The sequence below is a fragment of the Cervus canadensis genome, chromosome 25, assembly GCF_019320065.1.
Source record: "Cervus canadensis isolate Bull #8, Minnesota chromosome 25, ASM1932006v1, whole genome shotgun sequence".
Lineage (NCBI taxonomy): Eukaryota > Metazoa > Chordata > Mammalia > Artiodactyla > Cervidae > Cervus > Cervus canadensis.
This window is the reverse complement of record NC_057410.1, coordinates 28,581,844-28,651,669: the sequence shown is the minus strand read 5'-3', so window position 1 is coordinate 28,651,669 and position 69,826 is coordinate 28,581,844. Positions and strand designations below refer to the sequence as shown.

The following is a 69,826-nucleotide window of genomic DNA, read 5'->3' as shown; positions in this document are numbered from 1 at the left end:
ATCCCCAGGGTGTGTGGGGCAGCCCTACATCAGGAAGCCCTGATAATGTGGTCATTGGCCTTGGGAGGGCTGTCCGGAAGGTCATGGCTGGAAGGATGGGAGGAGGAGTGGCCTGCTTAGCATCCGAGAGCATCTGAGGGGCTGAGCTGGGAGCGAGTGCACAGGAGGATCCTGAATCTGGAGCTCCTCCGCTTCCCCACACTTATCTCTGAGGCTGAGGCTGCGGCTGCTGCCCTCCAGGCAAGACTGGCTGCCTGGGTACCCAGGGAAGACACAGATGATGGAGTGGGACATTTAGCCAGGCCAGGCCAGGAAAGTAGTATTTCCATCTTAGGCCAAAGCTGAATTTATTTCAGAGAATGGAAATGACAGTTCAAGAAACAACTAAAACTGGCTACTGGGGTGCAAAGAGATTCATATAGAAATTCCACATCCAGGCTTGGCAGAGCAATGCAGTCAGTGGTAATTCTCTGATCTCCCAGGAGGCTCTCTGAAGGAGGGGGGATTTGGTCATTGCTGCTCCATTCTGGGGAAGGATGGAACTTTTTCTTGTTGGTATCCCTCTGTGCCGAGCGGCAAAGACAGGTGGGGAGACTCAACGCCTGCCCTGCCCAGACTTGACGCCAGGCCAGCTATGGGACAAGTGCTTCACGCTGGATGAAGTCATCATTAATGGATGCTTTCCTTCCTTCCTTCAGCTCGTATTCATTAAGTGTTTGCTTTCTGGCCCTAGGCTAAATGTTGGACTTACATTGGTGAATGAAATATCATTTCTCAGTTTTGTAAGGGAGCCCCCAAACAACCACAATGTAAACAAATAGGTTTAAGCTATGATGAGAATATGAAGAGAAGAAACTTGGGGGCTGCACTGGAGAATGAGAGGACTTCTGAATGGAGTGGATGAGGTGATAAAGGAGAGGGAAGATTCATCGTGATGCCCAGTTTACCAGCTGGAGCAACTGGGTGGCTGGGGGAGGCCATGTACGGAGGTAGAGGGGTGTGTGTGGAAGTGGGATGGGTCTGAGCAGGGACTTCAGGAGCTCTGCTCTAGATAAGTTTGAGTTGCTTATGGGACAGCTGAGTGGAGGTCTTCTGACTGCACTTGTGGATTTAGAGGGAAGCCTGTCAGGGCTGGAGACTCCTATTTGGACAGCACTGCATCAGGCTGGTTAGAGTGGTTCCTAAGCCATGGGAACTGATGAGAGAGAAGAGGGAAGAGGGCCCAGGTGAGCTCCAAGAAAGCCTGGCGTAGGGAATCAGGAAGAGGAGGAGAGAGCCAGGCTATAGAGCCTGGTCCTGGTTTTCCAAAATGCCTCCATCTAAGAGGTCAAGGGGTTTCTAAATGGGCTCTAAGGGAAGCCTAGATTGGGCTCAGGCTTCCTGGGGACACCGTCCCCTGGTTTCAGGTCTCATATTCAGATGGGAGCTTCTTGCCTTTGCTGCTTCCCTCTGGATGCTAACTTATATCCACAGGGCCTTGTTCATCCTGGGCGGGTGGTTTACAGGAGACCATGGGGGAAATCCATGAAGCTTCTTCTTTTCTTAAAAACAAAAATTTTTTTAAAATTTATTTTTGGCTGCATCGGGTCTTAGTTTTGGCACTCAGACTTCTTTCTAGTTGTGGCAGGCAGGCTTAGTTGCCCTGAGGCATGTGGGAATCTTAGTTCCCCTACCAGGAATGGAACCCGCATCCCCTGCATTCAAAGGTGGATTCTCAACCACTAGACCACCAGGGAAGTCCCCCTGCAGCTTCCTTTTTTAAAAAGAAATCCATTTATTTTATTTCTCTTTTGGCTGTGCTGGGTCTTTGTTGCTGTGTGCGGGCCTTCTCTCATTGAGGGGAGAAGGGGCTACTCTCTCACTGCGGTGTGTGGGCTTCTCGCTGGGGTGGCTTCTCTTGTTGTGGAGCATGAGCTCCAGGGCGTGAGGGCTTCAGTAGTTGCTGCACATGGGCTCCATAGTTGTGATGCATGGGCCCAGTTGCCCCTTGGCATGTAGAATCTTCCTGTACCAGGGATCGAACTGGTGTCCTTTGGACTGCAAGGGGGATTCTTTACTGGTCCACCAGGGAAGCCCCCTCCCTCCGCCACCCCATGCAGCTTCTTAAAAGAGAGAATAACCAAGCGTAGCCTAGCTCTGAGGGGATGGCACCTTGGAAAGGGTTACCTCCCTGTGGTGTCATTCACTGTCCCAGAGGAATGGCCAGACAGGTGAGCTGGTGCCGGGACCTGAGACAGAAGCAGTCAATCCCATACTTGCCTGGATCTCAGCCCAGCCCTGACCATTTTTAATCCAGATTGACAACACCTCTAGGGAACTTTGCCTGATGATTATCCTCTTTCTTTCCCCTCAGCATACACATCATTTGTTTGTGAAGATCGATGTTGACTTTTCAAGTGCTCTTCAACCCCTGGCCTTGGGCCTGCTTGTACTCGACTCTCCATTCTTCGAGCAGGCAGCCCGTTGGTGCTGTGTCATTCGTTCCAATTCCTGTCTTCTAAGGCATGTTTTCTTGCCCACAGAGGAACCCACAGAGATGGTTGAATGATGCTGACTTGTGTGCTGGACCCTAAACTGGGATTTGGGGTCATGGGTCAATGATCAAGTATTTATATATATATATTTATTATTTAAAGAGACTTCTCTGTAGTTGAGATGGTAAAGAATCTGCTTGCAATGCAGCAGACCTGGGTTTGATCCCTGGATCTGGAAGATCCCCTGGAGAAGGAAATGGCAACCCACTCCAATATTCTTGCCTGGAGGAGCCTAGCAGGCTAGAGTCCATGGGGTTGCAAAGAGCTGGACATGACTATGTGACTAACACACACACACACACTCATGGATTGATAATCAAGTATTTATTTTTTCATTATTTAAAATTTTTTTTTAATTGAAGGATAATTGCTTTAAAGAATTGTGTTGGTTTCTGCCAAACATTAACATGAACCAGCCATAGGTATACACATGTTTCCTCTCTCTTGAACCTCCCTCCCACCTCCCTTGCTCCTCTGTTTGGCTCCATCTCTCTCTTCCTTGGGCGTGGAGTGGTACCACTTCCTGTGAGGACACAGAGGACCCCGGCTGTATCCTCCACCACATCCCATCCCCATCCATGCCTCTCTGCCTAGTCCCCTCATTCCTCAGTTGGAAAGAATGCTCAAGATAGTACTTTCCTGTTCTCAGAGCTTATTGACTCACCTCTTGATGTTAAGGAGACCAAGATATATTTTTACATTTCAGGTTATTCCCTTCTGTCTCCTCCTGGGATGTGGGCTACATGCCAGAAAAAGTATCAACAGCAATGCTGACACAACTATAGAAGGCTCTGTGAAGGAAATCAGGGGATTGCGTCCCATAAGAATCTGTCTGTGGATAATCCAGACTTGACTGCTGATGATCAAGTCTGCACATAAAATTCTGGGCACTTGGTAGGTCAATCTCTATATGACTCTCCCTTGTTTTGCCTTGGAGTTGGGTGGGGTTTTGTTAGCCAATCATCAGAGATCTCATCTCTTGGGATGTGGGTTGCCCCTTCCCTCTGCCTTCTCAACAGCTTAATCCAGGTACATTCTGCCACCAAGACCAGAAATGTGGGCCCTTTGTAAGTCTCAGGATGACTGAAAAAGACTCATTTGAGTTCGGAAAAGACTTCACATATTTCATCTATATTTTATCTACACCCCTCCTGTTAGGCAGGAATTTAGTCAAGAGCAATGAGAGGAGACCCCTCTGGCTGAACATCCAATGGGGCACCTAATCCCACCAAGCTATTTGCCAACCCCGCCTCCAAAGGCCCCCATCAGCACTCCAAAATAGTCAGGGGACAGGAAAACCCCCCCCACTGGCTGACTGGAGGGACTTTCTCTACTCTGGCACGTAAACGCACACCTCACACTGTCATGTACTTAGATAACCTTTGGCAGCCATTTGGCTCATTAAATAATAATAAATATTCTATGAATACACACATCTAATTATAACAGACTGAATTATGAGAGGTACATGCACAGTAGAGCCTCTTGTTATGTGCCTGCAGCTGTCAATCAAGACTGTCAATCAGCAACTGCCTGGATTATGCACATAAACTTGCCTTAAAAACTCTGCACCCTAGCCCTCCAGGGCCATTGTCTCCCTGGCCCAGCCCGTCTCTCTCTTGAGGTATTCTCTCTTTCCTTGTCTTCAATAAACTCTCTTGTAATGGGTAAGAACTCAGATTCTTCTTTGCATCCTTACCAAAACCTGAGGCCCATGGGAGGCGGGGTCTCCAGACTCTCCTTCACTAATACTCCCAAGCCCTTCTGGCCTGCCAACCGCACAGATGCACATCTCTGCTGTGGTTAAGATCAAGCTCATCACCACCAGCCTTTCCAGCTCAGACCAAGTTGGAAGGCCAGCTGGTTCTCCTAGGAAACCACTGACAAAGGTATAGTGGGAGCAATTCATACCTTGGAATCCACGGTGACATCACCAAATGGTGACAGCTTTATCAATCCTGAGAGAAGACAGGGGGCTTGAAGATGGTTCTGGATGCAATAAAACAGTGGTTCTCAGTGGTGGCAATTCCCATCCTCCCTCACCCCCTAGAACATATGACAATGTCTAATAATATTTTTGGCTGTCATAATTGAAGTGTGTGTGTGCTAAGTTGGTTCAGTTGTGTCCAACTCTATGTGACTCCATCGACTGCAGCCTGCCAGGCCATTCTGTCCATGGGATTCTCCAGGCCAGAATATTGGAGTGGGTTGCCATTTCCTCCTTCAGGGAATCTTCGTGACCCAGGGATTGAATCCGCACCTCTTATGTCTAACCTGCATTGGCAGGTGGGGTTCTTTACCATTAGTGCCACCTGGGAAGCTGGTGGTAAGGAACCTGGAGGAGAGAAGATTCTGATATCTAGAGGGTAGAGGCCAGGATGTTACTAAATATCCTACAATGTATAGGACAGGCCCCCTGGCAAAGAATCATCCAACCTGAGATGTCAACAGAGCTGCTCTTGAGAAAACTGCAGCCATGCAGAAGGCCACTTCACTGTCCCCTCTCCTTGGGAAAGGAGCCTTGGCTGGAGTCATAGTGCAGGCAGCTGAGCTGAACACAGTCCATTCTGAATTTGAAGGAAACATATCTTTTTATTTTAAAGTTTTTATTGGGGTATAGTTGATTTACAATGTTGTATTAGTTTCAGGTGCAGAGTAAAGTGAGTCTGTTATATATGAATGTACACATTTTTAGAAGTGTGTTGGTTTTATATGAGAAATGCCCTTTTACCCTGGGCAAGGACATGGGAAACCAGCCAGGCAGACAGCTTAGCCTTCTGTGGGTACTTTCACGACCTAAGCCGATGGCCTGTGAGGTGCTTGCTGTTCTGCAGCAAGCCTGGCTGAGTTAGGCCTCTGTGCCTCTGGTAATCTGTTCCCCTTGCCAGGAATGCTCACCCCACCTTCAGTTGCTGGACCAACCCTTACTTCTCACCACAGATCACACCAGCACTGCGTCCTGAAAGCTTTCCTGGATTGCACACATAGCACTAAATGTCTGTTTGGGTTCCTGTCAGACTCTGTTAATCTCTGTTTATCACTTGTCCTGTTCTATTAAACTGACTCATTTCAATGTCTGTTCTCCGCTAGAATAGAATTTCCTTGGAGGGCGGGATGTGCCGCCTTCATCTTCGGGCTGCTCTTTGCCCAGCACATCCTAGGCGCTGAGAATTTCAGCGCCAGTGCTAATGGGGCACTTTAAAAGGAGAGGGCTGAACTCTAAAATGCAACGGCTGTCCTGACATCCTTAACAGAAACAACACAATTTAAACTCTCATTTTCATTTGGTGCTAACTGGTGCGAGTCATACACTGGACACCTTGTACAAGTCATCTCCTGTAATCCTCATCACTGCCGGAGGGGGCAGGTAGTAAATATCCTCACTTTCCATATGAGGGAAGCGGGGCTCAGAGTGGCAGGGTAACATGCCCATGCTAGTAATGGAAATGGCAGATCTGGGCCCCGAATCCAAAGTCTACACCCATTACCCCTGTGCTGTGTTGCTGGATGGGGCTGGTTGACTTCTTCTCAGTCTCCTGGAGGCCCTCTCTTCCACCAGCTCTGACATGTGCTGCTAACAGCTTAATGGCGTCTCGAGGAGCCAGAAATCAAACCTGAAGTTCTGATGTTAGCAGGAGAGGTTTTCTCAGGTGTCTGCTGTGGACGGGCCCACCTTCAGCTCTGGAGAGTCCCAGTCTCCAGTAGAGGAGCCAGAGAGACTGACTAGGGGAAATACCTTGATAATGATGGGTGTCACTCCTTGATGCCAAAGAGGAATTTGTAAGATTTAAAGCTATTTTCATTAACACAAGTGGCTGCTCTGAGGCATATCTATCCATCACCTTCTATGATGGGTTCTTTAAATGTCAAAGTGACTCTCTCGGATGGTGTCATTTGATTTGTTGAAGCCCACACAGATAAAAATGATCCATTGATTTATGACAGACTTTGGAGTTGCATAGCCTCAGTAAAATCCCATCTCACTCAGCTGATTGACTTGGGACAAGTTAATTAGCTTCATTAAGCTTATGCTCTTATTTATAAAATATGAATGAAAATTTCAATCTTGCAGAGTTTTTAGGACAGCTAGAAATGATACTTGTAAATAACCTAACTACGTGGCTGCTATATGGCTGGCACTCAATGTTAGCCATTTTTATATACTTTCACAGACAGGTGAAAGGAGTAAAGATTTGAAAGAGGAAATTATTTTTACTAAATCATAGTCCTTTCAACTCTGAGAAGTATGCAGTACCTCAATTAACATTTGCTGATTGATGAACTGCTTTACTGATGAGCCCCTGTAGTGGGAAACTGGCTTGGCCAGGCATGGAAGAATGACTTTTAGATGACTCACAAAGATTCTTTGCAATTTTATGCCAAAATCATCAGCTTTCAGTGTCACATGGACCGTAAGCTAGGCTGCCCCTTAGAACTCCTTCCTCCTCTTCAGCCTCTAAACTGACAGCTCCCAGGAGGGCTCCGTATATTGACATTATCATTGTCATCATCACAAAAGCTGCTGTGTGGGGAGACCTGCCCTGTGTAAGGGCTTTCCATCACACTTTCTATGGTCCTCATGCAACCTCACAAAGAGGCTGTGCTCACCCCAATTTTCAGAACAGAAAACTGAGGCCAGACTTCCTGGACTCCATGTAAGTGGAAAGTGGTGAGGCTGGGATTTTGAACACAGGTCTAACTTCAAGGCCTCCATGTTTTTCACTCCTCCAAACTGCAAGGAAAGAGAGGGAGGAGTTGCCATCATTTGAGTTTCAGAAAATCCAGCACAGGGAAAATCCAAGGGGACGAGGCCCCTTGCCCAGGGTGCTTCCCTAGGGAAGGTCCATGGTTTTTGGAAAGACCCAGCAAAATCTGTGGCTGGTGAGAAATAGAGGTTAACAGGAGCATTGGTTCTCATAGACCTTTTCTATTTCCGAGCGTCCCAGAGTGCTTCTCCCTGCCTCTTCACCCCACAGCCCTTAGTCTGCCCACCGCCTTCTCTGTGTCACTGGGAGCAAATGCTTTCCTCCAGGGATGAGGCGAGTCTTCTTGACTTTAAGTTACCATCCCTTGACTGTCTTCTCCATGAATTCTTTTTAAAAAATTGATTAATTTTAATTGGAGGCTAATTACTTTACAATATTGTGGTTTTCGCCATACATTGACATGAATCAGCCATGGGTGTACATGTGTTCCCCATCCTGAACCTCCCTCCCACCTCCCTCCCCATCCCATCCCTCAGGGTCATCCCAGTGTACCAGCCCTGAGCACCCTGTCTCATGCACTGGACCTGGACTGGCGATCTATTTCACATATGGTAATATACATATTTCAATGCTGTTCTCTCAAATCATCCCACCCTCACCTGCTCCCACAGAGCCCAAAAGTCTTCTTTATATCTGAGTTTCTTTTGCTGTCTTGCATATAGGGTCATTGTTACCATTTTTCTAAATTCCATATATATGCATTAGTATACTGTATTGGTGATTTTCTTTCTGACTTACTTCACTCTGTATAACAGGCTCCAGTTTCATCCACCTCATTAAAACTGATTCAAATGCATTCTTTTTAATAACTGAGTAATATTCCATTGTGTATATGTACCACAGCTACTCATTCACCTGCCGATGGACATCTAGGTTGCTTCCATGTCCTAGCTATTGTAAACAGTGCTGTGATGAACACTGGGGTACATGTGTCTCTTTCAATTCTGGTTTCCTTGGTGTGTATGCCCAGCAGTGGGATTGCTGGGTCATATGGCAGTTCTATTTCCAGTTTTTTAAGGAATCTCCACACTGTTCCCCATAGTGGCTGTAGTAGTTTGTATTCCCAACAACAGTGTAAGAGGGTTCCCTCTTCTCCGCACCCTCTCCAGCATTGATTGTTTGTGAACTTTTGATAGCAACCATTCTGACTGGTGTGAGATGGTACCTCATTGTGGTTTTGATTTGCATTTCTGATAATGAATGATGTTGAGCATCTTTTCATGTGTTTGTTAACCATCTGTATGTCTTCTTTGGAGAAATGTCTGTTTAGTTCTTTGCATTCTTATTCATTTTGGATACCTGGTTGTATTAGTGTTTCTTTTGAGCAAACTCTGGGAGATAGTGGAGGACAGAGGAGCCTGGGATGCTGCAGTCCATGGGGTTGCAAAGAGCTGGACACGACTTAGTGACTGAACAACAACAAAAGTATATTCAACAGCAAGTTAATAGGGGTTAAGATAGAAAGATTTTGTTGCTAGGTTTGTTTGGGGAGCTCTGATTTAGTAAAAGTAAATGATTCTTTGTACAAGAAAGAGGCTTTTAATAGGTAAATAAGCTTTAATAAAAACCTAAGAGAAAGCTAAACAAGTTTCATTTCCCAAATTTATTTAACCACAAAACCTTTTAATCAAGGCTAACTTGGGGATAGACTTCTGCCCTAGATAAGCCCTGGGAGAGAATCTAGTACTAGATAAGGATTTAGGGGTGAGTTGAAGAGTATTTTAATCCAGTCTGGAGAGGGAACCAGAATTAGAATAAATTGTGATTGCTAACAAGATTTAGTAACAAAAGAATTTAGCTGTACTTAAGCAATCACTTCTTTATCAAGCTTAAGCTGTTAACGGGAGCTAGTTCTACAGAGTGATATATTTTTACTGTTCATTTGTTAAGTAAAGTTATTTCAGTAGTGCCACATTTTTATTTTAACATGGTAAAAAGGAGAATATAATGATTCTTAGTTTAGGGGCAGCAGATCCAGAATGACTGCTTTTTTTGAAGAACAAAGTAATGATTATCTTGAAAATTGGATCTGTGAATCCATATATAGAAAAGGGCATGTAAGTATCACCCCTTCATCCTTATCTCCTAGATGGAGATGGATGTCTGCTCACTTTGACCTAGAGGTAATGACTACTATCTCATGATTCATTCTTCCTCTTACAATTGTGTTATAGGAAACTCTTAAGCATTATCACTGCAGTTGAGTACCAGAGAACAATTTGGTTGGAGGCAACAACTCTGCTTCATGAAAACTGTCTTATTTTCTAGGTGAGGAGATAAGTATTCAGAGTGTTCTGCCATTTGACAACCTTACACAGAAGGTTCCAGCAAGTGAGGGATTAGAACTCACACTGTTGGCAGCAGGTAGTTCATTGGAACTGCTGTAGAAGATCAGTGGAAAATATAGCCCAGGATGCTAACCCTGTATATTTTCAGCAGCTTTATTTAACTGCTGAGAAAACGATCCCAACCGGCTAAATAAGGCGGTGGTTGGCAGGCTCAGGGTATGTGGACTGGGGAAACCCAGCCCCAAACTGTGCTTCAGTGACCTGCCCATCACCTCTCTCCACCCCTCTTCTGCAGTATCTACCAGGATGGCAGAAATGAGCCACACATAACAGGCTGCCACCCGTGCCTCGGCACTGGATCCAAGGGAGGGGAAGGGAGTCAGAGACGTTGATGTTTGTCCTTGTTTGCTATGAGCTCTCACTTGGGGTGAGCCTGGCTCAGCTTTGTTCCCAGGGAGAGCATTTCATCTCCTGCTTTTAAAGGAGTTTCAAAGATAATGAACATAGACCTCACCAAGAAGACTGGCATTCAACTGACGGATAGAGTAAATGTCTCAAAGAAGAACCTGACACAGATCCCCTTCATGAATTGTCTATGGATGGGTAATGTTGACTTAAAAACCCAGTTTGTTGCTGGACACGATTTAAATCTCAAAACAATCCTGTGAGTGGGGCTCATTTTACATATAAAAAGAACCCTCATTTTTCATATAAGAGGGGCTAAAGAATTCCAGACTTAGTGACTAAACAACAACAACAAAGAAGTCAAGTAGCTTGACCAAGGTCATCACATGGTAGGAGGTAGACAAGAGGTTATTTGAACCCAGGTCTTCTGAAGCCCATGATGACAGGCTTCCTGTTAGACCCCAGTTACCTTATTTTGTGTGGCATTTTGTAACTATCAAGGATTTTCAACTTACATTGTTTCCTGTGAGGCTCATCACAAACCAATTAGGTTGGAAGGGATTTGACAGATTAGAACACCAATTTGTGTGTTGAATCACTGCTCAAGGTCACCCAATCCAAACCAATTCTAGCAGAGGTCTCGCTCTTTACTGTCCCAACTTGTTTATCTTACTCTCCACTCACATTCACCTTCTTCCTCAGGGGTGAAAGTTGTTTTGAGGACAGTCGAGGCCAAACATAAGCTACTCCCTTCCCCATGTTCCCAAGTAGAATATTAGCAATAAGTGAACATAGAATGCTTACCATGTGTTAAGCACCTTTGTAAGCATTTCATATTTATTTAACTTGTTTAATGCTCGAGTACCTGCTATTATTATCCCCATCTTATAGTTGAGGAAACCAAGACATATAAAAATTAAGTAACTTGTTCAAGGTCAAAGAGCTACTGAGCTTCTAACCAAGTGGACTAACTTTAGACAAGAAGCTTAGCAGAGAATTGAGAATTAGCTGCAGAGCAGTTAAAATTGCTAGACTTGAGGTTCTTGAGGGTTTTTCAGACCAATCCTCTGCACCAGATTGCCTTGTCTGGAAACCATCCCAGAAAGACAGAGTGCATGTTGCCGACTTGACCGGAATTCTGGAGGTAGACGCACCACCTATTTCTCGGGGTGTGAGAATCACTCGCCCCTATTTCTGCCACAGCTTGTGAAGTCCCATATGTAGGTAACAACCTGAGAATTTGTTCTTGCCATGTGTGGTGTGGCTGGGTGTGGAGATGGGTTGGTCCAGGAATGGGGGATGATTGAGCTGTCAAAAGTTAGAGCAGTAACACATCAGTATACCCACTCTACGGCGAAGGGTCCTCTATTCCCCTCACTCTCTGAGCCCAAAAGGAACACCCATCTTTAGACCAGGGCTTCCCAAACTTCCCTGATCATAAGGATTTATCTGAAGGGCTTCTTAAGAATACAGACACCCAAATCCTTCCTCTGAAGATTTACATTCCATAAGACTGGGTCTGGATTATTTATATACTTAGATACTGGTCATCAGTTAACACACATTCTTGGTGTGCTTACCCTACACACAGGCTGGAGATTCAGAATGATCAGGACTTAACTCCTTCCCTTGACAAGCTCAGGACCCAGAGGGGTCCTGACAAATAAACAGATAAGGATACTCTGAATCAGGGCCATGGTGGGAAAAGCACAGGGTATGGTGGGAAAAGCACAGGGTATGGTGGGAAAAGAGGGAGGGTCATCTAACCCAGACCAGGTGGTGGATGGGGAAGAGGGTCAAAGGCTACCAGATCTGATACAGCATGCTCTCTCATTCTAAGATAATGAATGGGGTCTTTGAGCTGACTCCATCAGCCAACTGGTCCCACATTCTGCCCTCCCTTGCTTCTGGATCCAAAAATCACCTGCTGCTGGTCTAGGATGGTGGTAGAGGGGCTGGGTCTGAGACTCCTCTCTGTATGCATCCCCTTCTTCTTTGCAAGCTTCACACTTGCTGCATATCTGACCTTCATTGCTCTCACAGGTCAGGCATTTTATCTTCACCTGTGTTTCCCATGAGAGCAGCATCTCTCAGCTCACATGACAAGCTGGCTTAAGGGATGATTTGGCAGAGGTAGTGCCAGGGTAGATCCTGTGGGGTCAGCGCACCTCTCATCCCTCCATCCTCCCTACCCTGAGCCCTCCTCTGGATATTTCTTTGAAGTATCATGGACATGCCATGGAGTGGTGGCACTTTGTGTGCAGGGAGGGACTCAGGTCACCTGGAAAAGGTTGTCTTGTCCCCAGCCTGGTGTCACGGAGCTCAGTAGCTCCTGACCCCCTGGTATCAAACCCCCTTTCATCCTGCTGGATCAGGTGCTGTTTGAGTTCCCTGAGACCCTTGAGGAAACCCATGGAGGGAGAAGAGCTCCAGTCCTTTGTCAATGGAGGCAAGTTTGGATGATTAAGCTAAGAGAGCAAAGTCACTTTGGTCCGGGGGATTATTTTTGAGGTGTGTTTGCAAAGTGGAAGCAACTTACTGCCTGGGAGGCAAACCAAACCCAAGATGACTCTCAGCTAATTGCTTGCCTCTCCTTCTTCCAAGCCAAACTCCTCGGTATATAAAGACCAGTCTCCTCTGTTGTCCCCATCCTCTGTCCTCATCCCTCTCGCAACTCCTGCTAAGTGATCGCTAGCTTGCCTTTGAGCTCTCTCACCATGAACAGACAAGTCTGCAAGAAATCTGTCAGTGGAGGGAGCCAGGGCTTCTCTGTCTGCTTTGCCGTGGTCCCCAGCAGCAGCAGCAGGATGAGCTGTGTGGCCCGCTCTGGAGGAGCTGGCGGAGGGGTCTGTGGGTCCCAGGGCAGAGCAGACGACTTTGGCAGTCGCAGCCTCTACAGCCTGGGTGGCAATAAGAGCATCTCCATCAGCGTGGCTGGCGGCTCCTGAGCTAGTGGCTTTGGGGGAGCACGCAGCAGCTGCGTCAGTGGCTATGGAGGTGGTTACGGTGGTGGTTATGGAGGTGGCATTTGTGGAGTCACAGGAATGGGCAGTGGTTATGGAGGGGTTGGTGGCTTTGGAGGGACTAGTAGCTTTGGTGGGCCTGGTAGCTATGGCTCTAGTGTCTGCCTGGGGGAATCCAGAAAGTGACCATCAACCAGAGCCTCCTGCAGCCCCTCAATGTGGAGATCGACCCCCAGGTTGGGGAAGTAAAGGCCCAGGAGCGGGAGCAGATCAAGACCCTCAACAACAAGTTCGCCTCCTTCATCGACAAGGTGAGGGCAAAGCCCAGAGGTGTCTTGGAGGGGTTGGGCTGCCCAGGGAGATGGTATAGGAAGATGCCCATGGGACCTGCCAGGCTTAGAGGCAGGGGTTCCAGCTTCCCATTCTGGTTCTACCTTGGCCCCTACAGGACAGTCAGTATGCCTCTCTTGCTCTGCCTGTCTTCCTAGCTGTGAAATGGGAGAAGGGTTTCATCTCCTGATTTTCTTCTTGGGACAGGGCTCAGGAAAGTGAAGTGAGAGTCCAGGAATGCTCTTAGCTCTTTTTAAGAAAGGGGCCCTAACCATGAAATCATTATAGCTAGCTTTCAGTGACTCTTAAGGAGCAATTGCTTGGTAATCCAAACTAGCTGACAACCAAACCTGCATTAGGAGGACTCTCAGGACCGCCTCTCAGTGATGAGTAGTAATTGACTTACTTCTAGATGATGCTATGCTTCAGCCCACATTACACCAAGCTGTCCACACTTGGGCAGGGAAAGTTATGCTGGATGTGAAGGAAAGAGCCTGGGATTTGAAGTTAAACTGAAGTCAGCTGAGTAACTGAAAGGGGAAACAATTAAGGAGAATAAGAAAAACTTAGGAAAAGTTAGACCTCGTTGACTATTTCTCCTGCTTGAAGGGAGGTAAAAAAGCTTTCCTTTAAAAGACAACGATAAACACCTTTATTTGTGCAGGTCTCCTTTAGGTGTATACTGAAGGATTCCAATAGACTTGATGAGGGCTGGGTTTGTCTCTTAGTTTTGTCACTTAGTAGCCACCTCACTTTGGGCAACTTATTTAAGCACTTGGAGCCTCAGTTTCCTTATCTTCAAAATGGGGATAACACCTCCTTTATAGGTAGTTGTACGGGAGGATTAAATGAGTTAGGCTATGAGAAAACAGCATTCAGGAAGCACTCAATGTATCTCTTCCTCCTTTTATAAACCTTCATCCTTTTCAAATTCCTGAAAACAAACAGAGGCTCTTGAAGATTGGACAACCGGGTTGAGTTTCCATATATTGAACCCTTTGGGTTGGATGGCCCCGCCTGGCCAACTCAAGAAGTTGACTCTTTCTGTACCTCCCCTGCTGCAGGTGTGGTTCCTGAAACAGCAGAACAAGGTCCTGGAAACCAAGTGGGACCTGCTCCAGCAGTGGAACATGGGCTTGGGCTCCAGCTTGGGCTCCAGAGGCCTGGAGACTTTATTTGAAAGCTACATTAACTGCCTGCGCAGGCAGCTGGATTCGGCTCTGGTTGAGAAGGGGAATCTGGAAGGAGAGCTAAGGAATATGCAGGACCTGGTGGAAGACTTCAGAAAGAAGTGAGGGCCCCAGCTGGGGAGTTTCCCCTCCTGGGGGATTAGCAGGGAGGTGTGGTCTTAACTGAGGCTTTTTAACTGTTCCTGACTGTACCTTCAGTCAGACTTGTGGATGGATTTATTGAGTGTATGAGAGGGTGAGGACTGAGACTTCCAAGTGGCTGATGATGCCAGGTTTGTCAGTCTCCAGGCAGGGCCCTTCTATACCAGCCCAGATGGACGAGAGAGTCCTCCCAGAGCTCAAAGTCCTTTAGACTGGAGGGCCCTCCACACTTTATTATACCAAGGCAGCACCCTGGAAGCCCATCAAAAATGCAAATTCCCCTGCTCTGGTCCTAGATTCTGAACCAGTGGGTGGGGCAGGTCCCAGGGGTTCCAAGCAGACTGCTGTAAAGTGCGCTTCTGATGTGTCCAGCCCATTCCCATTTCTGCAGCTTCAGTCAGCTCCCTCTTGCATGTTTGCGATTAAGGCTGACATCCTCTGAGGTCCGCAAGAGGTAAACGGGACCTCTCAAGATGGGAAGGGGGCTCCAGACATCCCCGGGGGTCAGGACCTGCAAGAAGGGGAAAGCCTGTTCTGGGGAGGCCCCATTCCACTCCACATGTACAAGCTTGTGGGCACCGGCTCAGATTAACGAGAAGAGAAACAGAGAGAACAGAGGTTGAAACACCCAGGCTGAGCAAATATTTCTCTGGGCTTATCTGCCCACGTGCTTCATGATGTCTCTAGAGCTGGGCTTCTCCAATCTTCCCCTCCCCTGCCTGCCACTCCTTGGCGTGTCACTTATTAGAGGGAGGTGATCGAGGCAGCGGCCTGAGCTCCGAAAGGCCTCGAGGCAGGACTGGCGACATCAGTTTGGGGGTTCAGTATGAAATGAAAACTCAGGGCTCTTGTCAAAAAATTATTAAGAATTTCGAGATTGGGTCAACAGAGCTTTAAACCAAGCATAAGGACATTCTGAACCCAGGGCTCTATGTCACCGCACAGGTTGCATACCCTTGAAGCTGGTCCCGTCCCCTGGTGAGGAGATTCTGCCTGAATTCTTAGGAGCCTCTTTTTTTGTTTTTTTGTTTCCAATTTCTGAAATGTCAATGTCCAAACGCGTGGCTCTTTCTGTCCCAGGTATGAAGATGAGCTCAACAAGCATACTGCTGCAGAGAATGAGTTTGTTGGGCTCAAGAAGGTGAGGAATCTGGGACAATGGGAACCATGGCTCCCTTTCTGGGTGTGGACCCCCCTGGAGGGAGAGCAGAGCCAACTTCTCTGGGGCCCTGTGACCCTATGCTCTGTGGGTTGTTTACATCTTTTCTTGCATTTTTGGGGAATGAGGTGTTTGATGAAGGAAGCTGCTCTGAGTATGTTACTGGTGGGGACGACATCTTATAATGTGACCAATGAGCTGATTGGTGATGTGAAGTAATAATGCAGACTTTATCTATAGCATTAATTAAGGTTTTCAGCCTACAAGTGACTGGTGATGTAAAGTAATAATGCAGGCTTTATCTATAGCATTAAACAAGGTTTTCAGCCTACAAGTGTACCTTGGATGTTATTAATAAAAACAATCAGCAAATACTGGTAGCTTGTGTCAGCCAGTCATCATAAAGATGAAGTTGTGAAAAGGATGCCTTCCTTTCTCTTCAGGAGGCTGGGTTTCTGGTCCTACCTAACCAAAGTCATATATTGGATAAATGTGATTTTGCTACCCTTACTCTGTACCTGGCTGATGGGGTTATGTTTTGTTAAAGCATTGGGATTTGATTGGCCAAGGCAATTAAAAGGAAGAAAACCACTTTTTCTTTTTTTCAAAAAAGAGAAGTCATAATTAGAGAGGAATGGGGGGAGGGCAAAGAAGAATGATGAAGACTCAGAACAGTGCTGTGGGTGGAGAGGGAGCAGACGGTCACATTCTTTTGGGTTTCTGACTGCCCTCCTCCCTTCTTCTTGCTCAGGACATGGATTCAGCCTTCATGAACAAGGTGGAGCTTCAGGCTAAGGTGGACGGCCTGACAGATGAACTCAACTTCCTGAGGACCATCTATGAGACGGTGATTCCTTGGTTGGCCAAGCCCCAGAGCCTTCTTATCTGCATCTTTCCAAGCATGCTTCCCAAGTGTGACATCAGGGGACAGTCACGTGCCAGGATGGGGCTTCCTAGGTGGCTCAGTGGTAAAGAATCTGCCTGTAAGGCAGGAGACGTGGGTTTGATACCTGGATAGGGAAGATCCCCTGGAGGAGGGCATGGCAACCCACTCCAGTATTCTTGCCTGGAGAATCCCATGGACAGAGGAGCTTGGTGGGCTACTGTCCATGTAGTCACAAAGAGTCAGATGCAACTGAGTGACTGAGCACACGCACGCAAATGGCAGGACATTCACAAAACCAGCAGTAGGGCTCAGACCTCAGCTCTACTCACCCAGGAAATGCTAGCTTAACTCCTCACAGTTGCCTAGACCTGGCTCACAGGGCCAGGGTCCCTCTCTGTCCCCTACTTACTCCCTGTAGTTGGCTCTAACCCTCTGGCTCCTAACCCAGTACCATAGTGAGCTCTTCCAGAGGACCCCTCCTTACTGCAGTCCCCTAGAAACCCACCCAGTAGGCTGACAATCTTATTATATAGGTGTTGTTCCTTTTTCCTTTTGTTTTGTTGTCTGGTATCCTTTAGGCTGCAGCCGGGCCTGAAATGCAAGCTGATATTTCTAACTCTCCCACTCCTGGCCCCCTTGTTGAGGGGGTAGAGGATTCTTGGACTTCCTTATTCTCAGCATCTCTTTAGGCCAGGAGATGGTGAAAGCAAGCTCCATGTTTCCCACAGGAATTGACCCAGATGCAGAATCACCTTAATGACATGTCTGTGGTTCTGTCCATGGACAACAACTGCTGCCTGGACCTGGACAGCATCATCAATGAGGTCAAGGCCCAGTATGAGGACATTGCCCAGAAGAGCAAGGCCGAAGCCAAGGCGCTGTACAAGACCAAGGTGGGAGCTCTCCTCTGTTTCCACACTCTAGCTGTAGGTCCGCTGACCTCCATCAAAAGCGTTCCAACAGTTTGCAAAGTTGTGATGATGGGTTTCTCTTCTGTCAGCTTGGAGAGCTGGAGAACAAGGCTGGCAGGCATGGGGACGACCTGAAGAACACCAAGAATGAGATCATGGAGCTCATCCAGATGATCCCAAGGCTGCGGGCTGAGATTGAGAATGTCAAGAAGCAGGTGGGTCTGGACTGAGTGGAAAGTCCTGGAGGTCTTCTGGGCCCTGGGGAGGAGGAGAAGCAACATCTGGGCGTCTGCCACAGTCCTTCTCAGTCTTTTTGTGGTGTTGCTTGTGGGACAGCCTGGTCTTTGGGACACTCTGTTCTCGATTCTCCTCCTGGAGGTTGGGCTTCTCAGAAGGCTCCTTCAGGAGAGATGGTTGTCCATTCTGGTTTGCCCAGCAGCAAATCTTCCAACTGTGAGGATGGCTTTAAACACTCAGCTCTCAGTAGGATCTGCCCTCAATGAGCTATTTATCATGCACTTCATGTAACCTTGAAGACTAATTTGTATCACTGGAATGAAGTGATTAGGAAAGACAGTCTTTTAACAATCTTAAAAAAAAAGAACCACTCACCAGACTACTACCACCTTAACCAGCAAATCGGTGTTCCTCTTCTTGATGAGACATGAGTTAATTTAAAAGGGCCAAAGAAGAATGAACCAACTGTGACCCTGACTTCTGTTTCCTGAGTATGCTCCACTGAATTTCTAAGAAGGGGAGGAAGGGAAAGGGAGGAATTTTTTGGGTGGGTAAGAGACGTTGGAAAGATCAGCTGTTTGCTTTCTGGTCACTAGGCTAAACAGTCTCTTAACTCCCTCTTTCCTAGAATGCCAACCTGCAGAACGCTATTGCTGATGCTGAGCAGTGTGGAGAGCTGGCCCTCAAGGATGCCAACACCAAGCTCCAAGAACTGCAGGACGCCCTTCAGCAGGCCAAGGATGACCTGGCCTGGCTGGTGCGTGACTACCAGGAGTTGATGAACATCAAACTGGCCCTGGATGGGGAGATTGCTACCTACCGCAAGCTGCTGGAGAGTGAGGAGTGCAGGTGAGGGGCTGTGGGGTCATTATCCTCCAGAAGTGAGTTCAGAGTGAACTTTGAAGTGGAGAAAGGGAACAAGGTTACAGGGAGAGGAAAATAGGTAAGGAATCTCTTGAATGACAGAGTTGAGGATTCAGGCCCCACTATATATACATATATATTTTGACAATCATGCTTATCTCACACTCTGATTTACCTTAGACATCAATATTGCATTACATATCTCTATTAGGTGACAAGAGGATGAGACAGTTGGATGGCATCACTGACTCAATGGACATGAGTTTGAGTAAACTCCAGAAGATAGCGAAGGACAGGGAAGCCTGGTGTGCTGCAGTCCATGGGGTCGCAAAGGGTTGGACAGGACTGAGTGACTGAACATCTCTATTGAGCCTCGCTCTATATGCAAGTGGAAGGGAAAGTCCTTTGGGCTTATAATAAAAGTTATAGTGCTGTCCACTGAACCTTTCTCAGATGATGACAATGTCCTATATCTGTGCTACCTAATACAGTAGCCCTTAGCCACTTGAGCACTTGAAATCTGGCTAGTGCAGCTGAGTTTTACATTTAATTTAATTTAAATAAAATAGCTTCATGTGGGGAGTGGTTACCATGCCGGACAGCACAGTATAGACATCCCTGAGGCTGAGTCTATATGGGAAGGTGGCTGATACATACATACTCTGGAAAAATAACACAATATCAAGTAGTAGATTAAGGGCTCAGCAAGTGGATGTCAAATGCCAAAGGGGTGTCAAGAATTGAAAGATCCTTCTAATGACTAGCTGCTCCATGAATCCTGTGTTCAGAGCCTCTGTCTTCAGGCAGCTCCCAATCTGATGGAGGAAGTGGAACTCACATGTGAGAAGAAAACTTAAGGATTTTTTACATCTCTAAGAAAAGGAGTGAGAGTGCAGATGGAGCTGTGTCTATTGGGAATTGTGGGATGAGGAAGGAGTGAACGACACCAGTGGGGGGCCACACTGGCAAGGCGTGCAGACATGTTCCATGTCTGCTCAAACGTGGTCATGCCTGCTCCATGAACAAGAATGAGGCACACGAAAATGGGGAGTGTGGGCAGGACATTTCCATCATGTGTTGAGTGTCAGCCCCTCTCATATATTACCCATCTTGAATAACCATTACCGCCACCACCACCCCAGGAGGGCTCACTGGGGAAGGTTTCCCAGAAGAAGAGAGGTGGGAATAAGAAAGCCAGGTCTGGGTGAAGGAGGGGAAGGGCATAGCTAAGGCGGGAGCCTGGTCTCAGCAGGGGAGGAGAGGTGAGGATGGGTTAATCAAGGGGGTGTTGGGTGATGAGTAGTGTGTCTGGAAGATAACCTGGGAAATTAGTGAAAGACGACGGGAAGATGGAGAGATGGTGATTGGTGGAGCTGCTGGAAGCCTTACCCCTCTGCAGCAGCCCCTTTTCCTGGGGAGATCTGTGTCTGGAAACAGACTCAGAATAGCCTTTCTTCTTTTGGGAGCTTGACTCCATGAGGGCAAACGGGAGGACATGGCTCCCAGGGTTATGAACCCTGAGCTCTTTGGCTAAGCACTCACTGCAGAAATAATCCTCATCTCCTCTTGCTTTTTAGGATGTCTGGAGAGTGTCAGAGCGCTGTATGCATTTGTAAGTAGCCTTTCAAAAACTTTCTCCCTGGGATGCAAAAAGGGCAAGTAGAAACATCCTAACTGACATTTGGGTGGGAAAGCCTGACCCATGCAAGGCGGCCAGGCCACCAAAGCGTCCAGGGTCTCAGGCCACAGCCACACTACTCTGCTCCTGGTGCAGTGTGACCGACTGGCAGGCCAGAGCTGAAGCCCCTGCGGTCCCAGGGAATTCCTTACGCTGGAGAACCAGAAATTCCTGTGGATACTTCTGGCTCTTATTCCTGGGGAAGGGGACCAGAGGGCCAGGGCTCACTCCTGCTGTTTACCCACTGAGGCCTCAGAGAAGCTGAGTAACTTTCTCTGAGTCACACCGCCAAGCAAGGTTGGGATACAGGCCCAGGGCTTGAGGCTGAGTCGAGTGCTTGTTCCGCTTAGCGGTGGTCAGCAACGTCACCAGCACAGGCACCAGCCCTGGTGGAGGCCGTGGGGGATTTGCAGGGGTCACAGGTGGCAGTGGCAGTGGCTACAGAGGCGGCGTCGGCAGCAGCAGCAGCAGAAGAGGCGGCAACAGAGGCAACAGCGGCAGCTACGGAGGGGTCCGCAGTGGCAGCGCTGGGGGCAGAGGCCGCGGCGGGGGCTGCCAGGCCTGCAGCAATGGGACCAGTGGAACCAGAGCGGCATCCAGAGCTTGGGAAGCACTGGCTACAAGTCTGGCGGCAGGGGCGGCACCACCATCTGCTTCACTCAGACCACCAGCTCAAACCAGCTTTGCAAGTGATCCTTTAGTGGGGGGCCCAATCTCCACGCCCACTGCTTGTGACAGCACTTCTCCCCTCTCTGCTTGGCATCGACAAATGCCAACCCCAACCTTGCTTTTCCTCAAGCTCCTGGGAGAAGCGGTTGAACTTCTTCCTGGCTCCTCCATCCCCACGACCTTTCCTAGGCCAGGGTGGTCCAGCTGTAGTCTGGGATGATGATGCCCCTAGATGCACCCTTGTAAAGGACCCCCTGACTTTGGACAGCAACACCTCAGCCCCGACAAGTGTGGGTCTTCACAGCCTGGCCTGTTCCCGCCCTGCCATCTCTCTTGGGAGTTGATGGTCTGAGGGTGGGATGTTTCTACCCCTGCCTGAGGAGGGCAGTGCAGTGGGGCTGCTGCTAGAGGGTAAATGGTTAAGATCTCCGGACTGTTGGTTCTCAGGGTTCCCGCCCCACATCTGGACATCATATCCTGACTCACCTCTGGCACCTTAATTCCCTGAGCTGTGGATCCTCTGCTGATGGTGGTTGTACTTTCTTTTCCCAATAAATTGCATTGTATTTCATATTCTGGTGTTTGGCTTTCAAGGAGTCACAGAATAAACCAAGGTCCCAGAATAGATGGAAATCAGGTATGGATGGCGATCTCCTAGAAGGTTAGTAGTAGGTGTAAAGGACACTGCATAGTCTTGGCTTCCCTTCTATCCATTTGGTTGTGTTCTCGTGATAGGACTGGTCAAGAGTATTTATGTTGCTTCAGTGGGGACTGCCCACTCCCAAGGAGGCCTTCCCACCCACTCTCTTGCCCCCACTGGGCCGCTGAGACCCAGTCTTGGTAGAGGAATGTTTTGCAGTTCATCAACGTAATAGATTCCAGTGGGATTTGGTTCCTTCCAGGTAAGAGGCAAGGGTTTCCCTGGTGGTTCAGATGGTAAAGAATCAGTCTGCAACACGGGAGACCCAGGTTTGATCTCTGGGTCAGGAAGATCCCCTGGTGAAGGGAATGGCAACCGACTCCAGTATTCTTGCCTGGAGAATTCTGTGGACAGAGAAACCTCATCCATGGGGTCGCAAAGAGTCAGACACAACTGAGACACTAACACTTTCACTTTCTTTCAGGTAAGAGGCAGGAGTGCTACACTAGTGAGGCTCACACCAGATAGATGTAAAATTATGATTGGGGAAGATGCGTGTCTACCCTTACACCAACATTTCCCAATCATTCTCAGAAAGCTGAATCCCAAACCCAGGAAGGATCAGGGTAATAAGATAGCCACTGATGGAAACCAGAGAGCCTGAGAGAGTCTGTGGAGACAGCAATTAGAGTCTCATTCCTTTCCCCACCTGCCAAACCAATCCCTTCTGCAGGCCTTTGAGTGTGATAAAACTGGTTTGTAAGTCCCTGTAAGTCATGCATTACCACCCAGAAGTGAGATCAGAACTGGACTAATGAGAAGGCAACGGTACATTTCTCTGATGGTCCAAGGAGACTACCAGGAGATTGCTCAAGATTCATGTTCTAAAGCCTGATCTCATCTCCTGTGTTCACCCCAAGTATAGCAGCTCTGGAGAAGGAGATATTTCAAAGTTCCTACACTTGAGAGTTCAGTAAATCTATTCCCATCTTTTTAAGGTCTACAGGCAGGAGGTAGCCCTCTTTCCTATTTATCCCTGGCACAGCTCTGGGGATTTTGGGAGCAGGGCAGGCCATTCTGGATTACTGCTCTTACTGGCCCTTTAGAGACATTCCAAGAAACTTCACTAATCTTAGGAAAACACCTCAGATGCTCTGTTTCATGTATTGCTTAGTTTAGTGGGAAGAGTCATGGATTAACCCAGCTTTTCACTACACTGGAGCAGCAGGGTTGAGGGCAGCCGCTGCAGTCTCTCTCTCTTTTTAAACTAATTTTGTATTGGGTTATAGCCAATTAATAAAACACTGTGGCAGTTTCAAGAGAACAGTGAAGGGACTCAGCCATAGACATATGTGTATCCATTCTCCCCCAGACTCCCATCCCATCCGAGCTGCCGCGTAACACTGAACAAAGTTCCATGAGTCTCTGTAGTCTCTTTATCCATCTGGTCCATGTGTGAAAATCTTGGTGTGGTGTGCTGTTTCAGGGCCCTGCATAGGGTGTAGGGCACTGAGTAAAAGTTTGGTCATCAGTTGAAAGAATGAACTGAAATGAATAAGGAGAACAGAACCTCCCTCCTCCCAGGCTGACAAGAAGATGGGATAGATCACACTGCAAAGCAGGATGGAGATGAAAGTTACAGTGAGCACCTAGGACCCTCTTGTGAACTCTTTTGAGAAGAGTTGGCAGAGGGGGCTCTTAAGGGAGGTAGTGAAAGACTGGGAGAGGAAGCCTGGAGCCGGCCTGGGAAGGAGAGAGAGTTTGGGCCGCATAAAGGAAGGACAAAGATACAGGGCAGATATCCAGACCACTTCCCGGGAGAATTCCAGGACTGGCATCATGTCCCATGTTCTTGACATAGACTGGGACTAAACCATGTGCTAGTGGAGCATGGAAGCTTTCAGGGTGAGGGCATGATGTTTCAGGCCAGAGTAGGGGTGGGAGAGGATGGACTATTTCTAAGCCTATTGGAGGCTGGCAATCCTGGGCTTTCTGAACCTTCAGGAGTCCCTCAAGTTTACCTCCTATTTGAAGTTAAAGCTCCTTATCTTTGAAAGAAGCCAGGGTGGGTAGAGTAGGTATTTACCCATGTGGAATGGTCAGAGGGTGACAGATTACTTGAAATCCTATCAGTTATACCTTTAGCAGTAAATTTATCTCCTAGTGTCAATGCTTCCTTTTTCTCCATTCTTTATTGTTAATTCTTTTTATCCTTCACTCTTCACCCTCTCCTTCTAAAGATCTCCCAGATTAAAAAAGGAACATATAGCAAAAATGCAAAACATTTAACAAAGTAAAAAAAAAGAAAAGAAAGATCATCTGTAATTCTACCACTCTATAATATTTACCTTTGTGTGATCATGTGTATGCACACATACATATACAAAAAGGATATGTAAATACACTTTAATATGGAGAGTCTTACAATATATACTGCTTTATAACCTGGTTTCCATTTAATCTATTGTGAAATTTACCCATTTAGTCACTCAACAGCTGAATTGAGTGTCTACCACTTTCTAGTCGCTGTGCTAGGCCCAGAAATAGAGCGGAGAACACAAAACGCCTCTGCTCTCACAGAATTTATAGTCTAACTGGGAAGAAATTTACTGAATAACATCTTTCTATGCAATAAATATAGAAGGCTGAATGCCAAAGAATTGATGCTTTCGAACTGTGGTGTTGGAGAAGACTCTTGAGAGTCCCTTGGACTGCAAGGAGATCAAACCAGTCCATCCTAAAGCAAATCAACCCTAAATATTCCTTGCAAGGACTGATTTGAAGCTGAAGCTCCAATACTTTCGTCATCTGATGGGAAGAGCCGAATCACTGGAAAAAACCCTGATGCTGGGAAAGATTGAAGGCAGGAGGAGAAGGGGACACCAGAGTATGAGATGGTTGAATGGCATCACTGACTCAATGGACGTGAGCTTGAGCAAGCTCTGGGAGATGGTGAAGGACAGGGAAGCCTGGTGTGCTGCAATCCATGGGGTTGCAAAGAGACAGACATGACCAAGCGACTGAACAATAACAATATAATAAATATGGATAGAAATCATTATCTTTAATGCAGATTTTAATTTTTACATTAAAAAAATAGAAGGCACACATTGGGAATTAAACTACTATTTTTTTTTCTATTTAGAGGTGTGATATACATGTTTTCTGGTCTGTAATATTCTACCAAACATTTTCCTAAACCAAACCCAGATGGAAGATCAAAAATCAAAGCCCCCTTCTTTCTCTGGCTGGGTTAGACCAGTGGAACATGATTTTGATAGGAAGAAGAATAGACTTGGAAGTGCAGAGCTTGAAGAATCCACATTTTTATCAAACCTATCTCCAACCCAGGACTTCCCAGGTGGTGCTAGTGGTAAAGAACTTGTCTGCCAATGCAGGAGACATAAGAGATGCAGGTTCAATCCCTGCACTGGGAAGATTCCCTGGAGGAGGGCAGGGCAACCCATTCCAGTATTCCTGCCTGAAGTACCCCATGGACAGAGGAACCTGGCAGGCTAAAGTCCACAGAGTTGCAGAGTCAGACATGACTGAAGTGACTTACCACCACAACCGCCACCATTCCCGACCCAACCTGAAACTAACCAATTGATTTATACAGAAGGATTTTAAGTAAACTTGCACAAATGCACTTAATATACTATAGGAAAAAGATGTCTTTTAGTCTATTTACAGAGTATAGCATATATTCATTGGCATCAGGGAAAGTAGTAACACCAGGGAACAACATCATACTGGTAACACCAGTAACACCATCATAGCGCTAACACCTAAAAATGACAACCACTTAATACTTAGATTTAAAGTGGTTAATCACAGAAATTCTAAGATCAAATCTAATAGATGAATTAGAGTATTCATCTACAATTTTTATCCAAAAATGATTCTAGAAAAAAAGAGGTTTCTCTCAAAACACGGAGTCTATATCAGAACTAGAAGACAGTGATAGACGAACTGCAAGCCCAAGACTAGGAAGTTGATTCTCACATGCAGCTTTTGGGTAAAGGAAATCTTTTCCAGTCTATTTCCACAGCCAAAGCTAGTTCTAATTTCTCCATGATGGCGGGCAGAAAATAGAGTTTCAGAACTCTGAAGACAGGGGCAGCTATTTTAACACCATAATGTAAGTACTGCCAATCATAGAAGATCCCACACAGGGGGTCACTGCGTTTGAAGGACTGAAAGGCTTACCCAAGTGAAGGAGCTGTGAATACCTGAAAGGTTCAGGCAAAGCCCGCCTGTGGTTTTTGGTGTTTGGGACATGGTATTATTCCACTTTGTTGACACAGGAACATATATGCTGGGGTAGGGGCCTTCCAGGTGGAATGCTTGACACAGTCTTGCTCTGAAGCAGCCAGACTCTCAAAAGCACATGAAGAAGTTATTCACTTTAGCAGGGATTATTGAATAGAAAGTGTTTCAGAAAAAGCAGAAGTCCTGGGAGATTCTGGTAATTATCTTTTTGACCCGTTAATAACTAAAATTAATAAAATGCTGCAGAACAGAGCTAGTCTCTTCAAGATATACTCTCCTGGCATCACCAGCAGAAGCCTCTTCCAGACGATTTGGCTCATGATATCAGAAGGTTTCCACTGCCTGGACAGAGGAGCTAGTGCTGCGTGTTGTTCGGGGAAGCTGATTTGCACAAGGAAGTCACCACTAAACCACTGCATAAGTCAAGTCCTCGGCCTTCTTTTTCTGCTCTATACTCTAGAAACATTTCTTTAAATGCCAGAAAGTCTGTGAATGTGAGCATGTTGAATATGTCATGAACCACTTCATCATTATGGTGCTTTAACGTTGTGGTGAAAATTGCCATGTTGAATCCGGGTATCTGCTCCAGGAGCTGATTTTCAATATACTCTTCTACGAAAGAAAGGTTTTCGTTAAAAATTGCCGTGTAGGTGAGTTTATTCTTTTCCATGTCTTTAAACTCCTGTTAGTATTTGTCCATGAAATTTCTCTGCAGGACTTGGAATTCGGCATCCATGATAATGTCCTCCACAGACCCAACAACAGCATCAAATTCAGCTTCAGCGGCGGAGGAAGTGGACACTGCGAAACTCTCTTCCTCCAAGACTTTCGTCACTTCCGCTACATCCATTCCATGGCCTTTCACCAGTCTGGGGCCCAGCCGAGTCTGGGTCTGCACAGCGCACCCAGGAGCTCTATGCCCCACCCACCACTCTGGACCTGGCTCCCATTACTGACCTCTGGGAGCCACGCCCTGCTTCCTGTCACCATGGCTGACGTCATTATTCTTAATGACTGAGCAATATTCCACTGTATGCTTGTAGCATAGCATTTTGATGCATATGTTATTTCTATTATTTTCCAGTATAATAAACATTGCTACAAGGAACACATATCTCTGAGCACTTATCCTGTTCATTCTTTAAGATACCTTCCTAGATGTGGAATTGCTAGGCCACTATAAAATTTTGATTTATATTGTCAAGCTTCTGTCTAAAATATTGTACCAATTGATACTTTTATAAGTAATGTTTGATTTCTTGTTTCTCCAGTCTTATGAACACTTTGTGATACTCTTGATTTATATTGTCAAGTTTCTGTCTAAAATGTTATACCAATTGATACTTTTATAAGTAATGTATGATTTCTTGTTTCTCCAGTCTTATGAACACTTCGTGATATTCTTTTTGAAGTTTTCACTGTTTCTTCAGGTTTTATTTTCATTTCTTCAATTAGTAACGAGGTTGAACATTATAAATCTGCGTATTAGTTCTTTAACTTTAACTTTCTGTAAATTTTTTCTTCTTTAATCCGTTTTCTCTTTGGGTAGATATTTTGTTTTTCTTATTAATCTGCTTGTCTGAGGCAAGGACTCCAATGGCACTTGAGCCACTCAGGAGTCCAGAATCCCAGAAACATTCATCATTGAGCTATAATTAGTTATCTGTGGGGATGCTGAGAATAGCTGGGGTAAGGTCAGGAAGATAGAATCTGGTTCTGGGAAAGGGAGGTCAGAGGAGGCTAACAGGATTGCAGGAATGCCTGCAGTGGTAAATGAGATGAACGAAGTGGGGTGAGGCTAAGAGAAAGATAAGCAGGAATCCGCTTTGAAGGGATTAGGGGTCGGTAATAGATAGCTCCCTACCCCAATCCTGCTTCATTCCCTCCCTCACAACATTAATCCTAAGGGCACTCTGCGTATGTTTTCTGCCCACAAATGCATCTCAGAGTTTGCTTCCCAGGAATCTGACATGAGATGGGGCATTGGGTTTGCTTGGGATATGGATGGGGAGGATGCTTCTCTTCTAGTAAGAACTGGTCCTCCAGGAAGGGCAGAGAAGACACAGATCCTTGAAGGGGTGAAGGACCAGGGGCATAGACCAAAGAATTCATTAGAAAGTTCTGTAGGGATTCAGAGGGGAGTGGGTTTCCTTGGCTTGCTGCTACACAGTTGACAGCAGAGATTGATGTGCTAATTGAATCAGTCTCTTTATCCTTCCTCCTACCTTTCTTGTACATTCTGGACATTCTTTCTTCCACTGGCTGAGTTTCTGAGGACCCCACTCTGAAGCCCAAGGTCACTGAAATAATGTCTGGCTAGCTGACAGAGATAAATACCTAGCTGTTTTCTCTGTTTCCAGGTTTCTAGGGTTCACCTCCACCAATTCACCATCACTAGCATGAGGGGAGAGCAATTAGCAAATGTGTGCACTAGAGCTCCATAACCACTCCCACCATTAACACTAGTCATTTAGTTATTTCAAGTCAAGCATTCTGCCTTATTAAAGATGTGGTTTCTCACAGTCAAGGCCAACACAGTTCATATTTAAATGCCCTTTAATTTATTTCATTCACTTTTTGCTTCAGAAACTGATAATTAAGATGCAGAGTCTTAGCCAGCCAATAGTAATCCTTTGTGATGGAAGTACAAAGAAAATCTAGGACTTGAGGTATTTCTAATAGTTTGTTTCAGCTTTCCATAATTATTACCCATCTCCAGGGATAAATACCTTTCCCTGGGCACATGTGCACAGACCTTGGCTCAGCTGCCCTCTGGGCATGACCTTTTTCCTTCCTTGTAGATATGAAGACGAGTTTAACAAGTGCTGAGGCTAAGAATGACTTCATGGTTCTGAAGAAGGTGAGCAGGGTGGTGGGGTTATATAAGGAGGAGATGGGACAAGCAAAGGAAAAATGGCAGTCCTTTCTCAAGGATGTGAGACTGGACGACACTTTCTCAGGAGGATTTCCAACTGTTGTCCTGTAGCTGATGACCAGAACCCAGGACTATGGAGACCGTCACCAGCAGTGAACAGCACTCATGCATCAAATATTGAGACTGGGACCTGATATATGATACAGAAACTCTCCCTACCCTTAGCCACACCTCTCTGCAATAGCTTTTTTTCTCTCCCAGGATTGATGACACTATAATCTCAGCTGCCTGGAAGCTAAAGCCCAGATAGTCATTGTCAAGTTAGGAGTTTGTCCGTGAGCCACCCCCCTCCCCAATTAGTTCTTTTAGTTCCCTTGCACATGAACTCTGTCTTGACTCCCCTCACCTCTCTGATTTCTTATCTCCATTAAAATGCAATACATAATGATGCATTTAGCTCTATGAGCTTGATAGAATAAAAAGGGACCCACAATGTTTGCTGAATTAGAGGGCAGCACATAGGAAATGTGGCCTGCGGGAAGTTATATTAGCAGTTGTGTGTGGAGTGAGTGACAGATGAAGAGAGAATGGGGTGCTGAGGGAGTCTTTGGGGTTAAGTCAACTGTGTCAGACTTTGTAATATGTCCAACTGCCATGATGAGCGTCACTGTTTCTGGATCCATCTCATGGCAGGCCACACCCTTGGACTGGCACATTTTAAATACTGGCTTCAGTGTTCAGTCCTTGCCAAGAATTCCAAATGGCTCAGTAATAGCCAACTGGCTAACTTCAGTGCCCAGCCTGGCTCACCTCTGGGGTAGCCTTTCCTTACTTCCCTTTTGGGTCTTTGGGCCAAGGTTGTGGGAGAATGTGGTCAAAAGCAGCTGCTATATCCTCATTCCCTATGATTCAATAGCAGCGATCCCTCTTCCTGGCAACTTTGTCTACAACACTTGGACCTCCTTTTCCCCTCATATCTGGAGTTTTCAAGTTTCTGGAAAAACAGTAAATGAAGTAAAATTTTATTTAGTAATTTCTACCTGCCCAGACATTGTTTTGAGAATTCCATGTGTAACTCATTGTCTTTTTTTTAAACTTTTAAATTTTGTATCGGGATATAGCCAATTAACAAACAATGCTGTGACAGTTTCAGGTGAACCGTGAAGGGACTCAGATATGCATGTATATAAGTATGTATATGTGTGTGTATGTATACTCATGTATCCATTCAGGAGTTTGGAATGGACACACACACACAGCTATATCTAAAATTGATAGCCAACAAGGAACTACTGTATAGCACGTGGAACTCTGCTCAATGTTATGTGGTAGCCTGGATGGGAGGGGAGTTGGGGAGTAACTCATTTAGTCTTCATAATGATCCCATGAAGTAGGTGTGTTTATCCTCATTTTACACAGAGGAAAAAGGGGCCAGAGAGGTAAAGTTCACACTGTGGTAAAGGTCACAGTTAGCAAGTGGTAGAGCCCAGATTTGAACAAGTGTTGTTGGACCCCAGAATCCCTACTTGTAACTTCCATGCTTTACTAATAACACATATGTAGTTTTGTTTCTTCACAATAAGTTTGGGCAGTGGGGTGTCTCTGATTTTTGATGGCAGCATGCGTGCATGCATGTTGAGTCATGTCCAACTCCATCCCATGGACTATATCTGCCAGGCAAACCCACAACTCTAGCGTCTCCTGCATTCGCAGGCAGATTTTTTACCACTGAGCCACTTGGGGAACCTTTTGATGGCAGTTGTTGTTTAGTCTCTAAGTCATGACCAACTCTTTTGTGACCCCGTGGACTGTAGCCTGCCAGGCTCTGCAGACACCTACTTTTATTCAGAGCCCTGCTCTGTCCTTGGTGCTGAAATCTGGTCCAGATGCCTAGGGGACTCTTCTGTTTTGGGAGGCTGATGCTCACCGTTGCTCCCTCTAAACTTGACTTCTTCCATCCCCTCCTTTAGCTCAGATCTGCTGACAGATTTTCTGCTTAAAATCAAATAAAGTCTGTTCCAAAGCTCAACTTTAAAATAGTCCCAGACTTTGTCCATTTTGTTATGTTTACTTTAAAACTAAGGCAAAAAACAAACCCCAAAATACCCAAAAGACTCTCTCTCACAGTTCTTATGGATAATAAAACTTAGATAATTTAGCACACTTTATTTTTGTTTCATCTGCTAGGGAATATTTATCACTGGGTGGTTAGAATCTTTTTTGAAAACTTAGATTATAATTTTTAATTTAATTCCTTTATTATTGGGATGAGAGGGGTTTAAAAATAAAAAGCTAATCTTCTCTTATTTGAGGCTAGGATCATACTGAGCAACACCAGAAACAGGCACTCGCAGAAGAAGAGAGCAATTAAAAATATTAGCTATTAGTTTTTATGTCGAGTGCATATTAAAAAGCAGAGACACCAAGTTGCTGACAAAGGTCCATATAGTCAAAGCTATGGTTTTTCCAGTAGTCATGTATGGATATGAGAGTTGGGCCAGAAAGAAGGCTGAGCGCTGAAGAATTGGTGCTTTTGAACTGTGGTGCTGGAGAAGACTCTTGAGAGTCCCTTGGACTTCAAGGAGAGCCAACCAGTCCATCCTGAAGGAAATCAGTCCTGAATATTCATTAGAAGGACTGGTGCTGAAGCTGAAGCTCCAACACTTTGGCTACCTGATGTGAAGGGATAACTCATTAGAAAAGATTCTGATGCTGGGAAAGATAGAAGGCAGGAGGAGAAGGGGACAACAAAGGATGAGACGGTTGGATGGCATCACTGACTCCATGGACATGCACAGGCTCTGGGAGATGATGGTGGACAGGGAAGCCTGGCATGCTGCAGTCCATGGAGTTGTGAAGAGTTGGACACAACTGAGCGACTGAACAACAGCAACAATGTGGTAATAAAAATAAAATCTGTCTCTCAGGGATGTTTCAAGGAATACATGAAAAGCTCTTTATAGAATGAAAGATATTCATACAGCTATTGTACTACAGATATGAAAATTTTGATTAGCAACTAGATTACAAATTCTTTAAAAAGAGGGACTATGTCATATACTGTTCATATGTTGCTTAATACTGGATAGAAAATATGCACTTCATAGCACTTGTTGATTGATGAACTGACTAAATAATTAAATGCATGCTAGAGTTGGCGCAGCTCCCAGAACAAGGTAAGTGCTCAATAAATCTATGATATTATCATCATTATTTTTAGAGTTACTGCTGTTTATTGATTTCTGAAGACTCAGACTCTTAAGGCTAGAAATGATTTCAGATCCATTAAGAGGAGCCCCATTTAGATACTGGAGTCCTCTCCAAAACCAGTTCTCTAACTGGCGATCCACCCTCCTGGGTGGGGTCCTCCTCTCTCTCACAGAAGATGCTAAGCTTTGTCCTACCTTCTACCCATTGGTAGAAGGCATTGTCCTACCTAAATTCTACCCATTGGTCCAAGGTTTCCCCTCTGTGACCATAGGGAGCAGTCTCCCTGTGCATGAGAATCTCCACATGTTTGAGGATGGTTGTCTCTTTATCAGGTTGCTTCTCCAAGCTGAACACTTCCATTTCCTCCTATGCTTTGGCATGCTCCCTCCCAGGCTGCATGTCACACTCTGGATATCGGGAATACAGCCCAACCGGCTAGATGAGGATTAACTAGCTCATGAAAAGCGTGAACATGGGACTACTTTTTGTGCATCCTCCAACCTGGAAGGTGAGTCTGGCAGTCTTTTCCTGCTGCTGAGTCATCCTGAGCTGGCGCCACTTTATAAAAGCTATTGTGAATCTCCCCAGGCTGAACTGCACAGCTTGCTTTGTTTTAATACATCTAAGGTTTTGATTTACATTAATCTCTGTTAAATCTTTCTTGTTAGATTTGGCTCAGGCCCCAAACTGTCAAATTATTTTTGGATTTTGGTCTCACCACCCAACTTCTTATTATAGCGGCTAGGTTCAGACAAATCACAAATTTGAGTTATATGCAATAATGTCCTCATTTGGGTGTACTTGGAAGGGAAACCGCTATTTAAAGCAAAAATTGCTTGTGTATTATAGAGAAGAAAAGTGTTATATTTAGTCTTATGTGAAGTAGCTATTTAAAAATCTTTTTCTTATGGAAAATTTCAGGCAAATTTCAAAATTCCTCTTATGAAAATGAGAGTAGTATAATCAGTGCTTCTGGACCCTTCACTCAGGTCAACAGTCAACTCATTATATTATTTTATCTTTATTCTACCCACTCCTCTTACCCCTCCTGATTATGGTGAAGCAAATCCTGACATCATATCATTTTATTCATAATTTTTTTGTAAGTTTCTCTCAAAGATAAAGACCCTTTAAATAATGTAACCATAGTAACATTATGAGATGGTCGGATGGCATCACTGACTCAGTGGACATGAGTTTGAGTAAGCTCTGGGAGTTGGTGATGGACAGGGAAGCCTGGCGTGCTGCAGTCCATGGGGTTGCAAAGAGTCAGACACGACTGAGTGACTGAACTGACTGAATAACATTATGATCCTTTGTGGGATGAACATTAACTCTTTAATAATATGATCAACTATTCAGTCTCAGTTCACATTTCCCATAATGCTTCATCAATGTTTTCATTCAAAGTGTTTGTTTGAATCAGCCCTAAGTAATGTTTATGCATTGTCATTGGTTCACAGGTACAGACTTCCATCCCTCCTTTTTCATTCCTTGTAATTTATTTATCTAAAAATATTTATTTATTTATATTTTTGGCCATGTTGAGTCTTAGTTGCAGCATGTAGGATTCATTGCGGCATGCGGGCTCTTTGTTGGGGCATGTGGGTTTCTTTCTAATTGTGATGAGTGGGCTCCAGAGTGCATGGACCCAGTAGTTATAAACTTTCTCTAAGGAGGACCATACTTTGAACACAATTTCTAGAGACAAAGTTCTCCTACAAACCTCTTCCTTAAAAGCTGGGATCTGAGTGACAAGAGCCAATGACCCAGGTCACTGAAGATGAGAGGAGCATGGAAAGTCATTAAGCAGATGCCTTGAAGTTTAGGGTTGGACCTCCTTAGGGAGTAGCCCATCCATAGGACAGCCTAAGTGCTTTTCTGCTTTGGATCTGGGGAAGGCAAAATAAGACTAATGTCAGAGTGAAAGTGTTTGTTTCTCAGTTGTGTCCAACTCTTCGTGACCCCATAATAGTAGCTCTCCAGGCTCCTCTGTTCTTGGAATTCTCCAGGCAAGAATACTGGAATGGGTAGCCATTCCCTTGTCCAGGGGATCTTCCTGACCCAGGGATTGAATCTGGGTCTCCTTCACTGCAGGCAGATTCTTTAATGTCTGAGCCACCAGGGAAGCATTAGTGTCAGAAAAATCAAAGCATCTTGTTACTCCAGGATTTCAGCTAAGATACATTCAAGATCTGAGGAACTGACCCATTTTGGCTAGAAAAATCATGCACAAGAAATTATCCAATTAATGAACCAGTTTACTGGAACTTATAAAAATGCCCACCCTTCTCCCTGTGTTAGATGGCCCTTTCCTCCAAGACTTTCTGAAAACAACAAGCCAGCCATCCAGCAGGCCGTCCCAGGCCACCAAGGGCTCCCATTGTCTCTCTGCCATCGCAGTGTCTGGCCAGAGCTGACGTCTCTACCATCGCAGTCAGTCTTTACAGCCTGTGTCATGAAAAGGGTGCCTCTGGCAGCAGAAGCCAGTATAGCCTTGGTAGGAGAGGGTGCTGCTAGAAGTTCTTAGTCAGTGTGGCTGGATGTGCTGTCCAGGCTGGGGGCTTGGCACAGAGGTGTTCAGGTGCTGTTGGAGGGAGCTGGAGTCGGGGACCTGAGAGGTGGCTTTGGAGGACCTTCTTTCAGAGTTGGAGGGAGACCTGGGGGTGTGCAAGATGAGAATCTGCCCAGCACATCCCATTCACCTTGCCCTCTACCATCAGGATCTCCCTCTGCCCACCAAACTGACGGTGCACCCACTAAAGTCCCCAGGGACAAGCTCACAGTCCACATGGTGGCCTATTTTTAGTCATTTCCCTAAACCCTCTGAAGCTCTGACTCTGTTCACCCTTTTTACCCTTATTTTCTTGTGACTTCTTTTGCCCTGCCTTCTCAATCTCTTCTGTTGCTTTCTCTTCCTCAGTCTACTCATTAAATGCTGGAGTTCTGCAACATTTAAAAAAAACTTCTTTTTTTTTTTTTTAATTACAAAACTCAAGTCCCTTTATTCACTTTCTAAACACAAACATGAGAAAAAAATAAACACACCCAACTCACTAGCCCTTGCACGACAGGAAGAAGCCCTAGATGGAGAGCCTGCCAATGTTTCTCCTTGCACTTAAGTCTGCATCTCCTCAGGCATTCCAGGGTCCTGCTCCTGACACCTCTTGCAGGGGAAAGGAAGTGGAAGCTAAAGAGTCACCTACAAGGGGGTCACAGTGACCTTACAGCTGTTTGATGCTACTGGCTTGTAAACTCTGATTTGCAACTCTCAGAAACTGATAGTATCAAATAAGCATTGTTAAAACCCTACCACCCCTGGCTAACTTTTACTGTCAATTCTTTGAAACTGCATCTTTAGGACTGGTTATGTTCCTTCACTGTAGCTTCTGATTATCCTCAAGCACAAACCCTAAAATCCATACACAGTCTCTAAGTTCAAGTACAAAGGTTCGCTTCAGGACAAACCCCAAAGTGATGTAGTGTTTCTTACTATGTCTGTAGTGTCTATGGGGTGTCACCCTCTTGGACAGGCTGGCTGGACGGCAGCACAACGTGGGGCCCACACGGCCAACTTTTCTGTAGCCCCACTTGCTCCCTATTCCCTTGACACCGCCCCACAGTCGACACTGAATTCTGAAGTCAGTGAGGACTTCGGCCTATCTTCATTCTGAAGTTGTGCTCTTGTGTAACTGAATCCAGGTCTTCACCGTTAATTCAATGGAGCTTCCAAAACATGTCAGGCATATTTTTAGGAAGCGTCCTGGGATGGAGCAGCAGGGTCCTGGCTTTCAGGCTCTGGAGGTGGTGCTGGCACGGCTTCTTTTTTCTGGGCTGCCAGGAACTCATGAATTGCTCGTTCTATCTGTGGTCTGAAGATGTGGTTCAGTTTGGGATCCACCACCTGGGAAATAATTCTGTCCACTCCAGCTTCCAACATCCCTGACTGAACCACACTCTGCCTCAGACCATTTCGCAATTGGTTTTTGTTCATCGTGGGATTCCATTCCTGCTTGTCCAGATGTGTTGACACAAAATTATCCACTTTTTGCCTCAGGTTTTGGTAAGCTGGCTTGGTGTCCACGTCGGCCAGGCAGTCCCGGCGGAAGCTGTCAAAGAGACCCCGGCTCTTGAGTTGCTCCACGATGAGCGCGATGAGCTGCGGTTCGCCCGGGGGCAGTGAGGCCGGGTTGATCGGGCCGCCGCTCCCGCCGGCCCCTCCGGCGCCAGCCGCCGCCCCCGCCGAGGCCGGTCCCGAGCCGCCACCACCCACCGCGCCGGTGCCCCCGCCGCCCCCGCCGTCAGCCATGGCTGCGCGCCGGGCCCGCGAAGGGGCCCGAGTAAGGCTTCCTCTCAGGAACAGAGGGCCTAGGTCGTGGAGAGGTGGCGGAGGGGCCCGAAAAGGTGAAAGCGGCGGCGGCGGGGGGGACGGAGGAGGAAGGGGCGGCGTCCAAAAAAACTTCTTACCGGACTGTAATATACATACAGAAAAGAGGACAGACCTCAAGTGTTCAGCCTAATGAGTTTTCACAAATCGAACCCACTCATGTAACTAGCACAGAACATCCATTCCCATGACCCTAGAAGCCCGCATGCCCAGCTCCCTTCCAACCACTTCCCATCCCACCCCACCCCAAGAAAAACTGATTTCTAACAGCAAAGGTTAGTTTTTAAAAAAATGTATTATTTGTTTTTGGCTGTGCTGGATCTTTGTTGCTGTGTGTGGGCTTTTTCTAGTTGCGGTGAGCAGGGACTACTCTCTAGGTCTGGTGCACAGGCTTCTCACTGCAGTGGCTTCTCTTGTTGCAGAGCACACGTTCTAGGGTCATGGGCTTCAGCAGTTGTGGCTCATGGGCTTAGTTGCCCTGTGTAATGTGGAATCTTCCCAGACCAGTGATTGAACCCATCTCTGCTGCATTGGCAGGCAGATTCTTAACCACTGGACCACCAAGGAATTCCCATAGGCTAGGTTTTAATGTGTTTGTACTTTATAAAAGCAGAAGCATATGGTTTGTGGCTGGCCTCTTCTACTTAACACAATATATGAAGAATCATCTCAAACCAGTTGTGCAGTTGAAAAGTGTTCATTCTCATCAGTATGCTATCCCCAGTTTATTTGTGTTCTCTGTTGTGATGGGACATTGGATTCATATTTTCAGCTGTTTTGAACAATGTGTCAATGAATATTCCAATCCAAGTCTTTTGGTGAATACATGTGTGCGCTTGATGGCTTTGTGAATATCTACTGGTGAGACTGCCAAGTTCATAGGGTACTGATGTGCTAAATTATGATAGATACTCCAAATAATTTCCCTAGGTAGCCATTCTAGTAGTACAGGAGAGTTCCAGTTGCTCCATATTTTTGCTAACATTTGGTAGTTTCTTTTGTATTTTGGACTTCCTTTGTGGCTCAGCTGGTAAAGAACCTGCCTGCAATGTGGGAAACCTGGGTTCTATTCCTGGGTTGGGAAGATCGCCTGGAGAAGGGAAAGGCTACCCACTCCAGTATTCTGGCCTGGAGAACCATGGACTGTATAGTCCCCAGGGTGGCAAAGAGTCAGACATGGCTGAGCGACTTTCACTTTTCTTTTGTATTTTAGCTATTTGGAAGGAGGCATTATTGTATATCTTGGTGGTTTTAATTTGTATGTCCCATACTTGTTAATGATACTGGGCTCCTTTTATATATTTATTGCCATTTGGATACCATCTTCCATACCTGTCTTCTGCCCATTTTTCTACTGAGTGGGCTGTCTGTCTCTCTTGTTGATTTATAGGGGTTCTTTATATGTTCTGGATATTAGCCCTTTGTTCATGTATGAATACTGTTTCCTACTCTGCAGGTTACTTTTCACTCTTTAGTGGAGCTTTTTGATAAAATAGTTGCTTTATTTCATATTTCTTTAGTGTGGTGCTTTTCAAGTCCTATACTCTGCTCTTTACTCTAAGGTCATGATGATATTCTCTGGTGTTTTCTAAAAGGTTTACTGTTGTAAATCTCATTTACATTCATATCTGCAGTTGACTCTTGGGTATGCTTTTTCCTGTACATGGTCATCAAATTGAGGATTCTACAACACTTTATTTATTTATTTATTTTTCTACAACACTTTAAAAGAGAGATGTCCATCTGGTTAACCTTGATGGTGAACACATAGGTGTTTGCTATGTTGTTTTCTGTATGATTGAAATATTTTATAATTAAAAATAAAATGAAAAGTATTTAAGTACTAATGTTTTCTTGGGTGCCTTCTTTGATCTACTGTTCTTTTCATGTTACATATTCTTCCTGGGTGAGTTATTTATCCATTTAGTTAAATTTCATCAAGTACCAATGTACCATGAGGTTGTCCTGCTATGGAGAAGCATAACATGGGTGTTGCCTTAAGGAACTATGGCCTGGTATATATAGGGACAAATCAATACAGTGAAGTTCCCTGGAATACCTATTCCAAAGAATAGCCCAGAGCTCATGTTATCTTTAATATGAGTATTCTGTCCTTCCTATCTCCTCTTCTGTTTCCGTTTTAAAATCAACTTCTTTGACGTACAATTTGCATACAGTAACAATGCACCCATTTCAATCATTTTTGATAAATGTATATACCAGGGTAACTACTGCCACAATAAAAATCTAGGTCATCTTCTAAAATGCTCTCCTACCCCTTTGCAGTCATTCACCCACCAGCCCTCAGGCCCAGGCTGGGCTTGCTTTCTGTCACAATAGGTTAGTTTTGTCTCTTTTAAAATTTCATACTAACGGAATTACATAGTACATATTCTTTTCATGTCTGACTTCCTCATTGCATCAGGATGTTTTTGAGATCCATCAGATGTATGTATCATGTATATTTTGCCCTGGGCTCTGGTTTGCATTTTCTTGTTCTCAGCGATGTGTTTTGAAGCTCCCTGCCTCCTTTTAACGGCTCTCAGTGCCTTGCAGTCATCAGCATTTGCAGCTGTATCTAAAGGCTGAGTGTCTGGTCCAGGTTCTTGGACTAGATGACACTCTGTGTCTGGTTTGAGGATAGAACAGGTGATCCTGTTATTGTTACCCAGCCTTTTGTAAAAACATGGAATTTTCCTCCTTTGATAAAGTTCCTTTTGTTATAAAAATTAGTCCATCAAAATCAAAGCAAACTGGAGCTTTACAAAAATACAAGTTTCTGGGCCACATTTCCTAAGATTCTGACTCCGAAAGTCAGGACTAGAGTTTGAGGATTTGGATTTTAGAAAGCTATCCATTTCTTTCAGGTTGCTCAGTTGCAGGGCAACAGTGGAGACACAGACATAGAGAGACTTATGGACACGGTGGTGGGGGGAGGAAGGAGAGGGTGGGAGGTTTGGAGAGAGTAAGATGGAAACATACATTACTATACATAAAATAGATAGCCAATAAGAATAGATAGCCAATAGGAATTTGCTATATGACTCAGGGAACTCAAACCAGGGCTCTGTAACAACCTAGAAGGGTGGGGTGGGGAGGGAGGCTCAAGAAGGAGGGTACATAGGTATACTTACGGCTGATTCATGTTAATATTTGGCAGAAACCAACATAATACTGTAAAGCAATTATCCTTCAATTAAAAAAAAAAGCTATCTAGTTGTCTGATGTGCACTCAGCACTGAGGGCCACTGTCCACAGACTGAAGTCCCAATTCTGTAGCACAGAACAGAGAGATCATTACCATCAGTTTCAACCTACGCATCCAGCTCTTTGTTATCACCTGTCCCCCTCCTCCATGTCTCCTGTTCTACAAGCATGTGGGATCTCTCACCAGCTCTCTCCCCTCACCAACATTTGAAATGTTTTCCTCTCTACGTGGGGTATGTTTCTCCTATTGTCCACCCACTGGGCCCACTCCTACTCATCCCTCAAAACCTCACTCAAAGTGATCTTCTCTCTGATGCCTTCTATAGCCTTTATTCATCTACCCATAGCACTTTTTTGATCTGCTATCAAAAATGCTGACCCTCAAAGTACTATAAGGAATTGTTTACATGACTGATCCCTTCCTTCAATACAACTGGAAGCTTTTCCAGATCTTGGACCCTGTCTTGTGTATCATGGTGTTCTTATTGGGTAGCCTGGGACCAGCCATATGTAGACATTTAACAATGATTGCTGAGAGAATGAATGGATGTTTGGAGAGATGACTGAATGGATAGTGGTCCATGTTGGATCCCTTGGAGAGAATGAAGTCTTAAGGAAACAGAGTCTGGACACTTTCTTGGTCCTCTGAACACTGTGCCTGACTTTCACTTCCTGTTCTAATCTTCATGCCTTTTAGCAGAAAGCAGAATCAGTGGGTAGGTTGGGACAGAATCTACCGACTGACTGCATCAGTCTTCAAAGTCAGTTCATGCTTAATGCTTTTGTCATTTCCATTTGGGGTCACAAGTTCTTTGAAAGTGTTTTGTCTGTGAGTCACAGGAGGGTGTGTATCTCTAGGTGGTGTTTTTGCCCATTTGTCTGTCGAGTCAGATAAGTGAAAGGGTTTTAAAAAGTTGAAGACACTCCACAAATGTCAGATACTGTTAAGCTTTGGCACGTATGCCTGTGAGGCTGTGGCTTGGCTTTTACAGGGAACCAAGAACTTCCTGAGTTGTACAAAGCTGGCTGGGTGCTGGGGGACAGAGGACTGTCCCAGGTATGAGGCCTGCCCTCCAAGGGCTTTCACACTGGTTGAGGGGAGGGAAGATGCTCTCATTTGACTTATGGATGTGGTAGGTGCAACAGGCGTCCCAGGTGCTACAGGACTGAAGAAGCCAAGGGGCCAGGCTGGTCATATGAGGCATTGTGATGGGGCCAGGCTGCTCCAAAATGATGCATCAGTTTGGGGTGTAAAGGGAAGGGGGAGGGGGCTTTGAGTCTGAGGACTCTTCATGATCCCTAGGACAGAGGGAGAGTGGGTGGGAAGTGGTGGCTGGGCATGGGTGAGGGGGGCGGGTTCACACTAGGGCCTCATTCAGGGGCTGAGAGAGGCAACGGTCATCAGCTGGGAACTGCTTAGTGTCTCAGTGGTCCATGGCTCCAGACTGGGGTCCACCAGTTTGAAAAATCCAGTCCATGGGCCTGACCAGGAAGGAGGGGGATAATTCAGCACAAACTGTCACCTCTGCGGGGGAAATAATGCAAAGCGCCCTCCTGGGGACCATCCCTGGACAAGTGTGTGGTGGTCTTTGTGACCCTTCTCCCCATTCCATGCTCTGGTTTTACCTGCCATTTCCAAAATGTGATCAAATCCCATCAACTGCTCAGAGTCAGGGCTTGCTCCATGCACTGAGCTCCGGGCAGGAACAGATGCAGAATGCCCTGTGGGGCCACAGGCATGGCCTCCAGATTGGGACAGAACTGAGTCGGAGGCCTGGCTTTGCACTTGTGGTCTTGAACAAGTTACTTAATTTCCAGGCCCCAGTTTTCCTCATCTGTAAAATGGAGCTACAAATCTTCCCTATAGGATTGCAATGAGAGTCAAGTGGGGAGAAGTCTGTAGAGTGTTAATTATGGAGGCCAGCACCCATGACTTGCTTTTCTGCTATTAGAACTCCCCGAGTCAACACAGGACTCCTGCTCTTCAGTTTATAAAGCCCTTTACTGTTCTTAACTCACCTCCCATCCTCTCTGCTCAATCGGGAGAGCAGAGGTGTATCAGCTCTACTTATGACTGGCTAACTGGAGGCCCAGAAGGATCTGGAGCCTGGGGCTCAGGCCTCCTGCTTCTGGCCAGGGGGACCTCCCGTGGTATTGCTCTGACAGACTCCTGGGTGGGAGAGTCTGGGCACTGTGAGGAAACTATCCTGTCCCTCAGGGCCCTCTCCTTTAGGACTGAGCTAAGTTTAAGACTGCAGCTGCTGGGCCCTAGACGTTTTTTCCTGAGCTCCGGATGCCACAGGGCTGGCCCCTCCCTGGGGAGACTCAGCTCAGAGCTCAGTGTCAAGGAATGGTTCCTTGTGGAGCAGCGTGCCCTCTGACTGCAGACCTTAGGGTCGGCTCTGCCCAGGACAACATCCACCCCGCCCTTCCTGCCAGGCTTCCTGGCCCAGGGTCCCCCATCTTGGTGCAGCCCCATCTCCTCCCTCTGCTGCTCTTTCTCACCTGCTGTCCTTGGCCCAGCTGCTGTGCGCTGTGTTGCCAAGCCTGTCCTTAGCCCCGAGCACCCACATCTGAGTGCACTGGTCCCCGGAGAAGCCGGGACTGCCTGTGAGCAGGAGCAATTCCTCCTCCTCCTCCTTAGTTCTCCCGGTGAGGGCCCAGCTTCCCCAGAGGAGAGGCAGCCTTGGTCATGGCGCTGTCCTGGGAGGCACAGCCATGACCACGGAGAGGAGGGGGTGCAGGGCCCCGTGTCTCTCCCGGGACCCCTGTGCCCTCACCTCCTAGAAAGCCCCACCTGCTGCTTTCAATGGTGACACCTCCCGGCCAGTACCACACCATTTCTCTCTCCAAGAGGTGTCAGAGGAGAGTGGCTGGGCTTTTATAGTCTGTGGGTGTGGGGGATTAGAGTGGGATTTGTCAGGAATAAGAGATTTGGGCTGGGCCCTCATTAGAGTTTCAGACTTCCACCTCAAGCTCTTTGGACTTTGTTCTTGATGTTTAAAATGCAAACTGACTTCTCAGCATATTCAAACTGGGCCCTGGCAGTGGCAGCTGCCAAGGGGTGGAAATCAGCTAATTGTTCTGAAGAATTTCCTTGTGATGGCACTGAACACCACGGCAGGTGGGACAGGAAGACAGTGTGGGACATTTCCTCATTCATTCTCAGGGTCTCTTTGGATGAGGGCATTAGCCACACTTGAATCCAAAACACTGTTTGGATTTTGGAGTCAGGATCAGCCTCACTGGTCGGCAATGAGAGTGGCTGTATGTGCTGTGTTGTAAAGTCCCCGTCTCCCAACCCAGTCACCAGGCCACCCTCCCCACTCTCACCAGGTGGACCAGCCTTCATGGATGTCAGCGGGCTGAGATGGCGGTGGCCACGATGCTGGGGCACTGCCCGCTGCTGCCCCTTCCTCCTGCCCCCGTCCTCCTCTGAGCCCTGGGCTTCAGTAGGTCTGCATGAACCCCTTGCTCAGGTGTGCCCCTCTCCTTGTTTGGAAGAGGCGGCTGAGCAGCAGAGAGAAGACTCGGGTGGCAGCTGAGTCAGGGTAGGACCGGGCTGCCTAACTCTCAGCCTGCGCCTTTGTTTGGACCCAGTTGCTGTCTCTTGGTTTCTCAGATTAGTGAGATGCTTTGGGCAAGAATCAGGGCCATGAGGGAATGAAGCAGGCAATGAGGTTTAGAATGTCCATTTGTGAAATCAAGGGCTTCATGCGGAAGAGAGAGCTGGGCAGGGAACCGTGTTGAGAGTGTGTGTCTGTGTGTATGTGAGTGGTTTTGTGAGTATGCACACATGTATGTGTGGTTACTGTAAATGCACAGTACATGTTGTGTTTTGCTCCTGTGTGTGTACGTGTGTATGTAGAAAATCTGGTAGTCTGAGGACACACAGTACATGTTGTGTTTTGCTCCTATGTGTTTATGCGTGTATGTAGAAAATCTGGTAGTCTGAGGACACTGAATTCTGTGATCCAAGGAGACCTGGATCATACAGAACCTCCACTTGCCACCCTGTCTGAGGCCACTTGACTTGAGGGTCTTTTTGTGCTTGAAGGAAATAGGAGCAGAGTTCCTGGAACTAAGGTTTCATGGGTCACTGGTATAAACTGACTCGATTCCCAGTGAGCTTGTAGGGGAGCAATTACTCCACACTCTTGGTTGAAAGCACATATGCTGAGCAGCCAGAAGGTGAGGGGTGAACAAAGGGGCTTGGTGAGATAAATGAGGGGGGATTCCTGGAGGAACAGGTATCTGGGGACACAGGAGGCCAAATTTGAAGAGGAAAGAGAAGTCTCCTTTCTCTTTCTCTTTATGTAAAGACATTTTCCGGTGCACCTGGAGGTCCGCTTTCAGCCTTGGAGTAACTAAGACTGGTCTTTGCTGCTGAAGGTCAATGGGAGGTACATGTTGTAACAGTGATTAAACATTCATACCACACATGATAAGTGATATGACAGTTTGCTTTTCTCATAACCATCCTCTCAACAACCTTATAAATAGCAATCATTCTCCTTTTTTTTAGAAACTTGATGGTGATAAGAAAAGGGAAATTAGCAGATTAAGTGATTTTTCTGTAGAATTCATGGATTTTAGTCAACAATGTGCCCTGGGAAAAGAGTCAGAGATTAAGAGGCAAGAACCCAACAGGATAGTGGGAAATACTGATGATATGTCCCAAGAACTTGGAACACTGAGTCAAAAGATACCTGATTGTTTCTAATATGGAATAAAGAGCAATGCAAAGAATATTGGGGAAAAAAATCTATGAGATTGTGATGTGATTTGAAGTAATTAGCTCTATCATATACATCACGATGATAAATAAAAATATATTTTAGAAAACTGATGATGGAAAGAGCCTTCACTTGACTATGGTCTGAGTCAAGTTAAATGGACCCTGCCTAGCTGCAGGTGGATGTTGTTTATAGCTATCCCAGGGAGCCACTCAAGCGTCCTAGGTGGTGTAGATGGTGTATCTTCGGGGATCTGAGAGGAGAAATGAGAAATCCTGGATTCATTTCTCTAATGTGAGCTTGGAATAGGAAAGGTTGGTGGTCTCTGTGACCTGGACCAGGTAGTCTGCACACTCTTCCTTCCTGGATTAGTCTTCCTCCAGCTTTCTTTTCCCCACAGGCCCCCCTCCCTGTTTGTTGCTTTCCTCAAAGCCCTTGGCTATGGTCTGTGTGTGCGTGTGTGCGTGTGTTCTGAGGTGCTTCAGTCGTGTCCAACTCTTTGCGATCCTGTGGACCGTAGCCTACCAGGCTCCTTTGTCCATGGGATTCTCCAGGTATGAATACTGAAGTGCATTGCCATGCCTCCTCTAGGGGATTTTCCAGACCCAGGGATCAAACCCCTGTCTCCTGCGTTTCCTGCACTGCAGGCAGATTCTTTACCGCTGAGCCACTGGGGAAGCCCTGGCTATGGTCTGTATTTCCTATCAGTCCACTGTATATCCCTCTGTTTCTCAGCCTGAGCCCCCTGCACCCTATTTTCCCAACTCCCCAACCAGCTGTCCATCCAAGGCCCACACAGTCAAGAACACATCCTATTGATTCAGATGTGTACCTTTTCCTGTCTGGATGGCAAGAGCCCCAGAGGGATGCTATAGCTTCTCTCACCCTTGCATTTTCCACCTCCTCATCCTCCTTCTCCTTCCCAGCCCTCCCCCTTCTTCTCCCTTCTTCCCCCAGGTCCTCACTGAGGCTCTGCACCCATCCTGTAAACTTCTGAGGCTTGATGGGCTGGCAGAGTGGCCGTGGGGACACAGAGGAGGTACGGAAACGCTGACTTGTCACTCCTGGGATGGGAGGGTAAGTCTCTCAGGGATTAGGGCTGTGTCCAGCCCTGCAGGATGGCCCCTCTTCCAACTGAAGCTTACTTCAGATGAGTAACCCTGGGGAGACAAAGCAATTTGGAAATTTGGGGTGATTACCAAGGTGTGTTTCAAGTTTTGGACTTGACCTCTTTCTGCCAGGCAAACCAAAGCTGATAATACCTCAATTAGTTGGCTGGCACCGTCAGCCAGCCAAGCTCCCAGCCCTATATAAGCGCCACCTCTGGCTCAGAGCTTCAGAAGGTCTCCGAGTTCCCGCCAACCTTCTGGTCCGCTCTCCTTTTGGAATACCTTGCTGTCCACCATGAGTCGTCAGGCCAGCTACAGCCAGCAGTCCTGCAGGTCTTCCAGTGGGAGCCGCCGTCAGGGCTTCAGTGGGCACTCAGCCGTGGTGTCGGGCCAGAGCCGGGTCACCTCCTCCAAGTCCTCCTTGGCCTCCCGCTCAGGCGGGGGTGGCGGTGGGTCTGCCGCCTGTGCCATGATGGGAGGAGGCTTCGGCAGCAGGAGTCTCTACAGCCTGGGGGGGAACAAGAAGATCTCCATCAGCGTGGCTGGAGGCAGCATCCGGGCTGGAGGGTTTGGGAGCACCAGTGGGGGATATTTAGGAGGCAGTGGTTTTGGAGGTGGTGGAAGAGGGATGGGCGGGGGCTTTGGTGGAAGAGCTGGGGGCTTTGGAGGGGGAGCTGGTGGCTTTGGAGGAAGAGCTGGTGGCTTTGGAGGAGGGGCTGGTGGCTTTGGTGGACCTGGTGGCTTTGGAGGAGCTGGTGGCTTTGGTGGAGCCGGTGGTTTTGGAGGAGCTGGTGGCTTTGGTGGAGCCGGTGGTTTTGGAGGACCTGGTGGCTTTGGCCCTGGTGGCTTTGGCCCTGGTGGATTCCCTGGGGGAATCCAGGAAGTGACTGTCAACCAGAGCCTTCTGCAGCCCCTCAATGTGGAGATTGACCCCCAGATTGGGCAAGTAAAGACTCAGGAGCGGGAGCAGATCAAGACCCTCAACAACAAGTTCGCCTCCTTCATCGACAAGGTGAGCCCACCTCGGGACAGCCGGACAGTGAGAAAGGTTGTCCTAATGAGGTTGGCCTCTTCTTCCTCTTTGCCTTTTGCAACCAAGGAAGGACTTGCAGGTTCATCCTCTACCTCCAGCCCTCCGGGGTGGGCCTGCTTAAGGGAGTGGCAGATAATGAAAAGATCTCGGGTCCCTTACTGGATGGCCCATCACTGCAACTCTGGAGTGCCTCTGGCCCTGCTGAGAATGTTGCCATCATGAATGTCCCCTCACTGTTGCCTTCTGTACCCAAACACAGAACTCCTTCTCCATCTCAGGAAAACTGTGAATTGCTCCTCTCTGAAAGAGAGACCAGCTCTGCCAAAGCTGGATATTTACCTGAGTGATGAATTAATCTACCGTCCATCTAAGGAGAGGGATGCAGAGTGTTTTTTGGGGGTGGGAGGGAGTAAGGGTAAGGGGTACCTCCTCCTGGGTGGTGCTCATAGGAAGACTTCAGCATGAAGAGCTGTGAGTGTTAGGCCACTGACCTTTGTACACACGTGTCTGTGTGTAGGTGAGGTTGAAGCGAGGTTTTATCGGGCTTTCTGCGCTCTGACTACTCCATGCAGGGGACACTATGACAATAGTTGTGGTGACTAGAGAATATTCAGGCTTGATCAGCTGCTAACTGAGGGTTTCAGCAGTACTGCTGAGTAGGAGGTGTTGAGATCTCTTTGTGACCATGGGATAGTATCAGGTCTTAAAGAAAGGGTTTGTAGGGACTCATTGGGGGTCCCCTCACCATACATAAGAGGTTCGGCCAAAGCTGAAGATGAAGTTGATCTTAACACTGGAATATCAGACTTTGCAGAGGGAAAGCTCTTCAAAGCCTAGCGACCCACTAGTTCCTGGCAGACACCTGGGTGTCCAGGTAAATTATTCACAGAGAGGTAGAAAGTTATGTGAAAATACTGCTCTCCACAGAAGGTGGAGAACTGTCCAAGACCTTCTCAGCAGGATCTCTCATCATCTTTGAAGGGGGATTCCCAGGTCCTGGGGTCCTGAGTGGCCAGCATAAGGAGTGGCACATGCCTGGTGCTCTGCAAATGTTTGTTGAATGGTCAATTTATTGATATTTAGTCCATCTGTTTATACAGTTGACTTTGAGCTTGTCTACAGAAATGTTTTGTAGCAAAGGAAAGTTTGAGACATCTTTAGTTAGTGGTTCAATTTAAATGCAACTGAGCCCTACATTTAACCAGACTCGGCAGCAAGGGCCCATCCTTGGTGCATTTGGGCCCTTGTTCCTAGGACTAGGGCAGCCCAAGAGCCATTTCCCTATGGTTTTCTCTATTTCTCACCTTAGTGCAGGGCACCCAGATGTACTGTAAACCTCTTTCTGGAAACTACATCTGCTGTAGGCTCTCAGATCTCCTGCTATTTATTGAGTACTAAATGATTGAAGAATGAATGGATGAATGAATGAATGATACAGTGGGAAGATCATCCAGCCTGGGTATCAAGAAACCTCAGTTTTGGTTTGTTACTAGCTTGCAGTGTGACCTTGGTTACTCTGGGCCTCAGTTTCCTTATCTGCACAGCAGGGCTCCACCTCCGTTGTGTGACACTGATGCTGCTATCCACATGGGGTTTGTACTGAACTCTGGTAGCAGGCAAAATGCAAGCCAATGGGAAGGACTGGGAGATCCCTGGGAACTTTGTTTCTAGGAAAGTCATCCAAGACTGGAGTTGGCTGCAGACCGCTCCCTGATGTCCTTTTCCTATTGGATGGCAGGTGCGGTTCCTGGAACAGCAGAACAAGGTCCTGGAGACCAAGTGGAGCCTCTTGCAGGAGCAGGGCTCTGGCACTAACACTAACAACCGCAACCTGGAGCCTTTTTTCGAGAACTACATCAGCAGCCTCAGGGCCTTTCTGGATGGTCTGCTTGTTGAGAAGGACAAGCTGCATGAGGAGCTGAGGAGCATGGAGGGGATGGTGGAGGACTTCAAGAAGAGGTGTGTGCTGCTCAGTTTCTGGGGCAGGGGGTGGGCAGGGTGGGTTGGAGGGTGGGAGGGGCCAGCTCTGTTCCAGCTGGCATCACATTGGGTGGAATTTACCCTCATCTTCTCTGACTTTCAAGATCCCAGTCTTTAAAATAATGGCTCATGGTTTGTTTGGGGCAGAAACCCTTTTAAGAATTTAATGAAGGGGTGTATCCATGTAAGTTTGGTGGGGATGTTCCAAGACACTCTGAAGTTCATTTGCAAACCATGTAGACTCAGACAACACCCTCCATCCTCCCTGGACTAGGTCATCTCCAAATTTGCCTCCAAATATGGGCTGTATTTCCCTTGTCAATAGGCTTCTGAGTGAGAGGCAGCTTAAAGTCAAGAGTACGGTCTCTGGAATCCGAGTGCCTTGGGCAAGATCTATTCCACCACTTTCAGCCCTGTGATCTTGGACTAACTCCTTAGCTTCTCTGTGCCTCAGTCTTCTCATCTGTAAAATGGAGACAGTGATAGTATTTATTCACTGTAGTGAGGCCTGAATGAGTTAATATGTGTCATTCACAGAATAAGACCTGGCACATTCGTAGTGCCATTCTTGGTTTTCATTAATTCAGGAAGTACCTACCAAGAGCCCGGGGGGCTACCATACGTGCTGCACATCGAGCTGGTTCCAGGCCCTACCCTCAGTGAAGCCTGTAGAAAAACCAGGTCTCACCTGAACCTGGAAGGTGGTGCACTGCAAGGGCATTGGCCTTGAGCTAAAGGACAGGACAAGAAGCCCTGAGTCTGCGCTACTTGTGGGAAGTGCTCTGAGGCCACGGTGACCTCCTGGGGAAGATGGGCCAGAAAGTGCTTCTTTCCTCACAGATATGAAGAGGAGATCAACAAGCGCACTGCGGCAGAGAATGACTTTGTCGTCTTGAAGAAGGTGAAGGGTCTTTCCCCCACCTGCCACCCCAGAGCCCCGCTGAATAGGGTGCTACGAGGTTGAGGAGAGAAAAAGTCCAGTCCTCTTATTTTGAGGGTCTCCTTCAGGCCATGTAGGTGAGGGAGGGCCACGGAGGGAGCCAGGGAGCCCCTCCACCCCAGCAAGCTGGGACGGGCTGGGCCTGGTACCTCAGGGCCCGGCGGCTCCCCTCCTGGGAGGAGGGTCCAAAAGGTCCATCAGACTTTGCCATGTGACTCCCTCTTGATGGGCCTGTGGGTCTATGAATCCCATCAGATCTTGAGTTGTGATCAGAAAGTGGACGAAGAGAAGGAATATGTATTAATACATATATCCCTCCTCCCTTCCCCAGGAGTGTATTCCCAGGAGCAGTTTAGAGAGAGCCTTTGGAAAAAAAAAAAAGAGAGAACCTTTGCATGTTGCTGATGTAGATTCTCCCCCAGACCCTCCTCACAAATTCTCCTCATCCCGTCTCAGTGTACTGGCCCCAGCCCAGCCCTTGCTCTTCATTTCACCCTCACAGCCTCTTTGGCTGTTTTCTGAGAAGGGTCCTCCAGCACAGCCTGAAAGGCAGCCTATTTGGTAATGTTAGGCTAGGTCTGCCTGTGCCCGGATGGGCATCTCATTTCCCCTGACTGAGAGCTCCGGGGGGGCGGGGCGGCAGGCCCCTGTGACCCCTTTGCCCCGCTCCTTCCCTCAGTGCCCAGGACTGGGCTAAGCCCACAGGTCAGAGGGGAATGTGACTGAATTCTCTCCCAGGACATTGATGCTGCCTACATGACCAAAGTGGAACTGGAGGCCAAGGTGGACAGTGTGACAGATGAGATCAACTTCTTGAAGGCCCTCTATGATGCTGTAAGTCTGCCCCTCACCCCAAGCCTCATGACCCACCTGCCTCCTGTCTCCTAGAGAAAAAGGTTCACCTCTCTATCCTTCTGATGAAAGTGATACCTTCTCACCTGTCCCTCTGTTGGCCCAGAACTCTCCCTCCTGAGCTGGTGGCTTGTGTCCCCTGGCAAGCTCAGGAGGGGTCATGTCTGCTTGGCCCTGCAGGAGCTGTCCCAGCTGCAGTCAGACATGGGCGACACGTCCGTGGTCCTGTCCATGGACAACAACCGCTTCCTAGACCTGGACAGCATCATCGCCGAGGTCCGCGCCCAGTATGAGGCCATCACTCAGAGGAGCAAGGCTGAGGCTGAAGCTCTGTACCAGTCCAAGGTGGGTGACACCATCACGTCTCCCCAGGAGGGCCGAGTCTGTTCCAGAGTCATTCTCCTCTGCATTTCCAGCATGGTGGCTCATCTCCCTCCTACTAGGCTGGTTTGCTACCAGGTGTCTCCCTTCCTAATCAGAGAGCTCTGACATTGCTCGAACCTGGTGCTTCTCAACCGGGGGGGAGGTAGGCTTTCCCCACTCAGAGACACGTGGCAATGTGTGAAGACAGGTTTGAACGTCACACCTAGGGGTGGGGGTGGGGTGCTACTGGAGTCTGGTAGGTAGAGGCCAGAGATGCTGCTAAACATTCTACAATGCATGAGACACCATTCTCCCACCAAACAAAAAATTACTCTGTCTGAAATGTCACTAGTGCTAAGCTTGAGAAATCCTTAACCTAAAGCCTTCTGGCTGCATATCTTTTATTGTTGGAGATACTTCCATTTTGCTTGCACCCAATTGGGCCCTGACATGCTTGCTTCTGATCTGATCACACTGAGGGTGTGAAGCCAGAGTCTGAAAGGAAGTGGGGAGAGAGCAAGGGAGACTGAGGAAAGTTAGAGGACAGGGGAACTCTGTACACCTTTCTCCCATCCCCAAATCTGAAAGGGGCCCAAGCTAGCCCTTTAAGCATCAGGCTCTTCTGAGTTTTCTGTCCCAGGAGTATAGCCTGCTGGATAAGAGATGGCTCCAGCCTCTGAAATGTTTGCATTCACTCTTCAGCCCTCTTACTTGATACCTCGGAGAGTTTAGAAATGGTACTCAAGCAATCTGCGTCTCAGTTTTCCCATTCATAAGGTAGGGATAATAATGCCTTCCTCACCAGGGAGCTGTGAGGTTTTATGAGGTAAAGCACATGGCTTGGGGCAAAGTAAATGCTCAAAAAAATCCCAGCAGCAACTGTGCCGGAAGATGTGTCCCTGACACAGAGGACAGAGCATGTGATTCCCCCAGTGGCTGACCTCGCACAGGCCCGAACTCTGTTTTGGTTTTCCTGTTTGTGACACAGAAGGGTTGGAGTAGGGGACTGTAGTAGGCCCTGCTGGCCTTTTGAATGTGTGACTCTTTTCGGGTACAGTTGGGTGAGTTGCAGACCACAGCCGGCATGCATGGAGAAGACCTGAAGAGTACCAAGAGTGAGATCATGGAGCTCAACCGGATGATCCAGAGGCTGCGGGCTGAGATTGAGAGTGTCAAGAAGCAGGTGGGAAGGAAGAAGGAGCACTCACCTGAGACTGCAGGCTGATGCCTGCACCATAAACTCAGGACTCAGCACTCATGTCCCAACCACTTGAATGCTAAAATTGACAGGGCGTGCTTCTGGGCTATGTCTTATGGACCCAGATCCTGCCTGCCTAGAGACTGGAGGCTGATGTGGACCAGAAATGTTGAGTTCAGACATAATTAGGGAGGTTGGGGAAAGAACCTGTGTGAAGACCAAATTGGGAGAATAGCCAAGGTAGCTCACATCGACTTGGATTAGGGCAGAGACAGAATTCTTTGGATAATTCAGGAAGACTTCCTGGAGGAGGAGGGCTTTCAGGAGACTTAGACTCTTACCATTAAAGAGAAGAGAGGTATAGGAGGAGTCTGACTCCTGAGCTGGCCTAGGTCCTTAAGGCCAGATAGTGTTAATCCCAATCCTTGAGGCACTAGGATTTCAACTGAAGCCCAGGCTTCATCTTCTTGGGTTTTAGTTTCCTCATTTGTTCAACATGAGGTAATCCATGTGTAAGCGCCAAACACATAGGCAGGCTCTCAGTTAATCCACTTGAACCTAAATTGGACTTCCGGTCCCTCCCCAACCCAGAATGCCAACCTGCAGACATCCATCGCTGATGCAGAGCAGCGCGGGGAAGTGGCCCTCAAGGATGCCAATGCCAAGCTTCAGGATCTCAAGGCGGCCCTGCAGCAGGCCAAGGAGGACCTGGCCCGACTACTGAAGGAGTACCAGGAGCTGATGAATGTCAAGCTAGCCCTTGACATTGAGATCGCCACCTACCGGACCCTCCTGGAGGGCGAGGAGTGCCGGTTAGTTGGAATCCCTTTGGTTTCCAGGAGGCTGAGAGGTCTGATGGCTTTCCTGCCTGAGATGCGCATGTGCACTGCTGGAGATGGTGGTAGCCCTCAGCAGGCCCATTCCGCCCCCACCCCCCACTTCCACCCCTTTAAGGGCTTTGAGATGCTGCCAATCCTCCAGGAGAGCTGTGCTTTCTATGCACTAGTGACATCAACAGAATCTTAACTTGGACAGATTTCCCCATCTTTCATGTCTCATATTTTAGCTGTAAAATACATGTCTGAAAAGAGGAGGACTCATAGGCATAAGGGCTTCCCTGGTAGCTCAGCTGGTAAAGAATCCGCCTGCAATGCAGGAGGCCCCAGTTCTATTCCTGGGTCAGGAAGGTCCCCTGGTGAATGGATAGACTACCCACTCCAGTATTCTTGGGCTTCCCTGGTGGCTCAGCTGGTAAAGAATCTGCCTGCAATGCGGGAGACCTGGGTTCCATCCCTGGGCTGGGAAGATCCCCTGGAGAAGGGAAAGGCTACCCACTCCAGTATTCTGGCCTGGAGAATTCCATGGACTGTATAGTCCATGGGATCACAAAGAGTCAGACATGACTGAGCGACTTTCACTGTCACAGGCATAAACACTATTTCTAGGTTATTTCTTTATTATTTAAGGCCTTAATAGTAGGTTTCTGAAGAGTGGGTTTCTGTAGGCTGGCACTTGGTTATAGGGCTCTGGTCTTTAAACGTACAGATATAAACATTAGTTACTCTATAGGCTCCTGAGGAGCAGGAAGAGTATGGGTAGACACACGAATGACCCTCTGCTCTGATCCTCTTGAAATGGGAAAGGGTAACAATTTAAACCCAACTTTACACAACAGGAGGAGGAATGCATGTCATGGTATTTTGAGCACCTATTTCTTACAGTCAGCATCAGTCAGGAACGAGCTGGGGGGACCAAGGCTTTCACTGCTGTTGACCTAAGCAAGGTGTATTTAAGGAAAGGAGGCTCCACAGATGCTAACACTGAGGTCTGGTCTTCCCCAACAGGATGTCTGGGGAGTGCCAGAGTTCTGTGAGCATCGGTGAGTACCGGGTTCCTTCTCCGGAAAGGGGCTGGATGCCTTGGGATAATGTTTCTCAAACCGCGGGTGGGGCGGCGGGGAGAGGGGGGGAGACTGTGGGCCAGCGCTGGTGGGCTGTATGCACCATTTGCAGGCTGGGAAGAGCCTGTAGGGTGGCGGCGGGGCAAGCCAACCTCCCCTGCCCCGCTGTCTTGAGGCCGGCCCTCATCCGACTCCGCAAAACCTTAGTGGGCGGTACCCAGGGGAAGAGCCGGTGGGCGGAGGGGATTGGCTCCCGGACTGTTGGCTGGACTGGTGGGCGGGCTGGACCGGCCTCCCAGAAGCTGGCTGACCCCAAATGCTCTTTGCAGAGATGGTTCACAACACGACCAGCAGCAGCAGTGGCGGCAGCGGCGTCCTGGGAGGAGGAGCTGGGGGTCGAGGAGGCCTGGGCAGCGGGGGTCTGGGGAGCGGCGGTCTGGGCAGCGGGGCTCTGGTCAGCGGAGGCCGGGGCAGCAGAGCCAGCCGCGGGGGCCTGGGCTTGGACGGCAGTTCCGGCGGGAGCTCAGCGGTGCGCGGGGGCGTCTCCAATTCCGGGGGCTCGTGCGCCGTCAGCGGGGGTGGCGGTCGCAGCTCGGTCCGGGTCACACAAAGCTCCTCCCAGAGCCAGCGGTCCCAGCACAAACTCTGAATGTTGTCTCGGACCCACCAGCCCCCTTCACCTGCCGGCACACTCTAGCTCTGTACGCCCTTTCACATACCGGTGGGACCTTTTCCCTACGTAGCTTCTGCGGCTGGCATCGCAGCCCAAAATTTCCTGGGAAGGGTGATCTGGCGGAAAAACCATCCACTCCCATAAGGCCGAGCCGCGGGGCAGTGCCCAGGGGCTGGGCTTTGTCACCGCCCCCGTCCCGCAGGGGTCTGCACCCCAGCGCATGTTCCACTGTCCTATGGGAAAGCCCCAGCCAGCCCTGTGCACACCCGGCTACCCTCACCCCTACCCCGGCGCCCCCTCTCCCCCCAATCTCCTGCTGATGTTTTGGTTTCCCTCAAGCAGTACTTTTCCTTTCTTGGCCCCAAGATATGTATGAATTTTCTGTTCTGTATCTTCAATAAACCGCATTGATTCAGACACAGTGGTAGACTTTTCCTTCTGGATTCCAAGGTCATTGGGTCTGATATCCACCGCCAGTGGCTCACCGCAGTCTCTTTCCCACACAGAGCTTGGCCTGAGCTTGAAGTCAGACACTACCAGGGAGTTCTGAGAGTTCCCAGGTGGGAGGGGCTGGGTGTTTTTTTTGGGGGGGGGGGGGCTGGGCCTTTTATCCACTGAAGACTATGCATGACATATACCAACTTTCTTCATTGATCAGATTTTCAATTCATAAGTTTCATTACACTTGAAAAAAAGTTGTAGGTTTGATTTCCTTGCTTTGAATCATTCCAGAAATGTCTGAAATTGTCCAGTCATTACAGCTCATTATAATTCACTTAGTTGCTGATAGTCGTATATTTTCAAAAGCAATTGTAAAAGTTTGAGTGTTTTATAACACAAAATTGTATATGTATTTTAACACATTTGCTATGATGTGGTGAAAGTGAAAGCGTCAATCTCTCAGTTGTGTTCAAGAGTTGTGCTCAACTCTTTGGGACCCCACGGATTGCAGCCTGCCAGGCTCCTCTGTCCATGGAATTCTCCAGGCAAGAATACTGGAGTGGTTTGCCAATCCATTCTCCAGGTGATCTTCCTGAACCAGGGATCGAACCCAGGTCTCCTGCATTGAAGGCGAATTCTTTACCATCTGAGCATGGGGCCTTCAAATATAAAGTTAGGAGAACTGTCAAAGACCCTGGATGGCCCTGTGACAGGTCACCCCTGACCCCTACCCCAGGTACAGCACAGAATCAAGGCAGACCCAGGAGGATTTGTGTAGAACACAGGTTCAGTGCAGGGTCTGGGAGGTTCGACTCAAACCAGGGACATGCAGGTAGACAAACGTGAGTGTGTGCCTGAGTACCTTCTCTTTAAAGTGTGGTCCTCATCAGCATAGGAGACTGACAAAGAATGTCGGATAAACAGAAAGAGAGGACACACCTTCTGGTGATCCCAGAAACTCTTTGCTAAGTAAACACACAGCTGCCAAATGCTCACTGCCTAAAAAAACAAAGCATACAACTGCAGCTTTGACAGTGAATGTTCTAGCTCTGAAGTGAAAAGCTTACCTGCACTAGTCTGATGCCGACAGACAGAAGCCTGGCAACTGCCCATCGCAGCCTGTGCTTCAAGGGGGTGTAGCCTCACCTTTCAAAAGCAAACCCACTGTTGGATACACACCCCCCCAGGCAGTGATGCAGTGTAACACACCTTTAGCCCAAGGACAGAAGAGATACTTTTGACTTGTTTCAAACAGATTAAAAACTTGCCATTTTCCTTTATGTATATGATTAAAGAAAAGCTTTTCTGTATCTCTTGTAGGTTTAGCAGTATATCACAGGGACTTCTCCCGTGATCCAGGTGATCCAGGGGTTAAGGCTCAGCGCTTCCAGTGCAAGGGGTGCAGGTTTGATTTCTGGTTGAGGAACTAAGATCCCACACGTCGTGCACTGTAGCCTAAAAAAAAAAAAAAGTTGAATGTCTTTTAAAAACAAGACAAAACAAAAAACCACGATATATCACAGATACATATGTTCCTGCTCACAATGACTTTCCCATTTGTTAAGGTAAGATGGATGGAAAATACAATTTGGTTAACAGGTATGTGTGTATGTTGTGTAGCACCGTAATAGTTGTGAAAACAGATGCTTTCTTATTTGCTAGCACTCTGGTAACCGTTCTTAAAGAATTAACTCATTTAATTTTCAGAGAGGTAGGCAGTGTTCTTCTTTCCACTTTACAAATGAGGAAACAGAGGCAAGAAAGAGAAATGAACTTATCTAGAGGGAGATAATTCAAACTCTAGCAGCCAAATGCCAAAGCTGCCCTAAACTGCCTCATGAAACTGCAAGTACAGTGGTAAGACCCAGACTTTGGAATCAGGCTGCCTGGGTATGATCCATCCTAACTACTTGCAGTTTCACACAAGCATCATATTTCCCCCAAGAACTTGGGATTCTGGTCCTCACCCCACCACTACCTAGCATTGAGACCTTGAGTCTTTCTTGTCTCTCAATCGGATCCAACATATAATGGCATCCTCTGCCTAGACAACCCCTGTTTATGGCAGGAGCCTTTCTGTTTCTGTTGGAATTTAATCCACGTCTAACCAGCAGCATTATTTCCCTTCAGGCCCACGTCTGCACAGGTGCTTCCTCTGCCTCAGAGACAAGAGAGATTTGCCAGCTTTACAAACGGGTGTACACATAGTCGAGACTTCCAACATGTTGGATGGAGGAGTTAATTTGCCTGGAAGAAAATTATCTCTGGACCTTGGCCAAGAGAATATACAGGGCTGCTCTGAGACCTTGTGAGGGCGTCTGGCCCAAGGACACTTCTCAGATTTTATGAGAATGAAAGACTCATCCTTAGTTTCCAGGGCAGGGTGGCATTCTAGTCAAAAGGATGTCATAAGTGGGGTCCTGGCTGATTTGGGGCTTCAGGAGGAGATTGAGGCCTTAGCTGTTGCCCCTAACACTCACTCTAACCCAGAATCGGGAGAATACATGGGTGTTCTTGCATGACTAGCTCCATCTTCCCATCCCTGCATTAGGGCCTGTTGGAAACTGGAGGTCGAGTTCCCCATGGGTCCCATCTCTCCCAGGCTTCAGAAGCCAAGAGGCTGCCAGGAATTTCTCCTAGGCCTCTGGTTCTTTTTTGGATTGGGAGGGAGGCTATTCAAGCTCTAATTCTGGCTGCCCCAACAACTTTCCCCTGTAGCCTTGACCAAATCCTTTTCTTTTTTGTGCCTATTTCCTTCTCATAAAATTAAGATGCTGGGCTGATGGTCTTTGTCGTCTGTCTAGGTCTGATACTCCACAGGAAGAATATTGGTCTAAGGGTGTGGGAAGCCCAGGCTAGGAATTTCAAATCCATCCTAGGGGCTGCTCTTCCTGATCCCTGTCACATTACTGCCTCCCTCTGGTGCTCAGGGTCCCCAAGGCTCTGATTTCAAGATTAACGGCCCACATACCTACACTAGGACTTTATCTCTCCCCTCCTCCCCAAGTTGGGGCTGGTAGTGAAATTCTCCCTCTATTCCTTTCTCTGACCAAGGGGTCCTGCCTCTGTCCTCATGTCCTGCCCCTCTTCCTTGCTGTCCTGTAATATCCACCTCTGGACCTAGGAGATGCAGTGTGAGATGGGGAGGGTTTTGCAGGGGCTGCCTCAGCCAGTCATACCAGCAACTTCTCTTAAACTCTGCCTCCCACTGCTTCCAGAGGCTGTGATCTGGTAGTTGATAACTGCCCTGGGCCTCACCCTCTTGGCAGCCCTGGGTTTCAGTACCTGGGAGACAGGCAGGGCCAGCTGGAGCCCTCAGCTGACTTCCTACTTTCCTTTTAAGGACAGCACTGATGGCAGATGAGAAGAGATATGGAGAGGAGGCGGGGAACCTGCTCTCCAAAGACGCCACCTCTTCTGCAGTACCTGTGGGTTCTGGAATAGGGGTGCCAAGGGTTCAAATCTCCATTCCACCACTTTCATCTGTAAGTTCTCAGATAAGATACTTGATCTCTCCAAATCTCTTCTTCCCCATCTGTAAAGTGAGGGTAAGAATAAGAATACCTCCCTTATAATGTTGACTTACAGATTTAATGAGATTATCCACATTACAGAACCAGTGCAGTGCTTGGTCCATTGAAAGCCCTTGGTGAGAGGTTGACTATTAGTGCTATGATTATTATTCTTTTGTCTTCAGACTGAATGGAATCTCAATATTCTCAATCATCCTTCTGTTTCCTCCAGGTCAGTGGTTCCCAAATTTGTCTGCCCATTTAAACCACCTGGAATTTAAAAATTCCAAAGCCTATACTACTCCCCAAATGAATGAACCAGTCCCTATGGGTGGATAGAGGCATCAGTGGTTTTTGAAGTTCCTCAGGTGATTCCAGTGTGTAGCATGTTTAGAAACCATTACTCTGTGCTGTCCAACCAATTGAAGGGTTTTTCTGTGGGGACAGCAATTTGTCATGGAAACCTCATCCACTGTCTACCATATTCCCCAGGTCAATCTTCTGGACAAGTAAAATCTCTCTTGTTTCACTTTAAGCCAGTTTTCTTTTGTGCTGAGGGAGTAGAATAGTTTTCAGCCTACACCAAAGGCTCAGATAGTAATATTTGCTGAGTTCCCCTTGCTCCAGCCCTTCAAGGGAGTGATAGCAGCTCACCAGGGGTCAGCCAGCTTTCAGGAGTTAGACGGGGGTGTTGACACTGGATGCTGGCAGCTAGTCACAGCTAGAGACCAAAGGGGTTTTCTAAATTCTGCTTTCTGGGGGTTCCTCTTCTATTTCATCACAATTGACCAAGTACCCATGTTCAGTATGGGAGTAAATGTAAACCTGAGCTTCCTGTTTAGTTGGCGGTAGAGACACACATGAAAGGTTTAATTATGGGCATGCTTCATAGTAAGGGTTGAAAGTGAGTGATGCAAAAAGCGTCGTAGCAGGTGACAAGTTGGCTCAAGTGGTCTAGAGTCTTCAGGAAAGGCTATGTGAAGGTGAGGGGGCAGGGGTGTCTGAACCCACTTGTATGACTCTCTGGAGTTTCCATATTTGATCTCAGTTATTCACTAGAGTCACCCTGTGAAGCTAGGGTGATTATCCTTTTTTTGCAGACTAGGAAACTGAGGCTCAAGGAGCTAAGTGTCCAAGTCATGGGACCAGGAGCGGGCAGAAGTCCAGGTTTTGAGATGCCCAACTCAAGGATTTTCCCCACACCATTGCTGCTTCCTACTTGGGTCCCATCATCTTTTCTCCACTTATCCTGCTTTCTCTGCCTCGACCTGACTCAGAATCCTTGCCTTCAGGCCACTCTCTCACTCTGACCCATCCCAATCCCTGGGTCCCCTTTTCTTCCTCTGCCTACTGGTTTTCTCCTGTGTCTCTTGGACCCAGGGGCTGAGGCTTGGCTTATCTTTCTTACCAAGAGTTCCCTGAGGGGGTTAGGATCAGGACTAGGGCTGTGCAGACCTGAGTGGGCCAGACTAATGTGGCAAGCATCCTGACTTGACTGGGACTGTCCTGGTTTAAGCACTGAAAGTCCAGGCAAAGAGGGGCTATTGGTCAACCTGCCAGCATCCGTGAATGGCTCTATCTATGTTTGTTTAGTATGTTATAGTTCTTTGTGCTTTTTTACTTGTCTTATGGGATTGACTTTGTGAGGAATAGATTCTCTGATTTTTTTTAAGTTTCTGAGGTTCTACAGGAGGTGACTTGCCTAAGATCACAGGTCTGCGAAAGCAGAGCTGGGTGCTGCAACCAGCTCTGTGACTGTAAATTTTAAGCTCACTTTCTCTTTTACATAGAGTCTACTGGAGACTGTCCACTAAACAATGGCCCAGCAGTTAGGAAGGCATGGAGGCTGCCCACAGAGCCCCTCCCAGCCCTGGGATGTCGCTCATTGGTGCTCCCCAGCACTTATCTTGCTCTAGCTGTTGGCAGCTGGGACTTCAGTCTCAGCTTTTGCAAAAGTATTTACTTATTGCGCAAAAACAAAGAAAGACATAGGAAGAAAATCCACCTACAATCCTTAATAAACCAATTCACTTCCTATGCTACTTTTTAAATTTGCCTTCTTGGCATTCTTAATTTTTATGGGTTCATAGCACAGATACCATTGTGTATTTCCTCATTTAACATTGTATCATTCTGTAATGATAATTTTAGATAATTGTATCAAAGTGGCAAGCCATCATTTAGTCATTTTTCTGAGTCTGGACGTTTAGGGCTTTTCCCCCTCAATAATATTTGTCATTGTTATAAGTTTTGCATGAAAGTCACCATCCATTTAGTTCTAGAGTGCAAACACACATTTTTTTTATAGGCTGACACTGATGCATGTTGAATGAGCTTTGCCTACACTTGCTGTCTGGGGTAGTGCTTTCCAAAATACGGTCCACAGGTGCTTTGTTACTGGTTTGAGAGGAGATACATACAAAATATGAGAATAATCATTTAGAAACAAATTGAAAATATTTTTCCTTTTAGCAATGGAACAGTTTTGGGTCTGTTTAACCTAAAAATTAAAAAAAATGAGGCTTGTATTTCATATACCTTAAAGAAAATCTCCTTTTGGTTTTCCCAGGTGGTTAAGTGGTAAAGAATCCACCTGTCAATGCAGAAGATGCAGGTCAATGTGGGTTTGATCCATGTGTTGGGAAGATCCCCTGGCTAAGGAAATGACAACCCATTCCAGTATTCTTGTCTGGAAAGCTCCATGGACAGAGGACCCTGGTAGGCTACTGTTCATGGGGTCGCAAACAGTCAGACATGACTGAGCACGCATGCACACAAAAGAAATCTCCCTTTAAGGGTAATTCATTTTTATCCTGTTTCACAAAAGCATTGGTCTACAGGAGGCTGGGATGGGAAAAGAAAAAGAAAAAAGAGAGATCTGAGGATAGTTTGTTTCTTGGTCTAGAAGACCATGTTAAGTCCTGCAAGATGCTCAATGAATCTACCACCACAGACCTTTGGTGCCATAGGACCTCATCTGTCTTGCACTTGAGGAGCCCGAGTGTATGGAGTGACACATGATGCAGCCAGAAAGTGTGGGCAGCCTTGGGCAGAGTCCCCTGCTTTCACTCGCACTAAATGACCACAATACTGTGATCAAGATTTGGGTGATGATAACGGTGGGGAGCAGAACCAGGGTGTAGGAAGATTATTACTGTTGCCTTACCAGGATAATGCTGGTGAAGTCTCCACCCTGGTCCTAGCTGTGGTTGCAAGGAGACTGGACACCCCCTAGATTTGCCCCAGATCTCCTGGACACACCCCCAAACCAATAACTCAGGGTGGGGTTTCTTAAGAAGATATCAAGATTTGGGGGGAAAACTGTATAGAAGTTTCCAGCTACTTGACCTGCAGAGACTGTTGCATTCTGATCTCTAAATGGCAAGAGATGAATGATAAATAATCAAGTTGGGGAAGTTTGTTTGTAGCACGGTTTCTGCAACTCATAGGTGTGAGATTTTAAACAGATGTTGCTGGCAAGGCAAACTAAACACAGATACTCCCCTCCCAGGCTTCAGAAGGTGCCCAGCCCAGCAAATGCATGTATATATAGGGACTGAGCCAGACCTCCCGCCAAAGGAGTCATAGCTCCTTCCCTCCCTGCTCTCTGCCTCCTTTCATTCCCTTTCTCTCGTCTGCGTCTCTGGATGCTCCAGGAGCCATGAGCCACCAGTTTAGCTCCCAGTCAGCGTTCAGCTCCAGGAGCAGGCGGGTTTATAGCGCTGGTTCCTCTGTGGGCTTTGGTGGTGGGAGCCGGGCTGTGAGGTCCGTGTGTCAGGCCCAAGGGAGGTGTGGTAGTGGTGGTGGTGGGTATAGGAGCCATGCAAGGGGGTTTACCTCCAGGAGCCTATACAATCTGGGTGGCAGTAAAAGCATCTCCATCAGCCTAGTGGGGAGAAGTACCAGTGGTTTCTGCCATGGTGGGGGAGCAGGAGGTGGGTTTGGAGGAGGCAGGAGCTTTGGAGGTGGTGGTTTTGGGGGTCGTGGCTTTGGAGGTGGTGGCTATGGAGGAGGTGGTCTTGGCGGTGCTGGGTTTAGGGGTGGCAATTTGGGGCTTGGGGGCTTTGGTCCTTCTTGTCCCCCAGGGGGTATCCAAGAAGTGACCATTAACCAGAGCCTCTTACAACCACTTCACCTGGAGGTGGACCCTGAAATTCAGAGGGTTAAGATGCAGGAGCGGGAGCAGATCATGGTTCTGAACAACAAGTTTGCCTCCTTCATTGACAAGGTGAGTGCCCCAGGGGCAGGCAGTCTCTGGGCTCTGACCAAATGAGCTTGTACCCTGCTGCCTCTCACCACATTGTCTCTGGTGGTGACAGTCACTTCCAGTGTGTGTGTCCTGGGACCTTAAGAAAGCATGGACTTCATTTAGGCCTCAATTTGACTTCTTGAGGGGTTCATCTTTATCTTTTTATTTTGGCAGGAAAGCAGATCCAAGGAATGAAAATACCCATCAGACAAAATACATGATGTAATCTCACTCATCATTTTCACTTTCCATCCATCCATCCATCCATTCATCCACCTACCCATTTATCCATTTACTCATTCATCCATACACCTCTTCACCCATCTACCCATTCACCCACCCATCCACCTACCCACCTACATAATCATCCAGCCCACAAACATTTACTAAGCATCTGTTATATGCCAGACACTCCAGGTGTTGCAGGGTGACAAGGACACAGGTCCTGCCCTCAAGGAGCCCCAGATCTAAAGGGAGGAGGATTGTGACAGTGTGTGGGAGGTGTGTTGATAGAGACAATGCTCTCTGGGCCATAGCACAAAGGAGGGTGTGATGAGCTCTGGGCTGATAAAGGTCTTGAAGGTGGAGAAAGAGTCAAACAGGTTCTCAGGGCAGAGGGAGTTTCCAGGCAGAAGAACCAGGAGGCTGGAGGGGTTGACGCTTTTAGGAAATTTCAAATGGTTACAATTTCTGGAGAACATGGCACAAGAGAGGAAGGAGAAGGGAAGTGGAGACGGAGACACAGAGCAGGGGAAGAGAAGCAAAGTGGGCACACTGCAGCAGAACCAAGCTGATGACTCTGGTGGGGATTGCTGGGGGTGAAAGCCAATACCCTGCTGTATAGGATTCTGTCTGAGTTCCTCATTTTAGCTCATCCAGGGCCAAGAATAGGCCAGATGGAGCCAAAATAAACCCCTTCTCCCTAGTTTAAACCTTAGGTTGGATTGGGTCAGGTCCAAACCACCAAGCAGGGGCTCGTAGAAGAGATATGGAAAAGAGCTTCCACCAGTATTTCCTTTTATCCAAAGGTGATGGAGGCATGGAAGCCACTGGAGGCTCCCCAGAAATTTCTTTACCTTTGGGGATGTAGTGGGATCCAGAGACCCCTGCAGGCTCAGTGACATTCCCTCAGGCCTCATAGAAGTTCAGTGTTTAAAAAAAAAAAAAAAAAAAAGAAGTTCAGTGTTGAGGCCAAAGCTTGACCTATCTCTGACTGCAGGGTAGCCATCGCCAAAGTCCACCGTTGGTCTGTGTACTGGCCTCTGATATCTGGGTGAAAGCTGGGGCCAGGACACAGTGGGTGAGCTGGGGGTGGAGGGATAAGAATGTTGAGGTCCAGAGGCAGCCAAAGAGGAATTCAACAGAGCAAAGTGCTTCTGACTGCTTCTGATCACCTTGGATGAGGCATTTGGCTGAATATCATCACACCTCAGGTATAGGCAGGGACTAAGAGGGCTTGATGGGAACAAGGAGATGACAGATGAAGGAGACACCACTGAAAGGTCAAGCCAGATCAAAGGCAGGAAGAAGACAGCGTTGGGGATTGTTGAAGTGGCCACGGGCAAATGATCTCCTGAGACTCTGATTTGATTGTGATTCCTGCCATTAACCGGAGAAGGCAATGGCACCCCACTCCAGTATTCTTGCCTGGAAAATCCCATGGACGAATGAGCCTGGTGGGCTGCAGTCCATGGGGTCGCTAAGAGTCGGACATGACTGAGCGATTTCCCTTTCACTTTTCACTTTCATGCACTGGAGAAGGAAATGGCAACCCACTCCAGTGTTCTTGCCTGGAGAATCCCAGGGACAGGGGAGCCTGGTGGGCTGCCGTCTATGGGGTCGCACAGAGTCAGACACGACTGAAGTGACTTAGCAGCAGCAGCAGCAGCAGCAGCCTGCCATTAACAGGACATCTCTTCAGGTTTGTGGCATGGGGCTGAGGGCAAGGTTCAAGTGACTATGGCTTCCTGCCCTTCCCTAAGGGCCTGGACTGTGATGACCATGAGGAGAGTACTTATCCAGGAGGGCTCTGGCCTGGCTGGAAGAGAGAAGGCTTCTGTCACAGTGGCTTCTGACCCTACCTTCTGACCTGACCTTCCTGCTTTTGTCTTTAATCTTGTATAGCCTATTCTCAGCACCACACCAGTGCCATCCTTTAAAAACATACCACATCACTCCTCCGTTTGAACCCTCTATTGGCTTCCTGTCTCATCAGAAATAATAGGCACGATCTTATAAGGTCCTATATGATCTGGCCCTCTAACCCATAGCTGCTGCTAGTTCCTGGCTTGCTTTTGTGAGACGAGGCCACATTGCTGCTACTGGGCAGAACCACTCTCAGGCTGCAAGGTTTAGTGAGCAGAGTGAAGGCAGGAACTTAGCTCACCAAGGTACCACTCAGCACAGTGACCTTGGACACCTTCCCTGACTCTACTCCTGTTTTCCTTTTGCTCACTGGCACACTATTGCATCCCTCATCCTCCTGTACCCCACCATGGTCCTGCCTCAGGGCCTTTGCACTTGCCATTCCCTCTGCTTGGAACTCCTCCCTCCGAGGAGTGGTCCAGCTGAACCCCTCATTTCCTTCAGGTCTTTGCGCACACACCGCTGTCTCAGTGAGGCCTCCCTGATCTCCCTATGTAAAGGAGTACCCGGTATCAGCATCCCTACTCCCCATTGGTGTGTTACTTTTCTCCATGGCCCCTACAGCCATTCAACACACTGTATAGTTCACATTTGTTTCCTTGTAGTCATCTCTTCAAACAGATTGTCAACTTTTGGAATGCAGGGATTTGGTCTGTTTTATTTATAGCTGTATCTCCAGCACCCAGAATACTGCCTGGCATCTGATAGCTGCTCAATAAACTTGTATTCAATGAAAAATTGAGTCAACCCTTCAGGTGTCAAACTTGGGCTCTCAGAGAGTGGGAATGAAGACAAAGACTATTAAAAAAAAATTTTTTTTTTTTTAAGAATCAATGGCAAAGGAAAGGGATCCCAGGAAAATAGGATGAGGGACCCAGTTCTTCCCACAGAGACAGTGCCCTGGCTTTGTTCAGCTGAGCTTGAATCCTGTGTTTAGGGCAATGAGCAGGGTGGATGGTCTACACTAGCAGCAATGCTAGTGTCCTAGCATTTCATTAGCCCATGGTGTTTATGAACTGTCTTCTCTGAGCTGGGAGCTATGTATCTACGGGTCTTAGCACCTGGTGTCCACTGGAGAAGAAAGCCTGCCTTCTTGGGGCTCACATCCCATTGTAGGGAGGAATGTGCTAAAAAACAAAAGACTGAAATCATGATAGATGGCACGGGGAAAAGAACAGGGGGTTATGAAGGGGAGACCCCAGGGGGTGCCACCCTGTTGAGATCTAAAGGGAGACTAGAACTTTGCCAGGCAAAGGGTTGGGGAGACCTAGGCTGCTGGAGGCACTAGGAGGTGATTGGAGTGTCATTTGCAGGGGAAGAGGGCCACAGGCGGTTGAGTGGGGTATGCTTTACCCAGGAAGAAGCTTAACTCCATGTGATGCTAAGTTTGATCTGGGTTATCTGGGCTTCTCCTGAGTACTGCTGCTGGACACAGCCCAGCAGTGTTTGGGGGCCCCTGGGGAAAGATCATGATGGCTTTCAGTGATTTTTATAGCGGTTAAATCTCATGAAAATTGCCTGGCACCCCCTGAAGTCAGCTTCTGACTCTGCAGTTTGGGTGACCAATGAAAGCCATAGTTTCTTCGCCTGGGGTGGGGGCTCAGCCTAAACCCCTAGCACTCAGAATTGTCCCACTGCCCCCTCATTGTTTGACATGGAGCTTCCCCGTGGGACCATAAGATCCTTACCTTGTCCCCACAACACAGAGCAAAGGGCTGTGAACGAGCGCCCAGTCTCTCCCCTCCCTGGGATCGCCACCAGAGCGACAACTGGCCAGGTGGCAGGGATTTCTCAGGGGATGGCACAGACCGGGTGGACAAGCTGTGAGGGCGGCTGCTTTATCTCTTGCTTTGATAAAGCTAACAAAAACGAGCCATGGGAAAGAGTGTTCTCTGGGCACATTCCAGCCTAGAGTCAGAGCCAAAGGAAGTTAACAAGGGCTGGCTGCTCAGATGGATAGTCTCAAGGCTGGGAATTCTGTCCCCCCTCAACTCCTTAAGCATTGTGGAGAACTATCTTCATGGTTCTGTTCTGACAACACAAAAGAGTGTGTTAGCTTCCTCCCTCACCACTCCCCACATCTCCTGGGCGGCTCCTGGAGGGCATGTGTGTGTGTGTTTGTGTGTATGTGGGTGGGTATGTGTGGGTGGGTGTGTGTATGTGTGTATGTGTGTGTACACACACCTGAGCAAAACATGGAGAAATACACTGTCCTTCACTTAAGGCACGGAAGGGGAGGCTCCCCCTGCAGGCGGCTGGTGGAGGTAGGACGAAAATTGATCATCACCACGGGAAGGACAGTCCAGGACTGGATCTGCACAGCCAGCCAGCTTTCTGGAGCCTGTACTTGACCTTTGCGTGCACAGCTTTGGGGGAAGAAGCAGTGGGAACACAGGGTGAGGTCTACTCTCCATCCTCTGTGCTAATGTAGGAAACTGCAACATGGGGATTTCCCAAATACTAGTTCAATCCCTGGGTTTGGAAATACTTATAAAAGCGTTTATTGCACAGTAATGAGATTAGTTATGGCTCAGGTGGTAAAGAATCTGCCTGCAATGCAGGAGACCTGGGTTTGATCCCTGGGTTGGGAAGATCCCTCAGAGGAGAAAATGGCAACCTGCTCTAGGATTCTCGCCTGGAAAATTCCACGGAGAGAGGAGCCTGGCAAGCTACAGTCCATGGGGTCGCAAAGAGTTGGACACAACTGAGTGTGCACACACAACTCACACACAGGCATCGTCAAGGTCCTACTTTGGGGCATTAGAACGAGTCACATAACTTAAAAAACATACTTACTTTAAAAATTCTGTCCAAAATTCTTTTCGCTCTTAGGTTATTACAGAGTATTGAGCAGAGTGCCCTGTACTATGCAGTAAGTCCTTGTTGGTGCCTATTTTAAATACAGTAGCGTGTAGACGTCAATCCCAAACTCTTAATTCAAGAATTTGAAAAAGAATAGATACATGTATATGTGTAACTGAATCACTTTGCTGTACAGCTGAAACTAACACAACATTGTTAATCAACTACACTTCAATATAAAAACATGGCTAAAATTTCACTTAAAAAAAATTCTGTCCGGGTTATGAGAACATTTAAACGAAGTGACCTTCCTGAGAAACACACTCGGCAGCAGGAGAGGTGGTGGGTTGCAGGATGGGGGCACCTGGGCTAGTGTGTTCAGGAATCGGTTTAATATTTGAAGCCAAAATTATTCCTCCCCTTCTCTTACTTTCTCTTCTCCTCAATCACATAAAGTGTCTCAGCCATAGAGAGACATGAGCCCTGGGTGTGTCAGAGTTTCAGATGCTCTGGGTCACCATTTCCTGAGGTTGGCATGGGGAGCTGAGGGCGGGGATGGACAACTCTACCATGCAAGCTGACAGAACCAAAGGAAACAGGGTACCACTTGGATGGAGGGGACTTGCCTTCAACAGCAGAGTTCAATTGGTGTGATTTTTTGGCAGGTTGACCTTACAGTCATTGGTCAACTATCAGAAGCTGTACTGTATTCATGCATCCTGGTCCTAGAAAAAGAGAGCCCTCTGACCCCCGGAGGGGTGTCCTGATTCTCTGAGGTCTGGATATGCTATGGGGCTGCACCTGCTTCTACCTGTGGGAGTGCTTCTTGGACCCAGGGCTTGGGGGTGAACTTGGAGGTTTTCTGTTCTTAGGTGCGATTTCTGGAGCAGCAGAATCAGGTGCTCCAGACAAAATGGGAGCTACTGCAGCAGGTAAACACGTCGACTCAGACCAACAACCTGGAGCCCATCTTTGAAAGCTACATCAGCAAGCTGCAGAAGCAGGTGGATTTTCTCAGAGCGGAGCAGATGCGCCAGAGCTTGGAGATCAGGAGCATGCAGGATGTTGTGGATGACTACAAGAACAAGTGAGGCTCCAGGAGGAGCAAAGGGGTGGGGAGGAACAAGACAGGGGAATGGTTTACGGGGCAAGGCTTACTGTGAATGGGTGAGGGGTGGCGGGGCCCTGGACATTAGGTGCAGCCAGGCAGACTCTGCACCACTGCACAGCTGCATGGGCACCATTTTGCACACGGTAGCCCCGGAATGATGGTATTGCCAGTCAGCTCTCAGTTGTATTGGGTGGGGAGGGGAAGCAGAGGATCTTCATGGATGTTGGAGTCACACAAGCCTGGGTTCCAGTGTGGGCTTCATCACTCTCTGACTGCCTGCAAAGGCATCTTTCTAAGCCTTTGGTTTTCACATTAGTAAAGTAGGGATAGTGAGTACCCTCCTTGCTGAACTATTGTGAGAGGGAGATCTGTGGCTCTCAAATTTGAGCATGCATCAGCTTGTTGAAATCAGATTGGTCTGGGATGGGCCCAGAGGGCTTTTATTTCTAATATGCTTCCAAGTGATGCTGATGCTGGTGGCCTGGGAGCCACATATGGGGAATCACTGGTTTAGATAAAATATTCTTAATAGTTCTTAGACTGTTTTTGCACATATGAAGCACTCAACACGCACTAGCTATTATTAGTAATAATGGTAGAAGTGACATGACTTGCCTAATTCTAGGTCAGCTGCTCCTGTCCCATACAGGCAACTGAGCAGCCTCCCCCCTGCCCCCGCCCCTCTTGCTGGGGGTGTAGGGTGCTTCTCTTAACATCACCTTGACGTGCTTACTGCATTGAGCAGTCACATGTATGTGAGTCAACAAGGGGGAAATGGAATGCACACTGAAGGTGATGGGGCAGAATGGCAGGTGAAATTTTTCTCTCTTTTAAAAAATTTAGTAAAAGTGGCTGTTATTTAGGTTCTCATTTAAAAAAATGATCGAACTGGACAAATGTACAAAGGTAAGATATTAAAATAAAAAGGACATTTTGGGGATGTTCTATGTGGCTCTAGATTTTTCACACTGGGGGGTTGTGCCTTCTGTTGACCTGGAGAGCCAGGAGATGGCTCCAGCTGCTAGTCAATGAGAGTGGCAGGCCCTGGCAGGAGACAGCCAGAGTCCAGGACCATAAAAGTTTGGGTGATTCCGAGCTTCCCACTGCAAGGAAAAATCTCAAGGAGCCGAGGTCAGCCCTTGCAGCCTGTCTGTGTTTCTGACCTCCCCG

At 47.5% G+C, this 69,826-nt stretch overlaps 4 protein-coding genes and 1 pseudogene across 4 annotated transcripts in view; 3 read left to right on the top strand and 2 right to left on the bottom strand.

The window, feature by feature from the left end:
* Positions 1 to 12,710: 12,710 nt before the first annotated feature.
* Positions 12,711 to 21,045, top strand: LOC122427179 (keratin, type II cytoskeletal 2 oral-like). The gene is given in 11 exon segments (XM_043446473.1): positions 12,711 to 13,113; positions 13,116 to 13,267; positions 14,351 to 14,577; positions 15,698 to 15,758; positions 16,528 to 16,623; positions 17,391 to 17,555; positions 17,663 to 17,788; positions 18,439 to 18,659; positions 20,252 to 20,286; positions 20,703 to 20,930; positions 20,933 to 21,045. Coding segments are annotated over 11 exon segments (1,827 nt in total).
* A 5,243-nt stretch (positions 21,046 to 26,288) lies between these two features.
* Positions 26,289 to 26,783, bottom strand: LOC122427178 (annotated as a pseudogene).
* An 8,329-nt stretch (positions 26,784 to 35,112) lies between these two features.
* LOC122427631 (biorientation of chromosomes in cell division protein 1-like) lies at positions 35,113 to 36,463 on the bottom strand. Its single transcript, XM_043447241.1, has one exon. The coding sequence runs from the start codon at positions 36,325 to 36,327 to the stop codon at positions 35,770 to 35,772; it is 558 nt and encodes a 185-aa protein (XP_043303176.1). The 5' UTR covers positions 36,328 to 36,463; the 3' UTR covers positions 35,113 to 35,769.
* Positions 36,464 to 45,752: 9,289 nt separating this feature from the next.
* On the top strand, positions 45,753 to 54,793 carry LOC122427177 (keratin, type II cytoskeletal 3-like). Its single transcript, XM_043446472.1, has 10 exons — positions 45,753 to 46,134; positions 46,228 to 46,469; positions 48,229 to 48,449; positions 49,311 to 49,371; positions 50,149 to 50,244; positions 50,443 to 50,607; positions 51,683 to 51,808; positions 52,415 to 52,635; positions 53,668 to 53,702; positions 54,053 to 54,793. Exons 1-10 carry the CDS (start codon positions 45,753 to 45,755, stop codon positions 54,370 to 54,372), a joined length of 1,869 nt encoding a protein of 622 aa, XP_043302407.1. The 3' UTR covers positions 54,373 to 54,793.
* A 7,153-nt stretch (positions 54,794 to 61,946) lies between these two features.
* Positions 61,947 to 69,826, top strand: part of KRT77 (keratin 77) — a 14,678-nt gene continuing 6,798 nt past the window's right edge. Inside the window, exons 1-2 of the mRNA XM_043446891.1 lie at positions 61,947 to 62,577; positions 68,418 to 68,632. Of these exons, the coding sequence (XP_043302826.1) occupies positions 62,011 to 62,577; positions 68,418 to 68,632 (782 nt within the window). The 5' untranslated portion in view covers positions 61,947 to 62,010. The remainder of the gene's footprint in view (positions 62,578 to 68,417; positions 68,633 to 69,826) is intronic.

What these genes read in the sequence shown, in the direction of transcription:
- LOC122427631 (XM_043447241.1), bottom strand. Translation starts at nt 36,327, where the DNA reads ATGGCTGACGGCGGGGGCGGCGGGGGCACCGGCGCGGTGGGTGGTGGC.
- LOC122427177 (XM_043446472.1), top strand. Translation starts at nt 45,753, where the DNA reads ATGAGTCGTCAGGCCAGCTACAGCCAGCAGTCCTGCAGGTCTTCCAGT. An exon ending in GGGCTTTGGAGGGGGAGCTG is followed by an intron (nt 46,135 to 46,227) that starts GTGGCTTTGGAG and finishes GCTTTGGTGGAG; the next exon opens with CCGGTGGTTTTGGAGGAGCT. An exon ending in CTGGAGGGCGAGGAGTGCCG is followed by an intron (nt 52,636 to 53,667) that starts GTTAGTTGGAAT and finishes CTTCCCCAACAG; the next exon opens with GATGTCTGGGGAGTGCCAGA.